The sequence below is a fragment of the Callithrix jacchus genome, chromosome 20 (genome assembly GCF_049354715.1).
Source record: "Callithrix jacchus isolate 240 chromosome 20, calJac240_pri, whole genome shotgun sequence".
In the NCBI taxonomy this organism is placed as follows: domain Eukaryota; kingdom Metazoa; phylum Chordata; class Mammalia; order Primates; family Cebidae; genus Callithrix; species Callithrix jacchus.
Genome location: NC_133521.1, coordinates 49,959,355 through 50,031,443, shown reverse-complemented (window position 1 = coordinate 50,031,443; position 72,089 = coordinate 49,959,355).

Genomic DNA, 72,089 nt, shown 5'->3' with positions numbered 1-72,089 from the left:
AAAAAAATCTAAACATTATCTTGGCACTCCAATGTTAAAAGCAGAATTGCTCTAAATATAATCTGTCAGAAAAAATACACAATGCCCTATTCTACTTTGTTTTGGGGTATATACACCAACTCAATATGCTCTCTCATGTAAAATACCGAAATTCTAATTTTACGCAAATCGAAAAAAATCTAAATACTATCTGGGCGTCTGAAAGTTAAAAGAAAATGGCTCTGAATATAGTCTGTTAGGAAAAATATCCAATGCCTGATTCTATTCTGTTTTGGAATATATACACCAACTAAGTATGCTCCTCAGGTAAAATATCAAAATTCAAATTTGTCGTGAATCGAAAATAATCCAAATATTATCTAGGCACCCAATGTTAAAAACAAAGTTGCTCTGAATATAATCTGTCCAAAAAAATATACAATGCCATTTTCTACTCTGTTTTGGAATATATACACCAACTCCATATGCTCTCTCATGTAAAATACAGAAATTCTATATTTAAACAAATCGAAAAAAATCTAAATATTATCTACGCACCCCAATGTTAAAAGCAAAATTGTTCTGAATATAATCTGTCATAGATAATATACAGTGCCCTATTGTACTCTGTTTTGGAGTATATACACCAACTGAGTATGCTCTCTCATGTAAAATACAAAATTTCAAATTTTACGTGAATCGAAAAAAATCTAAATATTATCTAGGCACCCCAATGTTAAAAACAACATTGCGCTGAATATAATCTGTCATAAAAAATATCCAATGTTCTATTCTACTCTGTTTTTGAGTATATACACCAACTCAATATGCTCTGTCATGTAAAATACCGAAATTCTAATTTTACGCAAATTGAAAACAATCAAAATAATATCTAGGTGCCACAAAGTTAAAAGAAAATCGCTCTGTATATAGTTTGTTAAAATAAATATACAATGCCTTATTCTACTCTGTTTTGGAGTATATACACCAACTCAGTATGCTTTCTCATTTAAAATACAGAAATTCTAATTTTACCCGAATCAAAAATCTAAATATTATCTCGGCACCCCAATGTTAAAAGCAAAATTGCTCTGAATGTAATCTGTCAGAAAAAATATACAATGCCCTTTTCTACTCTGTATTGGTGTATATATAGCAACTCAATATGCTCTCTCATGTAAAATACACAAATTCTAATTTTACGCGAATCGAAAAAAATCTAAATAATATCTAGACACTCCAAAGTTAAAAGAAAATGCCTCTAAATATAGTCTGTTAGAAAAAATATACAATGCCTTATTCCACTCTGTTTTGAAGTAAATACACCAACTCAGTATGCTCTCTCACGTAAAATAGAGAAATTCTAATTTTACCAGAATCGTAAAAATATAAATATTATCTAGGAACCCCAATTTTAAAAACAAAATTCCTCTGAATATAAACTGTGAGAAAAAATATACAATGCCCTATTCTACTCTTTTTTTGAGTATATACACCAAGTCTACGTGCTCCCTCATGAAAAATACAGAAATTCTATATTTCAGTGAATCAAAAAAAATCTAAATATTATCTAGGCACCCCAATGTTAATAGCAAAATTAATCTGAATACAATCTGTCAGAAAAAAAATACAACATCCTTTTCTACTCTGTTTTGGACTATATACACCAAATCAATATGCTCTCTCATGTAAAATACGGAAATTGTAATTTTACATGAATCGAAAAAAATCTAAATATTATCTAGGCACCCGAATGTAAAAAACAAAATTGCTCTGAATGTAGTCTGTCTGAAAAAATATACAATGCCCTATTGGACTCTGTTTTGGAGTATATACACCAACTCCATATGCTCTCTCATATAAAATACAGAAATTCTAATTTTACCCGAATCAAAAAGATCTAAATATTATCTAGGCACCCCAATGTTAAAAACAAAATTGCTCTGAATATAATCTGTAAGAAAAAATATACAATGCCTTATTCTACTCTGTTATGGAGTATATACACCAAGTCAGTATGCTCTCTCATGTAAAATACTAAAATTCTAATTTTACACGAATCGAAAAACATCTAAATATTAGCTAGGCACCCCAATTTTATAAACAAAATTGCTCTGAATATAATCTGTCAGAAAACATATGCAATGCCCTATTCTACTTTGTTTTGGAGTATATAAACCAACTCAGTATGCTCTCTCAGGTAAAATACAAAAATTCTAATTTTACGTGAATCCAAATAAATCTAAATATTATCTAGGAACCCGAATGATAAAAGGAAAATTGCTCGGAATACAATGTGTCAGAAAAAATATACATTGAATTTTCTACTCTGTTTTGGAGTATATACACCAACTCAATATGCTCTCCCATGTAAAATATCGAAATTCTAATTTTAAGCTAATTGAAAAAAACCTAAATCATATGTAGGTGCCACAAAGTTAAAAGAAAATGACTATAAATACATTCTCTTAGAAAATATATACAATGCCTTATTCTACTCTGTTTTGGAGTATATACACCAACTCACTATGCTCTCTCATGTAAAATACAAAAATTCTAATTTTACCCGATTCGAAAAAATTTAAATATTATCTAGGCACCCTAATGTTAAAAGCAAACTTGCTCTGAATATAATCTGTCAGAAAAAATATACAATGCCTTATTCTACTCTGTTTTGGAGTATATACACCAAGTCAGTATGCTCTCTCATGTAAAACACTGAAATTCTAATTTTATGCGAATCGAAAAATATCTTAATATTAGCTAGGCACCCCAGTGTTAAAAGCAAAATTGCTCTGAATATAATCTGTCAGAAAAAATATACAATGCCCTTTTCTTTTCTTTCTTGTAGTATATACACTACCTCAATATGCTATCTCATGTAAAATACCGAAATTCTAATTTTACGCGATTCGAAAAAATCCAAATAATATCTAGGCACCCGAAAGTTAAAAGAAAATGGCTATGAATATACTCAGTTAGAAAAAATATACAATGTCTTATTCTATTCTGTTTTCGGGTATATACACCAACTCAGTATGCTCTCTCCTATAGAATACCAAAATTCTAAATTTACGTGATTGGAAAAAAATCTAAATATTATCTAGGCAACCGAATGTTAACCAAAATCTATCTGAATATAATCTGTCAGAAAAAATATACAATGCCCTTTTCTACTCTGTTTTAGAGAATATACACCAACTCCATATGCTCTCTCAGGTAAAATACCGAAATTCTAATTTTACGCGAATCGAAAAAAGTCTAAATAAGATCTAGGTGCTCCAAATTTAAAAGAAAATGGCTCTGAATATAGTCTGTTAGAGAAAATATACAATGCCTTATTCTTCTCTGTTTTGGAGTATATACACCAACTCAGTATGCTCTCTCATGTAAAATACAGAAATTCTTATTTTACCCGAATCGAAAAAATGTAAATATTATCTAGGCACCCCAATGTTATAAACAAAATTGCTCTGAATATAATCTGTCAGAAAACATATACAATGCCCTTTTCTACTCTGTTTTGGGGTATATACACCAACTCCATATGCTCTCTCATTTAAAATACAAAAATTCTATATTTGACCGAATCGCCAAAATCTAAATAATATCTAGGCACCCCAGTGTTAAAAGCAAAATTGCTCTGAATATAATCTGTCAGAAAAAATATACAATGCCCTATTCTACTCTGTTTTGGAGTATATACAAAAACTCAATATGCTCTCTCATGTAAAATACCGAAATTCTAAATTTATGTGACTCGAAATAATCTAAATATTATCTCGGCACCCCAATGATAAAAACAAAATTGCTCTGAATATAATCTGTCAGAAAAATTATACGGTGACCTATTCTAATCTGTTTTGGAGTATATACACCAACTCCATATGCTCTCTCATGTAAAATACAGAAATTCTATATTTAAGCGAATCGAAAAAAATCTAAATATTATCTAGGCACCACAATGTTAAATGCAAAATTGCTTTGCATATAATCTGTCACAATAAATATACAATGCCCTTTTCTACTATATTTTGAAGTATGTACACCAACTCAATATGCTCTCTCAAGTAAAATACAGAAATTCTAATTTAACGAATCGAAATAAATGTAAATAATAACTATGCGCCCCAAAGTTAAAGGAAAATGGCTCTGAATAATGCCTGTTAAAAATAATATACAATGCCTTATTATACTCTGTTTTAGAGTATATACACCAACTCAGTATGCTCTCTCATGTAAAATACACAAATTCTAATTTCACCCGAATTGAAAATATCTAAATATTATCTAGGCACCGCAATGTTAAAAACAAAATTGCTCTGAATATCATCTGTCAGAAAAAAATATACAATTCACTATTCTACTTTGTATGGGAGTACATACACCAACTCCATATGCTCTCTCATGTAAAATAGAGAAATTCTATATTTAAGCGAATCGAAATAAATCTAAATATTATCTAGGCACCCCAAAGTTAAAATCAAAATTGCTCTGAATATAATCTGTCAGAAAAAATATACAATGCCCTTTTCTACTCTGTTTTGGAATATATACAGCAACTCAATATGCTCTCTCATGTAAAATACGGAAATTCTAATTATGCGCAAATCGAAAGAAATCTAAATAATATCTGGGGGCTTCAAAGTTAAAAGAAAATGGATCTTAATATAGACTGTTAAAAAAATATACAATGCCTTATTCTACTTTGTTATGGAGAATATACACAAACTCAGTATGTTCTTTCATGTAAAAAAGCGAAATTCTAATTTTACGTGAATCGAAAAAAATCTAAATAATATTTAGGCGCCACAAAGTTAAAAGAAAATGGCTCTGAATATAGTCTGTTAGAAAAAATATACAATGTTTTTTTCTACTCTGTTTTGGAGAATATACACCAACCTCGTTTACTCTCTCATGTAAAATACAGTAATTGTAATTTTACCAGAATACTTAAAATCTAACTATTACTTAGGCAAACCAATGTTTAAAGCAAAATTGCTCTGAATATAATCTGTCAGAAAAAAACATACAGTTCCCTATTCTACTCTGTTTTGAAGTATATACACCAACTCCATATGCTCTCTCAAGTAAAATACAGAAATTCTAATTTTACGCGAATTGAAAAAAATATAAATAATATCTAGGCACCTTAAAGTTAAAAGAAAATGGCTCTGAATATAGTCTGTTAGAAAAAATATGCAATGCCTTATTCTAATCTGTTTTGGAGTATATACACCGACTCAGTATGCTATCTCATGTAAAATATTGAAATTCTAATTTTACCCGAATCGAAAAAATCTAAATATTATCTAGGCACCCCAAGGTTAAATACAAAATTGCTCTGAATATAATCTGTCATAAAATATATACAATGCCCGATTCTACTATGCTTTGAAATATCTACACCAACTCCATATGCTCTCTAATGTAAATGGCAGAAATTCTATATTTAAGCGATTCAAAGAAAAAATAAGTATAATCTAGGCACCCCAATGTTAAAAACAAAAGTGCTCTGAATATAAACTGTCAGAAAAAATATACAATGCCCTATTCTACTCTGTATTGGAGTATATACACCAACTCAATATGCTCTCTCATGTAAAATACAGAATTTCTATATTTAAGTGAATCGAAAAAAATCTAAATATAAACTAGGCACCCCAATGTTAAAGGCAAAATTGCTCTGAATATAATCTGTCAGATAAAATATACAATGCCCTTTTCTACTCTTTTTTAAAGTATATACACAAACTCAATAATCTCATGAAAAATACCGAAATTCAAATTTTTCACGAATCGAAAAAATCTAAATCTTTTATAGGCAACCCAATGTTAAAAGCAATATTGCTCTGAATATAATCTGACTGAAAAAATATAAAATGCCCCTTTCTACTCTCTTTGGTAGTATACACACCACCTCAATATCTAGGCAACACAATGTTAAATGCAAAATTGCTCTGCATATATTCTGTCATAAAAAATATACAATGTCCTCTTCTACTCTGTTTTGGAGTATATACACCAACTCAATATGCTCTCTCAGGTAAAATACCGAAATTCTAAATTTACGCAAATTGAAAAAAGCCTAAATAATATCTAGGCACCCCAAAGTTAAAAGAAAATGACTCTGAATATAGTCTGTTAGAGAAAATATACAATGCCGTATTCTACTTTGTTTTGGAGTATATACACCAACTCAGTATGCTCTCTCATGTAAAATACAGAAATTCTAATTTTACCCGAATCAAAAAATTAAAATATTATCTAGGTACCCCAATGTTAAAAATAAAATTGCTCTGAAAATAATCTGTCAGAAAAAATATACAATGCCCTATTCTACTCTTTTTTGGAGTATATAAATCAACTCCATATGCTCTCTCATGTAAAATGCAGAAATTTTATATTTAAGTGAATCAAAAAAATCTAAATATTACCTAGGCACCCAAATGTTAAAAACAAAACTGCTCTGAATATAATCTGTCAGAAAAAATATACAATGCCCTATTCTACTCTTTTTTGGAGTATATACACCATCTCAATATGCTATCTAATAAAAAATACATAAATTCTATATTTAAGCGAATTGAAACAAATCTAAATATTATCTAGGCACCCCAATGTAAAAAGCAAAATTTCTCTGAATATAATCTGTCAGAGAAAATATATAATACCATTTTCCACTCGGTTTTGGAGTATATACACCAACTCAGTATGCTCTCTCATGTAAAATACCAATATTCTAATTTTACGTGAATCGAAAATAATCTAAATATTATCTAGGCACCCGAATGTTAAAAGCAATTTGTCTCTGAATATAGTCTTTCATAAAAAATATACAATTCCCTAATCTAGTCTGTTTTGGAGTATATACACCACCTCAATATGCTCTCTCACGTAAAATACAAAAATTTAAAATTTACGTGAATCAAAAAAAATCTAAATAATATCTATGCGCCCAAGAGTTAAAAGAAAATGGCTCTGAATATAGTCTGTTAGAAAAAATATAAAATGCATTATTCTACTATCTTTTGGAGTATATACACCAACTCAATATGCACTCTCATGTAAAATACAGAAAATGTGTATTTGAGAGAATCGACAGAAATCTGAATATTATCTAGGCAACCCAATGTTAAAAGCAAAATTGCTCTCAATATAATCTGTCAGAAAAAATATAGAATGCCTTTTTGTACTCTGTTTTGTAGTATATACACCAACTCAATATGCTCTATCATTTAAAATACTGAAATTCTAATTTTACACGAATCAAAAAAAATCTAAATAGCATCTAGGCGCCCCAAAGTTAAAAGAAAATGGCTCTGAATATAGTCTGTTAGAAAAAATATACAATGTTATTTTCTACTCTGTTTTGGAGAATATACACCAACCTCGTTTACTCTCTCATGTAAAATACAGTAATTCTAATTTTACCGGAATACTTAAAATCTAACTATTACTTAGGCACACCAATGTTTAAAACAAAATTGCTCTGAATATAATCTGTCAGAAAAAATATACAGTTCCCTATTCTACTCTGTTTTAAAGTATATACACCAACTCCATATGCTCTCTCAAGTAAAATACAGAAATTGTATTTTTAAGAGAATCGAAAAAAATATAAATATTATCTAGGCACCTTAATGTTAACAGCAAAATTGCTCTTAATATAATCTGTCAGAAAAAATATACAAAGTCTTATTGTACTCTGTTTTGGAGTATATACACCAACTCAGTATGCTCTCTCATGTAAAATACAGAAATTTTAATTTTACACGAATCAAGAAAATCTAAATATTATCTAGGCTCCCCAATGTTAAAAAAAAATTGGTCTGAATATAATTTGTCAGAGATAATATACAATGCCCTATTCTACTCTGTTTTGGACTATATACACCAACTCAATATGCTCTCCAACGTAAAATAAAGAAATTATAATATTACGTGAATCGAAGAAAATCTAAATAATATCTACGTGCCACAAAGGTAAAAGAAAATGGCACTGAATATAGTCTATTATAAAAAATATACAATTCCTTATTCTACTCTGTTTTGGAGTATATACACCAACTCAGTATGCTCTCTCATGTAAAATACCGAAATTCTAATTTTACCCGAAATGTAAAAATATAAATATTATCTAGGAACCCACATGCTTAAAACAAATTTGCTGTAAATATAATCTGTCAGAAAAAATATACAATGCCCTATTCTACACTGTTTTGGAATATATAAAGCAACTCAATATGCTCTCTCATGTAAAATAACGAAATTCAAATTTTATGCGAATCGAAAGAAATCTAAATACTATCTGGGCGTCCCAAAGTTAAAAGAAAATGGCTCTGAATATAGTCTGTTAGGAAAAATATTCAATGCCTAATTCTATTCTGTTTGGGAGTATATACACCAACTCAGTATGCTCTTCAGGTAAAATATCGAAATTCAAATTTTACGTGAATCGAAAATAATCTAAATATTATCTAGGCACCCAATGTTAAAAACAAAGTTGCTCTGAATATAATGTGTCCAAAAAAATATACAATGCCATTTTCTACTCTGTTTTAGAGTATATACATCAACTCCATATGCTCTCTCATGTAAAATACAAAAATTCTATATTTAAATGAATCGAAAAAAATCTAAATATTATCTACGCACCCCAATGTTAAAAGCAAAATTGCTCTGATTATAATCTATCAGAAAACATATACAATGCCCTTTTCTATTCTGTTTTTTAGTATATACACCAACTCAATATGCTCTCTCATGTAAAATACAAAAATTTTAATTTACCTGAATCAAAAAAATCTAAATATTATCTAGGCTCCCCAATGTAAAAAAAAAAATTGCTCTGAATATAATCTGTCAGAGATAATATACAATGCCGTATTCTACTCTGTTTTGGAGTATATACACCAACTCAGTATGCTCTCTCATGTAAAATACAGAAATTCAAATCCTACGTGAATCGAAAAAAATCTAAATATTATCTAGGCACCCCAATGTTAAAAGCAACATCGGGCTGAATATAATCTGTCAGAAAAAATATACAATGGCCTATTCTACTCTGTTTTGAAGTATATACACCAACTCAATATCCTCTGTTATGTAAAATACCGAAATTCTAATTTTACGCAAATTGAAAACAATCTAAATAATATCTAGGCACCACAAAGTGAAAAGAAAATGGTTCTGTATATAGTCTGTTAGAAAAAATACACAATGCCTTATTCTACTCTGTTTTGCAGTACATACACCAACTCAGTATGCTCTCTCATGTAAAATACAGAAATTTTAATTTTACCCGAATCGAAAAAATCTAAACATTATCTAGGCACCCCAATGTTAAAAGCAAAATCGCTCTGAATATAATCTGTCAGAAAAAATATACAATGCCCTTTTCTACTCTGTATTGGTGTATATATATACCAACTCAATATGCTCTCTCATGTAAAATACACTAATTCTAATTTTATGTGAATGGAATAAAATCTAAATAATATCTATACGCTCCAAAGTTAAAAGAAAATGCCTCTGAATATAGTCTGTTCGAATAAATATACAATGCCTTATTCTACTCTGTTTTGGAGTAAATACATCAACTCAGTATGCTCTCTCATGTAAAATACAGAAATTCTAATTTTGCCAGAATCGAGAAAATCTAAATATTATCTAGGAACCCCAATGTTAAAAACAAAATTGCTTTGAATATAAACTGTCAGAAAAAAATACAATACCCTATTCTACTCTTTTTTTGAGTATATACATCAACTCTACATGCTCTCTTATGTAAAATACAGAAATTCTATATTTCAGCTAATCAAAAAAAATCTAAATATTATCTAGGCACCCCAATAATAATAGCAAAATTACTCTCAATACAATCTGTCAGAAAAAATATAAAACATCCTTTTCTACTCTGTTTGGGACAATATAAACCAAATCAATATGCTCTCTCATGTAAAATACAGAAATTCTAATTTTACGTGAATCGAAAAAAAATCTAAATATTATCTAGGCGCTCCAAAGTAAAAAGAAAATGCCTCTGAATATAGTCTGTTAGAAAAAATATACAATGCCTTATTGTACTCTGTTTTGGAGTAAATAAACCAAGTCAGTATGCTCTCTCATGTAAAATACCGAAATTCGAATTTTACGTGAATCGAAAGAAATCTAAATATTATCTAGGCACCCCAATGTTAACAGCAAATTTTTTGTGAATATAATCTGTCAGAAAAAATATACAATGCTCTTTTCTACTCTGTTCTGTAGTATATACACCAACTCAATATGATCTCTCGTGTGAAATACAAAAATTCTAATTTTACCCATATCGAAAAAATCTAAATATTATCTAGGAACCCCAATGTTAATAGCAAAATTGGTCTGAATACAATCTGTCAGAAAAAATATACAAAACCCTTTTAAACTGTGTTTTGGAGTATATACACAAACTCAATATGCTCTCTCATGTAAAATACCGAAATTCAAATTTTATGCGAATCGAAAAACATCTAAATCATATCTAGGCACCTTAAAGTTAAAAGAAAATGGCTGTGAATATAGTGTCTTAAAAAAAAAAATACAGTGCCTTATTCTACCCTATTTTGGAGTATATACACCAACTCAGTATGCTCTCTCATGTAAAATACCGAAATTCAAATTTTACGTGAATCGAAAAAAATCTAAATATTATCTAGGTACCCCAATGTTAATAACAAAATTGCTCTGAATATAAACTCTCAGAAAAAATATACAATGCCCTATTCTACTCTTTTTTGGAGTATATACACTAACTCCATATGCTCTATCATGTAAAATACAGAAATTCTATATTTAAGCGAATCGAAAGAAATCTAAATATTATCTAGGCACCCAAATGTTAAAAGCAAAATTGCTCTGAATATAATCTGTCAGAAAAATATACAATGCCCTATTCTACTTTCTTTTGGAGTATATACACAAACTACATACGGTCTCTAATGTAAAATACAGAAATTCTAATTTGACCCGAATCGAAAAAATCTAAATATTATCTAGGCACCCCTATGTTAAAAATAAAATTTCTCTGAATATAATCTGTCAGAAAACATATGCAATGCCCTATTTTACTCTGTTTTGGAGTATATAAACCAACTCAGTATGCTCTCTCATGTAAAATACCGAAATTCTAATTTTACATGAATCGAAACAAATCTAAATATTATATAGGCAACCTAATGTTAAAAGCAAAATTGCTCTGAATACAATGTGTCAGAAAAAATATACAATGCACTTTTCTACTCTGTTTTGGATTATATACACCAACCCAATATGCTCTCTCATGTAAAATACCGAAATTCTAATTTTACGCTAATCGAGAAAAACCTAAATAATATCTAGGCGCCTGAAAGTTAAAAGATAATGACTCTGAATATAGTCTGTTAGGAAAAATATACAAAGCCTATTTCTACTCTGTTTTGGAGTATATACACCAACTCCATATGCTCTCTCATGTAAAATACAAAAATTCTATATTCAACCGAATCGAAAAAAATATAAATAATATCTACGCACCCCAGTGTTAAAAGAAAAATTTCTCTGAATATAATCTGTCAGAAAAAATATACAATGCCCTTTTCTACTCTGTTTTGGAGTATATACACCAACTCAATATGCTCTCCTATGTAAAATATCGAAATTCTAATTTTAAGCTAATCAAAAAAACCTAAATTATATCTAGGTGCCACAAAGTTAAAAGAAAATGGCTATGAATACATTCTCTTAGAAAATATATACAATGCCTTATTCTACTCTGTTTTGGAGTATATACACCAACTCACTATGCTCTCTCATGTAAAATACAAAAATTCTAATTTTATCCGATTCAAAAAAATTTAAATATTATCTAGGTACCCTAATGTTAAAACCAAACTTGCTCTGAATATAATCTGTCATAAAAAATATACAATGCCTTATTCTACTCTGTTATTGAGTGTATACACCAAGTCAGTATGCTCTCTCATGTAAAATACTGAAATTCTAATTTTACGCAAATCGAAAATTATCTTAATATTAGCTAGGCATCCCAATGTTATAAGCAAAATTGCTCTGAATATAATCTGTCAGAAAAAATATACAACGCCCTATTCTACTCTGTTTTAAAGTATGTACACCAACTCCATATGCTCTCTCATGTAAAATACCAAAATTCTATATTTAACCGAATCGAAAAAAATCTAAATAATATCTAGGCACCCCAAAGTTAAAAAAAAATGGCTCTGAATATAGTATGTTAGAAAAAATATACAATGCCTTATTCTACTATGTTTCGGAGTATATACACCAACACAGTGTGCTCTCTCGTATAAAATACAGAAATTTTAATTTTACCCGAATCGAAAAAATCTAAATATTATCAAGGCACCCCAATGGTAAAAACCAAATTGCTCTTAATATAAACTCTCATAAAAAATATACAATGCCCTATTCTACTCTGTTTTGGAGTATATAAACCACCTCAGTATACTCTCTCATGTAAAATGCCGAAATTCTAAATTTACGTGAATCGAAAAAAATGTAAATATTATCTAGGCACCCCAATGTTTAAAGTAAAATTGCTCTGAATATAATCTGTCTGAAAAAATGTACAATGTCCTTGTCTACTCTGTTTTGGAGTGTATAAACCAACTCAATATGCTCTCTGATGTAAACTACCGAAATTATTATTTTTTGCGAATCGAAAAAAATCTAAATAATATCTAGGCACCACAATGATAAAAACAAAATTGCTCTGAACATAATCTGTCAGAGAAAAATATACAATGCCCTATTCTACTTTGTTTTGGGGTATATAAAACAACTCCATATGCTCTCTCATATAAAATAAAGAAATTCTGTATTTAAGCGAATCGAAAATGTCTAAATATTATCTACGCACCCTAATGTTGTAAGCAAAATTGCTCTGAATATAATCTGTCAGAAAAAATATACAATGCCCTTTTCCACTTTGTTTTGCAGTAAATACACCAACTCAATATGCTCTGTCATGTAAAATACCGAAATTCTAATTTTATGTGAATCGAAAAAAATAGAAATAATATCTAGGAGCCCCAAACTTAAAAGAAAATGGCTCTGAATATGGTCTTTTAGAGAAAATATACAATGTTTTATTCTACTCTATTTTGGAGTATATACACCAACTCAGTTAGCTCCCTCATGTAAAATATTGAAATTCTAATTTTACGCGATTCAAAAATAACTCAGATAATATATAGGCGCCCAAAAGTTAAAAGAAAATGGCTATGAATATACTCTGTTAGAAAAAGTATACAATGCCTTATTCTACTCTGTTTTGGAGTATATACACCAACTCAGTATGCTCTCTTATATAGAATTCTCAAATTCTAAATTTACGTGATTAGAAAAAAATCTAAATATTATCTAGGCACCCGAATGTTAAAAGCAAAATTGCTCTGAATATAATCTGTCAGAAAAAATATGCAATGCCCTTTTCTACTCTGTTTTCGAGAATATACACCAACTCAATATGCTCTCTCAGGTAAAATACGGAAATTCTAATTTTACGCGAATCAAAAAATGTCTAAATAAGAACTAGGTGCTCCAAATTTAAAACAAAATGGCTCTGAATATAGTGTGTTAGAGAAAATATACAATGCCTTATTCTACTCTGTTTTGGAGTATATACACCAACTCAGTATGCTCTCTCATGTAAAATACAGAAATTCTAATTTGACCCGAATCGAAAAAATCTAAATATTATCTAGGCACCCCTATGTTAAAAATAAAATTTCTCTGAATATAATCTGTCAGAAAACATATGCAATGCCCTATTTTACTCTGTTTTGGAGTATATACACCAACTCAATATTCTCTCTCATGTAAAATACCGAAATTCTAATTTTACGAGAATCTAAAAATATCGAAATAATATCTATGTGCCGCAAAGTTCAAAAAAAATGTCTCTTAATATAGTCTGTTACAAAAAATACAGAATGCCTTATTCTACTCTGTTTTGGAGTATATATACAAACTCACTTTGCTCTCTCCTGTAAAATAGAGAAATTCTAATTTTACGTGAATCTGAAAAAATCTAAATATTATGTAGACACCCAAAAGTTAAAAGCAAAATTTCTCTGAATATAATCTATCAGAGAAAATATACAATGTCGTATTCTACTCTTTTTTGGAGTATATAGACCAACTCAATATTCTCTCTCATGTAAAATAGAGAAATTGTATATTGAAGCATCATGAAATAAATCTAAATATTACCTAGGCAACACAATTTTAAATGCAAAGTTGCTCTGCATGTAATCCGTCACAAAAAAAAACAATGCCCTTTTCTATTCTTTTTTGTAGTATATAAACCAACTAAATATGCTCTCTCTTGTAAAATACAGAAATTCTAATTTTACACGAATCGAAAAATATCTAAATAATATCTAGGCGCCCGAAAGTTAAAAAATACGGACTCTGAATACAGTCTGTTAGGAAAAATATACAATGCCTTTTTCTACTCTGTTTTGGAGTATATACACCAACTCAGTATGCTCTCTCATGTAAAATACCGAAATTGTAATTTTACGTGAATCGAAAATAATTGAAATATTATCTAGGCACCCGAATGTCAAAAACAAAATTGCTCTGAATGTAGTCTGTCAGAGAAAATATACAATACCCTATTCGACTCTGTTTTGGAGTATATACACCAACTCAATATACTATCTCATGTAAAATACCAAATTTCTAATTTTACGCGAATAGAAAAAAATCGAAATAATATCTAGGTGCCCGAAAGTTAAAAGATAATGACTCTGAATATTGTCTGTTAGGAGAAACATAGAGTGCCTATTTCTACTCTGTTTTGGAGTATATACACCAACTCCATATGCTCTCTCATGTAAAATACAAAAATTCTATATTTTTACCGAATCGAAGAAAATCTAAATAATATCTAGGCACCCCAGTGTTAAAAGAAACATTGCTCTGAATATAATCTGTCAGAAAAAATATACAATGCCCTTTTCTACTCTGTTTTGTAGTATATACACTACCTCAATATGCTATCTCATGTAAAATACCGTAATTCTAATTTTACGCAATTCGAAAATAATCCAAATAATATCTAGGTGCCCCAAAGTTAAAAGAAAATGCCTATGAATATACTCTGTTAGAAAAAATACAAAATGCCTTATTCTACTCTGTTTTGGAGTATATAAACCAACTCAGTATGCTCTCTCATGTAAAATACCGAAATTCTAATTTTACATGAATCGAAATAATTCTAAATATTATATAGGCAACCGAATGTTAAAAGCAAAATTGCTCTGAATACAATGTGTCAGAAAAAATATACAATGCCCTTTTCTACTTTGTTTTGGAGTATATACACCAACTCAATATGCTCTGTCATGTAAAATACCGAAATTCTAATTTTACGAGAATCGAAAAAACTATAAATAATATCTATGAGCCGCAAAGTTCAAAAAAATTTTCTCTTAATATAGTCTGTTACAAAAAATATAGAATGCCTTATTCTACTCTGTTTTGGACTATATATACAAACTCACTATGCTCTCTCCTATAAAATAGAGAAATTCTAATTTTACGTTAATCTGAAAATATCTAAATATTATCTAGACACCGAAAAGTTAAAAGCAAAATTTCTCTGAATATAATCTGTCAGAAAAAATATACAATGCCGTATTCTACTCTTTTTTGGGCTATATAGACCAACTCCATATGCTATCTCATGTAAAATACAGAAATTGTATATTTAAGCATATAGAAATAAATCTAAATATTACCTAGGCAACACAATTTTAAATGCAAAGTTGCTCTGCATATAATCTGTCACAAAAAATATACAATGCCCTTTTCTACTCTTTTATGTAGTATATACAACAACTCAATATGCTCTCTCTTGTAAAATACCGAAATTCTAATTTTACGCAAATCAAAATAATTCTAAATAATATCTAGGCACCCGAAAGTTAAAAAATAATGACTCTGAATACAGTCTGTTAGGAAAAATATACAATGCCTTTTTCTACTCTGTTTTGGAGTATATACACCAACTCAGTATGCTCTCTCATGTAAAATACCGAAATTGTAATTTTACGTGAATCGAAAAAAATCTAAATATTATCTAGGCACCAGAATGTTAAAAACAAAATTGCTCTGAATGTAGTCTGTCAGAGAAAATATACAATTCCCTATTCGACTCTGTTTTGGAGTATATACACCAACTCCATAGGCTCTCTCATGTAAAATACAAAAATTCTTATTTTACCGGAATCGAAAAAATCTAAATATTATCTAGGCACCCCAATGTTATAAACAAAATTGCTCTGAATATAATCTGTCAGACAACATATACAATGCCCTTTTCTACTCTGTTTTGGGGTATATACACCAACTCCATATGCTCTCTCATGTAAAATACAAAAATTCTATATTTGACCGAATCGCAAAAATCTAAATAATATCTAGGCACCCCAGTTTTAAAAGCAAAATTGCTCTGAATATAATCTGTCAGAAAAAATATACAATGCCCTTTTCTACTCAGTTTTGGAGTATATACACAAACTCAATATGCTCTCTCATGTAAAATACCGAAATTCTAAATTTACGTGACTCGAAAAAATCTAAATATTATCTCGGCACCCCAATGATAAAAAAAAAATTGCTCTGAATATAATCTGTCAGAAAAATTATACGGTGACCTATTCTAATCTGTTTTGGAGTATATACACCAACTCCATATGCTGTCTCATGTAAAATACAGAAATTCTATATTTAAGCGAATCGAAAAAAATCTAAATATTACCTAGGCACCACAATGTTAAATGCAAAATTGCTCTGCATATAATCTGTCACAATAAATATACAATGCCCTTTTCTACTCTATTTTGAAGTATGTACACCAACTCAATATGCTCTCTCATGTAAAATACAGAAATTCTAATTTAACGAATCGAAATAAATGTAAATAATATCTATGCGCCCCAAAGTTAAAGGAAAATGGCTCTGAATAGTGCCTGCTAAAAATAATATACAATGCCTTATTATACTCTGTTTTAGAGTATATTCACCAACTCAGTATGCTCTCTCATGTAAAATACACAAATTCTAATTTCACCCGAATTGAAAATATCTAAATATTATCTAGGCACCGCAATGTTAAAAACAAAATTGCTCTGAATATCATCTTTCAGAAAAAATATACAATGCCTTATTGTACTCTATTTCGGAGTATATACACCAACTCAATATGCTCTCTCGTGTAAAATAGAGAAATTCTATATTTAAGCGAATCGAAATAAATCTAAATATTATCTAGGCACCCCAAAGTTAAAAGCAAAATTGCTCTGAATATAATCTGACAAAAAAAATATACAATGCCCTTTTCTACTCTGTTTTGGAGTATATACACCGACTCAATATGCTCTCTCATGTAAAATACGGAAATTCTAATCATGCGCAAATCGAAAGAAATCTAAATAAAATCTGGGGGCCCCAAAGTTAAAAGAAAATGGATCTTAATATAGACTGTTAATAAAAATATACAATGCCTTATTCTACTTTGTTTTGGAGAATATACACAAACTCAGTATGCTCTTTCATGTAAAAAAGCGAAATTCTAAGTTTACGTGAATCGAAAAAAATCTAAATAATATCTAGGCGCCCCAAAGTTAAAGGAAAATGGCTCTGAATATAGTCTGTTATAAAAAATATACAATGTTTTTTTCTACAATGTTTTGGAGAATATACACCAACCTCGTTTACTCTCTCATGTAAAATACGGCAATTCTAATTTTACCGGAATACTTAAAATCTAACTATTACTTAGGCACACCAATGTTTAAAACAAACTTTCTCTGAATATAATCTGTCAGAAAAAATATACAGTTCCCTATTCTACTCTGTTTTGAAGTATATACACCAACTCCATATGCTCTCTCAAGTAAAATACAGAAATTCTATTTTTAAGCAAATCGAAAAAAATCTAAATATTAACTAGGCACCTTAATGTTAAAAGCAAAATTGCTCTTAATATAATCTGTCAGAAAAAATATACAAAGTCTTATTGTACTTTGTTTTGGAGTATATACACCAACTCACTATGCTCCCTCATGTAAAAGACAGAATTTTTAATTTTACACGAATCGAAAAAATCTAAATATTATCTAGGCTCCCCAAGGTTAAAAAAAAATTGGTCTGAATATAATTTGTCAGAGATAATATACAATGACCTATTCTACTCTGTTTTGGAGTATATACACCAACTCAGTATGCTCTCTCATGTAAAATACAGAAATTCAAATTCTACGTGAATCGAAAAAAATCTAAATATTATCTAGGCACACCAATGTTAAAAGCAACATTGCGCTGAATATAATCTGTCAGACAAAAATATAAAATGCTTTATTCTACTTTGTTTTGGAGTATATACACCAACTCAATATGCTCTGTCATGTAAAATACTGAAATTCAAATTTTACGCAAATTGAAAAAAATCTAAATAATATCTAGGCGCCACAAAGTGAAAAGAAAATGGCTCTGTATATAGTCTGTTACAAAAAATATACAATGCCTTATTCTACTCTGTTTTGAAGTATATACACCAACGCAACATACTCTCTCATGTAAAATACAGAAATTCTATATTTAAGTGAATCGAAAAAAATCTAAATATAATCTAGGCACCTTCATGTTAAAACAAAACTGCTCTGAATATAATCTGTCAGAAAAAATATACAATGCCCTTTTCTACTCTGTTTTGGAGTATATAAACCACCTCAGTATGCTCTCTCATGTAAAATACCGAAATTCTAAATTTACGTGAATCGAAAAAAATCTAAATATTATCAAGGCACCCCAATGTTTAAAGCAAAATTGCTCTGAATATAATCTGTCTGACAAAATGTACAATGTCCTTGTCTACTCTGTTTTGGAGTGTATAAACCAACTCAATATGCTCTCTGATGTAAAATACCGAAATTCTTATTTTATGCGAATCGAAAACAATCTAAATAATATCTAGGCGCCCCAAAGTTAAACGAAAATGGCTCTGAATATAATATGTTAGAAAAAATATACAATGCCTTATTCTACTCTGTTTTGGAGTATATACACCAACTCCGTATGCTCTCTCATGTAAAACACCGAAATTCTAACTTACCCGAATTGAAAAAATCTAAATATTATCTAGACACCCATATGTTAAAAGCAAAATTACTCTGAATATAATCTGTCAGAAAAATACACAATGCCATATTCTACTCTGTTTTGGAGTATATACACATACTTCATAAACTCTTTCATGTAAAATACAGAAATTGTATATTTAAGCGAATCGAAAAAAACCTAAATGTTATCTAGGCACCTTAATGTTAAAAGCAAAATTGCTCTGAATATAATCTGTCAGAAAAAATATACAATGCATTATTCTACTCGGTTTTGGAGGATATACAACAACTCCGTGTGCTCTCTTATGTATAATACCGAAATTCTAATTTTATGTGAATAAAAAAATATCTAAATATTATCTAGGCACCCGAATGTTAAAAGCAAAATTGCTCTGAATATAATCTCTCAGAAAGAATATACAATGCCATTTTAACTCTGTTTTGGAGTATATACACCAACTTAATATGCTCTCTCATGTAAAACACCGAATTTCTAATTTTATGTGAATCGAAAAAAATCTAAATATTATGTAGGCGCCCCAAAGTTAAAAGAAAATGGCTCTGAATATAGTCTGTTTGAAAAAATATACAATGCCTGATATTACTCTGTTTTGGAGTATATACACCAACTCAGTATGCTCTCTCATGTAAAATACAAAAATTCAAATTTTACCCGAATTGAAAAAATCTACATATGATCTCGGCACCCCAATGTTAAAAACAAAATTTTCCTGAATATAATTTGTCAGAAAAAATATACAATGCCCTATTCTACTCTGTTTTGGAGTATATACATCAACTCCGTATGCTCTGTCTTGTAAAATACCAAAATTCTAATTTTACGTGAATCGAAAGATATCTAAATATTATCTAGGAACCCCAATGTTAAAGGCAAAATTTCTCTGAATATAGTCTGTCAGAAAAGATATACAATGCCCTTTTCTACTCTGTTTTGGAGTATATAAACCAACTCCATATGCTCTCTCATGTGAAATACCAAAATTCTAATTTTACGGATATTGAAAAAAATCTAAATAATATCAAGGCACCCCAAAGTTAAAAGAAAATGGCTCTAAATATCGTCTGTTAGAGAAAATACACAATGCCTTATTCTACTCTGTTTTGGAGTATATACACCAACTCAGAATGCTCTCTCATGTAAAATACAGAAATTCTAATTTAACGTGAATCGAAAAAATCTAAATATTATCTAGGCACACCAAAGTTAAAAACAAAACTGCTCTGAATATAATCTGCCAGAAAAAATATACAACGCCCTATTCCACTCTGTTTTGGAGTATATACACCAAATCAGTATGCTCTCTAATGTAAAATACCGAAATTCTAACTTTACGTGAATCGAAAAAAATCTAAATATTATCTAGGCACCTTAATGTTAAAAAAAAAATTGCTCTGAATATAACCTGCCAGGAAAAATCTACAATGTTCCATTCTACTCTGTTTTGGAGTATATACACCAACTCAATATGCTCTCTCATGTGTAATACAGCAATTCTAATTTTACGTGAATGGAAAAAAATATAAATATTATCTAGGCACCCCAATGTTGAAAACAAAATTGCTCTGAGTATAGTTTGTCAGAATAAATATACAGTGCCCTATTCTACTCTGTTTTGGGATATATACACCAACACCATATGGTCTCTCATGTAAAATAGAGAAATTCTCTATTTAAGCGAATCAAAAAAATCTAGATATTATGTAGGCACACAAATTTAAAAACAAAATTTTTCTGAATACTATTTGTCAGAAAACATATACAGTACCCTATTCTACTCTTTTTTGGAGTATATACACCAACTAAATATGTTCTCTCATGTAAAATACCGAAATTCTAATTTTACGAGAATCGAAAAAAATCTAAATATTACCTAGGTGCCCCAAAATTAAAAGAAACTCCCTCTGAATATAGTCTCTTAGAAAATATATACAATGCCTTAATCTACTCTATTTTGGAGTATATACACCAACTCAGTATTCTCTCTGATGTAATATACAAAAATTTTAATTTTACCCGAATTAAAATATCTAAATATTATCTAGGCACCCCAATGTTAAAGCAAAATTGCTCTGAATATAATCTGTCCGAAAAAATATACAATGCCCTTTTCTACTCTATTTTGTAGTATATACACCACCTCAATATGCTCTCTCATGTAAAATACAGAAATTCTAATTTTACCCGGATTGAAAAAATCTAAAAATTTTCTAGGCACCCCAATGTTAAGAGCAAAATTCTCTGAATATAATCTGTTAGAAAAAATATACAATGCCCTATTCTATTCCTTTTTGTAGTATATACACCAACTCACTATGCTCTTTCATGTAAAATACCGAAATTCTGATTTTATGTGAATGGAAATAAATCTAAATATTATATAGGCAACCGAATGTTAAAAGCAAAATTGCTCTGAATAAAATGTGTCAGATAAAATATACAATGCTCTTTTCTACTCTGTTTTGGAGTATATAAACCAACTCAATATGCTCTCTCCTGTAAAATAGCGAAATTCTAATTATACGAGAATCGAAAAAAATCTAAATAATATCTATGTGCCCAAAAGTTCAAAGAAAATGTCTCTGAATATAGTCTGTTAGAAAAAATATAGAATACCTTATTCTACTCTGTTTTGGAGTATATATACAAACTCAGTTTGCTCTCTCCTCTAAAATAGAGAAATTCTAATTTTACGTGAATCTGAAAAAATCTAAATATTATCTAGACACCCCAAAGTTAAAAGCAATATTGCTCTGAATATTATCTGTCAGAAAAAATATACAATGCCCTATTCGACTCTGTTTTGGAGTATATACACCAACTCCATATGCTCTCTCATGTAAAATATAGAAATTCTAATTTTACCCGAATCGAAAAAATCTAAATATTATCTAGGCACCCCAACGTTAAAAAAAAATTGCTCTGAATATAATCTGTCATAAAAAGCATACAATGCCCTATTCTACTCTGATTTGGAGTATATACACCAACTCCATATGCTCTCTCATGTAAAAACCGAAATTCTAATTTTACGCGAATGGATGAAACCTAAATAATATCTAGGCGCCCCAAAGTTAAAAAAAATTGCTCTGAATATACTCTGTTAGAAAAAATATACAATGCCTTACTCTACTCTATTTGGAGTATATACAACCAACTCAGTATGCTCTTATGTAAAATACCAAAATTCTAATTTTACCAAAATCGAAAAAACCTAAATATTATCTAGGCACCTCAATGTTAAAAACAAAATTGCTCTGAATATAATCTGTAAGAAAAAATACACAATGCCTTATTCTACCCTGTTTTGGAGTATATACACCAATTCACTATGCTCTCTCATGTAAAATTACGAAATTCTAAATTTACGTGAATCGAAAAAAATCTAAATATTATCAAGGCACACGAAAGTTATAAGCAAAATTGCTCCTATAATAATGTGTACGAAAAAATATACAATGCCCTTTTCTATTCTGTTTTGGAGTATATACACCAACTCAATATGCTCTCTCATGTAAAATACAGAAATTTTATATTTAAGCGAATCGAAAAAAATCTAAATAGTATCTAGGCACCCCAAAGTTAAAAGAAAAATTGCTCTGAATATAATCTGACAGAAAACATATCCAATGCACTTTTCTACTCTGTTTTGTAGTGTATACACCAACTCAATATGCTCTCTAATGTTAAATACAGAAATTCCAATTTTACGCGAATCGAAAAAAATCTAAATAATACCTAGGCGCCCCAAAGTTAAAAGAAAATGGCTCTGAATATAGTCTGTTAGAAAAAATATACAATGCCTTATTCTATTCTGTTTTGGAGTATATACACCAAGTGAGTATGCGCTGTCATGTAAAATACAGAAATACTAATTTCACCCGAATCGAAAAAATCTAAATATTATCTAGGCACCCCAATGTGAAAAACAAAATTGCTCTGAATATGGTATGTCAGAGAAAATATACAATGCTCTATTCTACTCTGTTTTGGAGTATATACACCAACTCCATATACTCTCTCATGTAAAATAAAGAATTCTATATTTAAGCGAATTGAAAAAAATCTAAATATTATCTAGGCACCCCAATGTTAAAAGCAAAATTGCACTGAATTTAATCTGTTAGAAAGAATATACAATGATCTTTTCTACTCTTTTTGGTGTATATAAACCAACTCAATACGGTCTCTCATGTAACATACCGAAATTCTAATTTTACGCGAATCGAAAAAAATCTAAATAATATCTAGACGCCCCATAATTAAAATAAAATGCCTCTGAATATAGTCAGTTAGAAAAAATATACAATGCCTTATTCTACTCTGTTCTGGAGTATATACACCAACTCAGTATGCTCTCTCATGTAAAATATCGAAATTCTAATTTTACGTGAATCCAAAAAATTCTAAATATTATCTAAGCACCCGAAAGTTTAAAGCAAAATTGCTCTGAATATAATCTGTCAGAAGTAATATAAAATGCCCTATTCTATTCTGTTTTGGAGTATATACACCAACTCCATATGCTCTCTGATGTAAAATACCGAAATTATAATTTTACGTGAATTGAAAAAAACCTAAAGAATATATAGGCGCCCCAAAGTTAAAAGAAAATGGCTCTGAATAAAGTCTGTAAGAAAAAATATACAATCCCTTATTCTACTCTCTTTTGGAGTGTATACACCAACTCAGTATGCTCTCTCATATAAAATAACGAAATTCAAATTTTACCCGAATCCAAAAATTCTAAATAATATATAGGAGCCCCAAAGTTTAAAGAAAATGGCTCTGAATATAGTCTTTTAGAAAAAATATACAATGCCTTATTCTACTATATTTTGGAGTATATAAACCAACTCAATATGCTCTTTAATAGAAAATACATAAATTCTATATTTAAGCGAATCGAAAAAAATCTAAATACTATCTAGGCATCCCTATGTTAAAAGCAGAATTTCTCTGAATATAATGTGTCACAAAAAATATACAATGTTCTTTTCTACTCTGTTTTGGAGTATATACACCAACTCAATATGCTCTCTCACGTAAAATACCGAAATTCTAAATTTACGCGAATCGAAAGAAATGTAAATAACATCTAGGCGCCCCAAAGTTAAAAGAAAATGGCTCTGAATATAGTCTATGAGAAAAAATATACAATGCCTTATTCTACTCAGTTTTGGAGTATATACACCAACTCAGTATCCTCTCTCATGTAAAATACCGAAATTCTAATTTTACGTGAATCCAAAATAATCTAATATTATCTAGGCACCCGAATGTTAAAATCAAAATTTCTCTGAATATAATCTTTCAAAAAAATATACAATGCCATGATCTAGTCTATTTTGGAGTGTATACACCAACTCAATATGCTCTGTCATGTAAAATACCGAAATTCTAATTTTACACGAATCGAAAAGAATCTAAAGAATATCTAGGCGCCCCAAAGTTAAAAGAAAATGGCTCTGAATATAGTCTGTTAGAGAAAATATACAATGCCTTATTCTATTCTCTTTTGGAGTATATACACCAACTCAATATGCTCTCTCATGTAAAATACCGACATCCTAATTTTAAAAAAATCGAAAAAATCAAAATATAATCTAGGTACCCCAATGTTAAAAACAAAATTACTCTGAATATAATCTGTCAGAGAAAATATACAATGCCCTATTCTACTCTGTTTTGGAGTATATACACCAACTCCATATGCTCTCTCAATTAAAATACAGAAATTCTATATTTAGCGAATCGAAAGAAATCTAAATATAATCTAGGCACCCCAATGTTAAACACAAAATTACTCTGAATAGAATCTGTCATAAAAAATATACAATGCCTTATTCTAATCAATTTTTGCGTATATACACCAACTCCATATGCTCTCTTATGTAAAATACAGAAATTCTATATTTAAGCGAATCGAAAAAAATCTAAATATTATCTAGGCACCCCAATGTTGAAAACAATATTGTTTTGGGTATCATCCGTCAGAGAAAATATACAATGCCCTTTTCTACTCTGTTTTGGAGTATATACAACAACTCAGTAAGCTCTCTCAGGTAAAATAACGAAATTCAAATTTTACCCGAATCGAAAAACTCTAAGTAATATATAGGTGCCCCGACGTTTAAAGAAAATGGCTGTAAATATAGTCTGTTAGAGAAAATATACAATGCCCTATTCTGCTCTGTTTTAGAGTATATACAACAACTCCATATGCTCTCTAATAGAAAATACATAAATTCTATATTTAAGCGAATTGAAAAAAATCTAAATAGTATCTCGGCATCTCTATGTTAAAAGCAAAATTTCTCTGAATATAGTATGTCAGAATAAATATACGATGACCTTTTCTACTCTGTTTTGGAGTATATACACCAACTCAATATGCTCTCTCCTGTACAATACCGAAATTAAAATTTTACGCGAATCGAAAAAAATCTAAATATCTACGTGCCCCAAAGTTAAAAGAAAATGGCTCTGAATATAGTTTGTAAGAAAAAATATACAATACCTTATTCTACCCTGTTTTACAGTATATACACCAACTCAGTATGATCCCTCATGTAAAATGCCGAAATTCTAAATTTACGTGAATCGAAAAAAATGTAAATAATATCTAGGCGCCCCAGAGATAAAAGAAAATTGCCCTAAAAATAGACTGTTAGAAAAAATATACAATGCCTTATTCTACTCTGTTTTGGAGTATATACACCAACTCAATATGCTCTCTCATGTAAAATACAGCCATTCTAATTTTAACAGAATCTAAAAAATCTAAAAATTATCTAGGCAGCCCGATGATAAAACAGAAATTGCAATGAAAATAATCTGTCAGAAAAAATACACAATTCCTTATTCTACTCTGTTTTACAGTATATACACCAACTCAGTATGCTCTCTCATGTAAAATACAGAAATTCTAATTTCACACGAATCGAAAAAATCTAAATATTATTTAGGCACCCCAATGTTAAAAAAAATTGCTCTGAATATAATCTGTCAGAAAACATATGCAATGCCCTCTTTTACTCTGTTTTGGAGTATATAAACCAACTCAGTATGCTCTCTCATGTGAAATACCAAAATTCTAATTTTACGTGAATCGAAATAAATCTAAATATTATATAGGCAACCGAATGTTAAAAGCAAAATTGCTCTGAATACAATGTGTCAGAAAAAATATACAATGCCCTTCTCTACTCTTTTTTGTAGTATATACACCAACTCACTATGCTCTCTCATATAAAATACAGAAATTCTAATTTAACCCGTATCAAAAAAAAATAGATATTATCAAGGTACCCCAATGTCAAAAACAAAATTTCTCTGAATATAATCTGTCAGAAAAAATATACAATGCCCTATTCTACTCTTTTTTGGAGTATATACACCAACTCCATATGCTCTCTCATGTAAAATACAGGGATTCTATATTTAGGAGAATCGAAAACAATCTAAATAATATCTAGGTGCCCCAAAGTTAAAAGAAAATGGATCTGAATATAGTATGTTAGAAAAAATATACAATGCCTTATTCTACTTTGTTTTGGAGTATATACACCAACTCCTTATGCTCTCTCATGTAAAATACCGATATTCTAATTTTACTTGAATCGAAATATATCTAAATATTATCTAGGCACCCCAATGTTAAAAACAAAATTGCGCTGAATATTATCTGTCAGAGAAATGATACAATGTCCTATTCTACTCTGTTTTGGAGTATATACAACAACTCGGTATGCTCTCTAATGTAAAATACAAAAATTCTATATTTAAGCGAATCGAAAAAAATTTAAATATTATCTAGGCACCCGAATGTTAAAAGCAAAATTGCTCTGAATATAATCTGTCAGAAAAAATATACAATGCCCTTTACTACCCTGTTTTTAGTGTATACACTAGTTCAATATGCTCTCTCATGTAAAATACAGAAATTCTAATTTTACCCGAATTGAAAAAATGAAAATATTATGTAGGTACCCGATGTTTAAAACATAATTGCTCTGAATATAATCTGTCAGAAAAAATATAAAATGCCCTATTCTACTCTGTTTTGGAGAATATACACCAACTCCATATGCTCTCACATGTAAAATACAGAAATTCCACATGTAATAGAATCGAAAAAAATCTAAATATTATCTAGGCACCACAAGGTTAAAAGAAAAATTGCTCTGAATATATTCTGTCAGAAAAAATATATAATGCCCTTTTCTACTATGATTTGTAATATATACACCAAATCAATATGCTCTTATGTAAATTAAAGAAATTCTAATTCTACCTGTATCGGAAATATCTAAATATTGCCTAGGCACCACAATGTTAAAAACAAAATTGCTCTGAATATAACTTCTCAGAAAAAAATATACAATGCCCGATTCTACACTGTTTTGGAGTATATACACCAACTCCATATGCTCTCTCATGTAAAATACTGAAATTCTAATTTTATGCGAATTGAAATAAATCTAAATAATATCTAGGCGCCTCAAAGTTCAAAGAAAATGGCTCTGAATATAGTCTGTTAAAAAAATATACAATGCCTTATTCTAATCTGTTTTGGAGTATATACACCAACTCAGGATGCTCTCTCATGTAAAATATAAAAATTCTAAATTTACCCGTTTTGAAAAAAACTAAATATTATCTAGGTAACACAATGTTAAAAACAAAATTGCTCAGAATATAATTTGTCAGAAAAAATATACAATGCCCCATTCTAATCTGTTTTGCAGTATATACACCAACTCAGTATGCTCTCTAATGTAAAATACCGAAATTCTAATTTTACGTGAATCGAAAAAAATCTAAATATTATCTAGGCACCCCAAAGTTAAAAACAAAATTGTTCTGAATATAATCCGTCAGAGAATCAATACAATGCCCTATTCTACTCTGTTTTTGAGTATGTACACCAACTCCATATGCTCTCTCATGTAAAATACAGAAATTCTACATTTAAGCGAATCAAAAAAAATCTAAATATTATCTATGCACCTCAATGTTAAAAGCAATATTTCTCTGAATATAATCTGTCAGAAAAAATACACAATGCCTTATTCTACTCTGTTTTGGAGTATATACACCAACTCCATATGCTCTCTCATGTAAAATACAGAAATTCAATATTTAAGCGAATCGAAAAAAATTAAATATTATCTAGGCACCCGAAGGTTATAAGCAAAATTACTCTGAATATAATGTGCAAGAAAAATATACAATGTTTTTTTGTAATTTGTTTTGGAGTATATACACCAACTCAATATGCTCTCTCTTGTAAAACACAGAAATTCTAATTTTACCTGAATCGATAATTTCTAAATATTATCTAGGAAACCAAATGTTAAAAACAAAGTTGCTCTAAATATTATCTGTCAGAAAAAATATACAATGCCGTATTCTACTCTGTTTTGGTGTATATACACCAACTCAGTATGCTCACTCATGTAAAATAAAGAAATTCTAATTTTACATGTATTTAAAAAAATAGAAATATTATCTATGCACCCCAAAGTTAAAAGAAAATGGCTGTAAATAAAGTCTGTTAGAATAAATATACAATGCCTTATTCTACTCTGTTTTGGAGCATATACACCAACTCAGTATGATCTCTCATGTAAAATACAGAAATTCTAATTTTACCTGAATCAAAAAAATCTAAATATTATTTAGTCAACCCAATGATATTAACAAAATTGCTCTTAATATAATCTATCAGAAAATATACAATGCCCTATTCTATTCTGTTTTGGAGTATATACACCGACTCCATATGCTCTCTCATCTAAAATACAGAAATTCTATATATAAGCGGATCCAAAAATATCAAAATATTATCCAGGCACCCCAATGTTTAAAGCAAAATTGCTCCGAATATAATCTGTCAATAAAAATACACAATGCCATTTTCTATTCTGTTTCGTTGTATATACACCAACTGAGTATGCTCTCTAATGTAAAATACCGCAATTCTAATTTAACGTGAACCAATAAAAATCTATATATTATCTAGGCACCCCAATGTTAAACGCAAAATTGCTCTGAATATAATCTGTCAGAGAAAATACACAATGCCATTCTCTACTCTGTTTTGTATTATATACACAAACCCAATATGCTCTTTCATGTAAAATACAGAAATTGGAATTTTACCCGAATCGAAAAAATATAAATATGATGAAGGCACGCCAATGATAAAAACAATATTGCTCTAAATATACTTTGTCAGAAAATATATACAATGCCCTATTCTACTTTGTTTTGGAGTATATACACCAACTCAGTATGCTCTCTCATGTAAAATACCGAAAATCTAATTTTACGTGAATCGAAAAATATCTAAATATTATCTAGGCACCCCAATGTTAAAAACAAAATTTCTCTGAATATTGTCTGTCAAAAAAATTATACAATGCCCTATTCCACTCTGTTTTGGAGTATATACAACAACTCGGTATGCTCTCTCATGTAAAATACAAAAATTCTATATTTAAGCGAATCAAAAAAAATCTAAATATTATCTAGGCACCTCAATGTTAAAAGCAAAATTTCTCTGAATATAATCTGTCAGAAAAAATATACAATGCCTTATTCTACTATTTTTTGGAGTATATACACAAACTCAATATGATCTCTCATGTAAAATACAGAAATTCTATATTTAAGGAAAACAAAATATATCTAAATATTATCAAGGAACCCCAATGTAAATAGCAAAATTTCTCTGAATATAATCTGTCAGAAAACATACACAATGCCATTTTCTACTCTGTTTTGTAGTATATACTCCAAATCAGTATGCTGTCTCATGTAAAATTCCGAAATTATAAGTTTACGTGAATTGAAAAAAATCTAAATAATACCTAGGCGTCCCAAAGTTTGAAGAAAATGGCTCTTATTATAGTGTGTAAGAAAAAATATACAATGACTTATTCTACTCTGTTTTGGAGTATATACACCAACTCAGTATGCTCTCTAAGGATAAATACAGAAATTGTATATTTAAGTGAATGGAAACAAATCTAAATATTATCTAGGCACCCGAATGTTAAAAGCAAAACTCCTCTGAATAAAATCTGTCAGAAAAAATATACAATGCCTTTTTCTACTTTCTTTTTAGTATATACGCCAACTCAATATTCTCTCTCTTGTAAAATATAGAAATTCTAATTTTACCCGAATCGAAAATATCCAAATATTATGTAGGCACCCCAATATTAAAAAAAAATTCTGAATATAATCTGTCAGAAAAAATATACAATGCTTTATTCTACTCTTTTTAGGAGTATATACAGAAACTCCATATGCTCTCTCATGTAAAATACCGAAATTCTAATTTTACGCGAATCGAAAAAAATCTAAATTATATCTAAGCGCCCCAACTTTCCAAAAAAATAACTCTGAATATACTCTGTTAGAAAAAATATACAATGCCTTATTCTACTTTGTTTTGGAATATATACACCAACTCCATATGATCTCTCGTGTAAAATACAAAAATTCTAATTCTACTTGAATCGAAAAAATATAAATATTGTCTAGACACCCCAATGTTAAAAACAAAATTGCTCTGAATATAATCTGTCAGAAAAAATATACAATGCCCTATTCTACTCTGTTTTAAAGTATATACACCAACTCCATATGCTCTCTCTTGTAAAATACAGAAATTCTATATTTAAGAGAATTGAAAAAAATCTAAATATTATTCTTGCACCCCAATGTGAAAAGCAAAATTGCTCTGAATATAATCTGTCAGTAAAAATATACAATTCCCTTTTATACTCTGTTTTGTTGTATATACACCAACTCAGTATGCCCTGTCATGTATAATACAAAAATTCTAATTTTACCCGAATTGAAAAAATCTAAATATTATTAAGGCAACCCAATGTTAAAAACAAAATTTCTCTAAATATAATCTGTCAGAAAAAAATATACAATGCACTATTTTACTTTGTTTTGGAGTATATACACCAACTCCATATGCTCTCTCATGTAAAATACAGAAATTCTATATTTCAGCGAATCGAAATAAATCTAAATATTATCTAGGGACCCCAAAGTTAAAAGCAAACTTGCTCTGAATATAATCTATCAGAAAAAATATACAATGCCCTTTTCTACTGTTTTGGAGTATATACACCAACTCAATATGCTCTCTCATGTAAAATACGGAAATGATGATTATACGCGAATCAAAAGAAATCTAAATAATATCTGGGGGCCCCAAAGTTAAAAGAAAATGGTTCTTAATATAGACTGTTAGAAAAAATATACAATGTTTTATTGTACTTTGTTTTGGAGAATATACACCAACTCAGTATGCTCTTTCATGTAAAAAAGCGAAATTCTAATTTTACGTGAATCGAAAAAATTCTAAATATTATCTAGGCACCTTAATGTTAAAAGCAAAATTTCTCTTAATATAATCTGTCAGAATAAATATACAATGTCTTATTCTACATTGTTTTGGAGTATATACACCAACTCAGTATGCTCTCTCATGTAAAATACCAAAATTCTAATTTTACGTGAATCGAAAAAAATCTAAATATTATCTAGGCCACCCAAATGTTAAAAGCAAAATTGCTCTGAATATAACCTTTCAAAAAAATATACAATGCCCTTTTCTATTCAGTTTTAAAATATATACAACAACTTAATATGCTCTCTCATGTAAAATACTAAAATTCTAATTTTAAGGGAATCGAAAAAAATGTAAATATCTAGGTGCCCCAAATTTAAAACTAAATGGCTCTGAATATACTCTTATAGAAAAAATATACCATGCCGTATTCTAGTTTGTTTTGGAGTATATACACTAACTCAGTGTCCTCTCTCATGTAAAATACAGAAATTGTAATTTTACCCAAATCGATAAAATCTAAATATTATCTAGTCACCCAATGTTAAAAACAAAATTGCTCTGAGTATAATTTGTCATAAAAAATATACAATGCCCTATTCTACTTTATTTTGGAGTATAAACACCAACTCCACATGCCCTCTCATGTAAAATACAGAAATTCTATATTTAAGTGAATCGAAAAATATCTAAATATTATCTAGGCACCCCAATGTTAAAATCAAAATTGCTCTGAATATTATCTGTCAGAAAAATTATACAATGCCCTATTCTACTCTGTTTTGGAGTATATACAGCAACTCGGTATGCTCTCTCATGTAAAATACAAAAATTCTATATTTAAGCGAATCAAAAAAAATCTAAATATTATCTAGGCGCCCCAAAGTTAAAAGAAAATGGCTCTGAATATAGTCTGTTAGAAAAAATATACAATGTTTTTTTCTACTCTGTTTTGGAGTATATACACCAACTTCGTTTACTCTCTCATGTAAAATACAGTAATTCTAATTTTACCTGAATACTTAAAATCTAACTATTACTTAGGCACACCAATGTTTAAAACAAAATTGCTCTGAATATAATCTGTCAGAAAAAATATACAGTTCCCTATTCTACTCTGTTTTGAAGTATATACACCAACTCCATATGCTCTCTCAATTAAAATACAGAAATTCTATATTTAAGCGAATCGAAAAAATCTAAATATTATCTAGGCACCTTAATGTTAAAAGCAAAATTGCTCTTAACATAATCTGTCAGAAAAAATATACAATCTCTTATTCTACTCTGTTTTGGAGTATATACACCAACTCAGTATGCTCTATCATGTAAAATACCGAAATTCTAATATTAGGTGAATCGAAAAAAATCTAAATATTATCTAGGCCACCCGAATGTTAAAAGCAAAATTGCTCTGAATATAATCTGTCAAAAAAATATACAATGCCCTTTTCTACTTTGTTTTAAAGTATATACACCAACTTAATATTCTCTCTCATGTAAAATACTGAAATTCTAATTTTAAGGGAATGGAAAAAATCTAAATATTATCTAGGCACCCCAAAATTAAAAGAAAATGGTTCTGAATATAATCTGTTAGAGAAAATATAAAATGCCCTATTCTACTCTCTTTTGGAGTATATACACCAACCCAGTATGCTCTCTCATGTAAAATACAAAAATTCTGATTTTACCTGAATCGAAAAAATCAAAATAATATCTAGGCGCACGAAAGTTAAAAGAAAATGGGTCTGAATATAGTCTGTTAGAAAAAACATACAATACCTTGTTCTACTCTGTTTTGGAGTATATACACCAACTCAGTATGCTCTCTAATGTAAAATACAGAAATTCTTATTTTACCGGAATCGAAGAAATCTCAATATTATCTTATAACATCAACGATAAAAACAAAATTGGTCTGAATATAATCTGTCAGAAAAAATATACAATGCCTTATTCTACTCTATTTTGGTGTATATAGACAAACTCGGTATGCTCTCTGATATAAAATAGAGAAATTCTAATTTTACGTGAATCTAAAAAAATCTAAATATTATCTAGGCACCCCAGGTTAAAAGCAAAATTGCTCTGAATTTAATCTGTCAGAAAGAATATACAATGCTCTTTTCGACTCTTTTTGGAGTCTATAAACCAACTCAATACGGTCTCTCATATAACATACCGAAATTCTAATTTTACGCGAATCGAAAAAAATCTAAATAATATCTAGGCGCCCCATAATTAAAATAAAATGGCTCTGAATATAGTCAGTTAGACAAAATATACAATGCCTTATTCTACTCTGTTCTGGAGTATATACACCAACTCAGTATGCTCTCTCATGTAAAATATCGAAATTCTAAATTTACGTGAATCCAAAAAATTCTAAATATTATCTAGGCACCCGAAAGTTAAAAGCAAAATTGCTCTGAATATAATCTGTCAGAAAAATATACAATGCCCATTTCTACTCTGTTTTGGAGTATATACACCAACTCAGTATCCTCTCTCATGTAAAATACAGAAATTCTAATTTTAACCAAATCGAAATAATATAAATATTATCTACGCACCCCAATGTTAAAAACGAAATTGCTCTGAATATAATCTGTCAGAGAAAATATACAATGCCTTATTTTAGTCTATTTTGAAGTATATACACCAACTCGGTATGCTCTCTCATGTAAAATTCCGAAATTCTAATTTTACGTGAATCAAGAAAAATGTAAATATTGTCGAGGCACCCCAAAGTTAAAAGGAAAATTTCTCTGAATATAATCTTTCAGAAAAAACCTACAATGCCCAATTTTACTCTTTTTTGGTGTATATACACCAACTCAATATGCTCTGTCATGTAAAAGAGCAAAATTCTAATTTGACATGGATCAAAAAAAATCTAAATAATATCTAGGCGCTCAAAAGTTAAAAGAAAATGTCTCTGAATATAATTTGTCAGAGAGAATATAGAATGCCCTATTCTACTCTGTTTGGAATATATACACCAAGTCAGTATGCTCTCTCATGTAAAATACGGAAATTCTAATTTTAGGTGCATTGAAAAAAATCTAAATATTATCTAGGCACCCCAAGGTTAAAAACAAAATTGCTCTTAATATACTCTGTCAGAAATACTATACAATGCCCTATTCTACTCTGTTTTGGAATATATACACCAACTCAGTATGCTCTCTCATGTAAAATACAGAAATTCTAAATTTACATAAAGCGAAAAAAATCTAAATATTCTGTAGGCACCCCAATGTTAGAAGCAAAATTGCTGTGAATATAATCTGTCAGAAAAAATATACAATGCCCATTTCTACTCTGTTTTGGAGTATATTAACCAACTCAATATGCTCTCTCATGTAAAATTCCGAAATTCTAATTTTATGCAAATCGAAAGAAATCTAAATATCTAGGCGCCCAAAAGGTAAAAGAAAATGGCTCTGAATATAATCTGTCAGAAAAAATATACAATGCCCTTTTCTACTCTTTTTTGTAGTATATAAACCAACTCAATTTGCTCTCTCATATAAAATAAAGAAATTCTAATTTTACCCAAATCAAAAATATCTAAATATTATCTAGGCATCCCAATGTTAAAAACAAAATTTCTCTGAATATAATCTGTCAGTTAAAATATACAATGCACTATTCTACCCTGTTTTGGAGTATATACACCAACTCAGTGTGCTCTCTCATTGAAAATATCAAAATTCTAATTTTAACCCAATCGAAAAATATAAATATTACCTAGGCACCCCAATGTTAAAAACAAAATTGTTCTGAATATAATCTGTCAGTAAATATACAATGCTTTATTCTACTCTTTTTTTGTAGTATATACACCAACTGCATATGCTCTCTCATGTAAAATACAAAAATTCCATATTAAAGCGAATCGTAAAAAATATAAATATTATCTAGGCACCCCAATGTTAAAAAAAAATTGCACTGAATATAATCTTTCAGAGAAAATATACAATGTTCTCTTCTACTCTGTTTTGTAGTATATACAACAACTCAATATGCTCTCTCATGTAAAACACCAAAACTCTAAATTTACGTGAATTGAAAAAAATCCAAATATCATCTAGGCACCCGAATGATAAAAGCAAAATTGCTCTGAATATAATCTGTCAGTAAAAAATATACAATGCTTTTTTCTAGTCTGTTTTGGAGTATATACACCAACTCCATATGCTCTCTCATGTAAAATCTAGAAATTCTATATTTAAGCGAATAGAAAAAAATCTAAATATTATCTAGGTACCCCAATGTTAAAATCAAAATTGCTCTAAATATAATCTGTCAGAAAAAATATACAATGCACTTTTCTACTTTGTTTTGTAGTATATACACCAACTCAGTATGCTCTCTCATGTAAAATACAGAAATTCCAATTCTACCCGAAACCAAAAAATCTAAATATTATCTAGGCACCCCAATGTTAAAAAAAAACTGCTCTGAATATAATCTGTCAGAAAAATATACAATGCCCTATTCTACTCTGTTTTGAAGTATATACATCAACTCAGTATGCTCTCTCATGTAAAATACTGAAATTCTAAATTTACGTGAATCGAAAAAAATCTAAATATTATCTAGGCACCCCAATGATAAAATCAAAATTACTCTGAATATAATCTTTCATAAAAAATATACAATGCCCCTTTTTACTCCCTTTTGGACTATATACACCAACTCAATATGCTCTCTCATGTAAAATACCAAAATACTAATTTTATGTGATTCGAATAAAATCTAAATAATATCTACGCACCCCAAAGTTACAAGAAAATATCTCTGAATATAGTCTGTTAGAAAAAATTTACAATGCCTTATTCTCCTCGGTTTTGAAGTATATAGACCAAAACAATATGCTCTCTCATGTAAAATACAGAAATTCTAATTTTACGTGAATCGAAAAAAATCTAAATATTATCTAGGCACCCCAATGTAAAAAGCAAAATTTCTCGGAACAATATCTGTCAGAGAAAATATACAGTGCTTTTTTCTACTTTGTTTTGGAGTATATACACCAAATCCATATGCTCTCTCATGTAAAATACCGAAATTCAAATTTTACGTGAATCTAATATAATCTAAATATTATCTAGGCACACCAATGATAAAAGCAAAATAGCTCTTAATATAATCTGTCAGAAAAAATATACAATGCCCCTCTTTACTCTTTTTTGGAGTATATACACCAACTCAATATGCTCTCTTATGTAAAATACCGACATCCTAAATTTAAGCGAAGCGAAACAAATCTAAATAATATCTAGGCGCCGCACAGTTAAAAGCAAATGGCTCTGATTATAGTCTGTTCGAAAAAATATACAATGCTTTATCTACTTTGTTTTGGAGTATATACACTAACTCAGTATGCTCTCTCATGTAAAATACCGAAATTCTAATTTTACCCGAATCAAAAGAATCTAAATATTATGTAGGCACCCCAATGTTAAAAACAAAATTGCTCTGAATATAATCTTTCAGAGGAAATATACAATATTCTCTTCTACTCTGTTTTGTAGTATATACACCAACTCAATATGCTCTCTCATGTAAAATACCGAAACTCTAAATTTACGTGAATCGAAAAATTCAAAATATTATCTATGGACCCCATTGTAAAAAGCAAAATTTCTCGGAACAATATCTGTCAGAGAAAATATACAGTGCCGTTTTCTACTTTGTTTTGGAGTATATACACCAACTCAATATGCTCTCTCATGTAAAATACAGAAATCCTAATTTTACACGAACGGAAATAAATCAAAATATTATCTAGGTACCCCAATGCTAAAAGCAAAATTGCTCTGAATATAATCTGTCAGAAAAAATACACAATGCCCTTTCCTACTGTGTTTTTCAGTATATACACAATTTCAATATGCTCTCTCATGTAAAATACCGAAATTCTAATTTTACGCGAATGGAAAAAAAACTAAATAATATCTAACTGCCACAAAGTTAAAAGAAAATGGCTCTAAATATTGACTGTTAGAAAAAATATACAATGCCCTATTCTACTCTGTTTTGGTTTATATACACCAACTCAGTATGCTCTCTCATATAAAATAGAGAAATTCTAATTTTACGTGAATCTAAAAAAAACTAAATATTATCTAGGCACCCCAAAGTTAAAAGCAAAATTGCTCTGAATATAATCTGTCAGAAAAGATATATAATGCCCTATTCTACTCTGTTTTAAAGTATATACACCAACTCCATATGCTCTCTCATGTAAAATACAGAAACTCTATATTTTATCGAATAGAGAAAACTCTAAATATTATCTAGGCACCCGAATGTTACAAGCAAAATTGCTCTGAATATAATCTGTCAGAAAAAATATACAATGCCCTTTTCTACTCTGTTTTCGAGTATATACACCAACTAATATGCTCTCTCATGTAAAATACCGAAATTCTAATTTTACGAGGATCGAAAAAAATCTAAATAATATCTAAGCGTTCCAAAGTTCAAAGAAAATATCTCTGAATATAGTCTGTTAGAAAAAATATAGAATGCATTATTCTACTCTGTTTTCGAGTATATACACCAACTCAATATGCTCTTTAATGTAAAATACAAAAATTCTATATTTAAGCGAGGAGAGAAAAATCTAAATATTATCTAGGCACTCCAATTTTAAAAGCAAAATTGCTCTGAATATAATCTGTCAGAAAAAATATACAATGCCCTATTCTACTCTTTTTTGTAGTATATACACCAACTCAATATGCTCTCTCTTGTAAAATACCGAAATTCTATTTTTACGCGAACCGAAAAAAATCTAAATAATATCTAGGCGCCCAAAAGTTAAAAGATATTGACTCTGAATATAGTCTGTTAGGAAAAATATGCAATGCCTATTTCTACTCTGTTTTGGAGTATATACACCAACTCCATATGCTTTCTCATGAAAAATACAGAAATTCTAATTTCTCTCAAATCGAAAATATCTAAGTATTATCTAGGCAATTCAATGTTAAAAACAAAATTGCTCTGAATATAATCTGACAGAAAAAATATACAATGCCCTATTCTACTTTTTTTTGGAATATATACACCAATTCAGTTTGCTCTCTCATGTAAAATACCAAAATTCTCATTTTATATGTATCGAAAAAATTCTAAATATTATTTAGGCACCCCAATATTAAAAACTATATTGCTCTGAATATAATTTGTCAGAAAAAATATACAATGCCCTATTATACTCTGTTTTGGAGTATATAAACAAACTCAGTATGCTGTCTTGTGTAAAATAACAAAATTCTAATTTTACGTGACTCGAAAAAAAATCTAAATATTATCTAGGCACCCCAATGTTAAAAGAAAAATTTCCCTGAATATAACCTGTTAGAACAAATATACAATGCCTTTTTCTACTCTGTTTTGGAGTATGTACACCAACTCAATATGATCTCTCAAGTAAAATACCAAAATTCTAATTTTACGTGAATTGAATAAAATATAAATAATATCTAGGAGCCCCAAAGTTAAAAGAAAATGGCTCGGAATATAGTCTGTTAGCAAAAATATACAATGCCTTATTCTACTCTGTTTTGGAGTATATACACCAACTCAGTATGCTCTCTCATGTAAAATACCAAAATTCTAATTTTACGTGAATCGAAAAAAATCTAAACATTATCTAGGCACCTGAATGTTAAAAAAAAAATTGCTCTGAATGCAGTCTGTCAGAAAAAATATACAATGCCCTATTCTACTCGGTTTTGGAGTATATACACCAACTCAGTATGCTCTCTCATGTAAAATACCGAAATTCTAATTTTACCCGAATCGAAAAAATCTATATATTATCTAGGCATCCCTATGTTAAAAGCAAAATGGCTCTGAATATAATCTGTCAGACAAAATATACAACGCCCTTTTCTACTCTGTTTTGTGGTATATACAACAAAACAATATACTCTCTCATGTAAAATACTAAAATTTTAGTTTTACACGAATCGATAACCATCTAAATAATATCTATGCGCCCAGACATTAAAAGAAAATGGCTCTAAATATAGTCTGTTAGACAAAATATACAATGCCATATTCTACTCTGTTTTACAGTATATACACCAACTCAGTATGCTCTCTCATGTAAAATACCAAAATTCTAATTGTACCTGAATCGAATAAAATATAAATAATATCTAGGCACCCCAAAGTTAAAAGAAAATGGCTCTGAATATAGTCTGTTAGAAAAGATATACAATAGCTTATTCTACTCTTTTGTGGAGTATATACACCAACTCAGTATGCTCTCTCATGTAAAATACCAAAATTCTAATTTAACCCGAATCGAAATACATCTAAATATTATCTAGGCACCCCAATGTTAAAAACTAAATTGCTCGGAATATAATCGGTCAGAAAAAATATACAATGCCCTATTCTACTCTGTTTTGGAGTATATACACCAACTTCATATGCTCTCTAATGTAAAATACAAAAATTCAATATTTAAGCGAATCGAAAGAAATCTAAATATTATCTAGGCACCCCAGTGTTAAAATCAAAATTGCTCTGAATATAAACTGTCAGAGAAAATATATAATGCCGTATTCTACTCTATTTTGGAGTATATACACCAACTCCATATGCTCTCTTAAGTAAAGTACAAAAATACTTGATTTAAGCGAATCAAAAAAAATCTAAATATTATCTAGGCACCCCAATGTGAAAATCAAAATTGCTCTGAATATACTCTGTCAGAAAAAATGTACAATGCACTATTCGACTCTGTTTTGGAGTATATACACCAACTCAATATGCTCTCTCATGTAAAATACAAAAATTCTATATTTAAAAGAATCGACAAAAATCTAAATAATATCTAGGCACCCCAAAGTTAAAAGAAAATTAATCTGAATATAGTCTGTTAGACAAAATATACAATGCCTTATTCTACTCTGTTTTGGTGTATATACACCATCTCAGTATCCTCTCCCATGTAAAATACCGCAATTCTAATTTTACGTGAATCGAAAAAAACCTAAATATTATCTAGGCACCTGAATGTTAAAAGCAAAATTGCTCTGAATATAATATGTCAGATAAAATATACAATGCACTTTTCTACTCTGTTTTGGAGTATATACACAAACTCAATATGCTCTCTCCTGTAAAATACCGAAAGTCGAATTTTACACGAATCGAAAAAATTTACATATCTATGCACCCCAAAGTTAAAAGAAAATGACTCTAAATATAGTCTGTTAGAAAAAATATACAATGCCTTATTCTACTGTGTTTTCGAGTATATACAGCAATTCATTATGCTCTTTCCTGTAAAATAGAGAAATTCTAATTTTACACGAATCGAAAAAATCTAAATATTATCTAGGCATCCCAATGTTAAAAACGAAATTGCTCTGAAAATATCCTGTCAGAAAAAATACACAAAGCCTTATTCTACTCTGTTTTGGTGAATATACATTAACTCCATATGCTCTCTCATGTAAAATACAGAAATTCTATATTTAAGCGAATCGAAAAAAAATCTAAATATTATCTAAGAACCCCAGTGTTTAAAATAAAATTGCTCCGAATATAATCTGTCAGAAAAAATATACAATGCCCTATTCTACTCTGTTTTGGAGAATATACACCAACTCAATATGCTCTCTCATGTAAAATACATGAATTCTATATTTAAGTGAATTCAATAAAATCTAAATTTTATCTAGGCACCCCAATATTAAAAGCAAAATTGCTTAGAATATACTCTGTCAAAAAAAATACAATGCCTTTTTCTATTTTTTTTGAAATATATATACCAACTCATTATGCTCTCTCATGTAAAATACCGAAATTCTAATTTTACGCGTATCGACAAAAATCTAAATAATATCTAGGCGCCCCAAGTTAAAAAAAAATGGCTCTGAATATAGTCTGTTAGAAAAAATATACAATGCCTTATTCTACTCTGTTTTGGAGTATATACACCAACTCAGTATGCTCCCTCAAGTTAAATACCGCAATTCTAAATTTACGTGAATGGAAAATAATCTAAATATTATATAGGCACCTGAATGTTAAAAGAAAAATCGCTCTGAATATAATATGTCAGAAGAAATATACAATGCCCTTTTCTACTCTGTTTTGGAGTATATAATTCAACTAAATGTGCTCTCTCATATTAAATACCGAAATTCTAATTTTACGCAAATCGAAAAGAATCTAAAAAATATCTAAGCGCCCCAAAGCTAAAACAAAATGTCTCTGAATATAGTCTGTTAGAAAAAATATACAATGTTTTATTCTATTGTGTTTTTGAGTATGTACACCAACTCAGTATGCTCTCTCCTATAAAATGCAAAAATTCTAATTTTACGTGAATTGAATAAAATTTACATATTATCCAAGCACCCCAATGTTAAAAACAAAATTGCTCTGAAAATAATCTTTCAGAAAAAATATACAATGCCCTATTCTACTTCGTTTTGGACTATATACACCAACTCCATATGCTGTCTCATGTAAAATACAGAAATTCTATATGTAAGCAAATCGAAAAAAATCTAAATATTATCTAGGCACCCCAATGTTAAAAGCAGAATTGCTCTGAATATAATCTGTCAAAAAAAATATACAATGCCCTTTTCTACTCTGTTTTGTAGTATATACACCAACTCAATATGCTCTCTCATGTAAAATACCAAAATACTAATTTTACCGGAATTGAAGAAATCTAAATATTATCTAGGCACACCAATGTTAAAAACAAAATTGCTCTTAATATAATCTGTCAGAAGAAATATACAATGCCCTATTCTACTCTGTTTTAACGTATATACACCAAATCAATAGGCTATCTCCTGTAAATTATCGAGTCTAATTTTACGCGAATCGAAAAAACTTTACACAATATCTAAGCGCCCCAAAGTTAAAAGAAAATGGCTTTGAATATAGTCTCTTAGAAAAAATATACAAAGCCATATTCTACTCTTTTTCGGAGTATATACACCAACTCAGTATGCTCTTTCATGTAAAATAAAGAAATTCTAATTTTATCCGAATAAAAAAAATCTAAATATTATCTAGGAATCCTGATGTTAAAAACAAAATTGCTCTGAATATATCCTGTCAGAGAAAATATACACTGCCCTATTCTACTCTATTTTGGAGAATATACACCAACTCCATATGCTGTCTCATGTAAAATACAGAAATTCTATATTTAAGCAAATCGAAAAAAATCTAAATATTATCTAGGCAGCCCAATGTTAAGAGCAAAATTGCTCTGAATATAATCTGTCAGAGAAAATATACAATGCCCTTTTCTATTCTGTTTTGCAGTATATACACCAACTCAATATGCTCTCTCATGTAAAATACAGTAATTCTATATTTAAGCGAATTGAAAAGAATCTAAATATTATGTAGGCACCCCAATGTTAAAAGAAAAATTGCTCTGAATATAATCTCTCAAATAAAAATAAAATGCCCTTTTCTATTCTGTTTTGAAGTATTTACACCAACTCAGTATGCTCTCTTATGTAAAATACCAAAATTCTAATTTTACGTGAATCGACAAAAATCTGAATAATATCTAGGCGCCCCAAAGTTAAAAAAAAATGGCTCTGTATATAGTCTGATAGAAAAAATACACAATGCATTATTCTACTCTGTTTTGGAGTATATACACCAACTCAGTATGCTCTCCCATATAAAATACCGAAATTCTAATTTTACGTGAATCGAAAAATATCTAAATATTATCTAGGCACCCGAATGTTAAAAGAAAAATTACTCTGAATATAATCTGTCAGAAAAAATATACAATGCTCTTTTCTACTCTGTTTTGGAGTATATACACCAACTCAATACGCTCTCTCATGTAAAATACCGAAATTTTAATTTTACGCGAATCGAAAAAAATCTAAATAAATTCGACGCGCCCCAAAGTTAAAAGAAAATGGCTCTGAAAATAGTCTGTTAGAAAAAATATACAATGCCTTATTCTACTGTGTTTTGGAGTATATACACCAACTCACTATGCTCTCTCATGTAAAATACAGAAATTTTAATTTTACCCGAATTGAAAGAAATCTATTATCTATGGACCCCAATGTTAAAAACAAAATTACTCTGAATATAATCTGCAGAAAAAATATTCAATGCCTTCTTCTACTCTGTTTTGAAGTATATACACCAACTTTATATTCTCTCTCATGTAAAATACCAAGATTCTAATTTTACGTGAATCGAAAAAAATCTAAATATTATCTAGATACCCCAATATTAAAAGCAAAATTTCTCTGAATATAATCTGTCAGAAAAAATATACAATGCCTTTTTCTACTCTGTTTTGGAATATATACACCAACTCCATATGCTCTATTATGTAAAATACCGAAATTCTAATTTTATGAGAATCGAAAAATATCTAAGTAATATTTAGGCGCCCCAAAGTTAAAAGAAAATGGGTCTGAATATAAAGTGTTAGAAAAAATATACAATGCCTTATTCTACTCTGTTTTAAATTATATACACCAACTCAGTATGCTCTCTCATGTAAAATATAGGAATTCTAATTTTACGTGAATCAAAAATAATCTAAATATTATTTAGGCACCCCAGTGTTAAAAGCAAAATTTCTCTGATTATAATCTCTCAGAAAAAATATACAATGCTTTATTCTACTCTGTTATGGAGTATATACACCAACTCAGTATGCTCTCTCATGTAAAATACCGAAATTCTAATTTTACTGGAATCGAAAAAATCTAAATATTATCTAGGCACCCCAATGTTCAAAGCAAAATTGCTCTGAATATAATCTGTCCGAAAAAATATAAAATGCCTTTTTCTACTTTGTTTTGGAGTATAAACACCAACTCCATATGCTTTCTCATGTATAATACCAAAATTCTAATTGTACGTGAATCGAAAAAAATCTAAATAATATTTAGGCTCCTCAAAGTTAAAAGAAATTGGCTCTGAATATATTCTGTTAGAAAAAATACACAAAGCCTTATTCTACTTCGTTTTGCAGTATATACACCAACTCATTATGCTCTCTCATGTAAAATAACGACATTCTAATTTTCCGTCAATCGAAAAAAATCTAAATATTATCTAGGCACCCCAATGTTAAAAACAAAATTGTTCTGAATATAATCGGTTAGAAAAAAGATACAATGCCCTATTCTACTCTGTTTTGGAGTATATACACCAACTGTGTATGCTCTCTCATGTAAAATACCGAAATTCTAATTTAAGTGAATCGAAAAAAATCTAAATATTATCTATGCACCCCAATGGTAAAAGCAAAATTGCTCTGAATATATTCTGTCAGAAATAATATAAAATGCTTTTTTCTTCTCTGTTTTGGAGTATATACACCAACTCAATATGCTCTCTCATGTAAAATACCGAAATTCCAATTTTACGCGAATCGAAGAAAATCTAAATAATATCTAGGCGCCCCGAAGCTATAAGAAAATGGCTCTGAATGTAGTCTGTTAGAAAAAATATACCATGTCTTATTCTGCTTTGTTTTGTAGTATATACACCAACTCAGTATGCTCTCTCATGAAAAATATAGAAATTCTAATTTTACGAGAATCGAAAAAAATCTGAATATTATCTAGGCACCCCAATGTTTCAAACAAAATTGCACTGAATATAATCTGTCAGAAAAAATATACAATGCCCTGTTCTACTCTTTTTTGGAGTATATACACCAACTCCATATGCTCTCTCATGTAAAATACAGAAATTCTATATTTAAGCGAATTGAAAAAAATCTATATTTTATCTAGGCACCAAAATGTTAAAAGCAAAATTGCTCTGAATATAATGCGTCAGAAAAAATATACAAAGCTTTTTTCTACTCTGTTTTGTTTTATATACACCAACTCAATATGCTCTCTCATGTAAAATAAAGAAATCCTAGTTTTTCCCGAATCAAAAAAATCTAAATATAATCTAGAAACCCCAATGTTAAAAACAAAATTTCTCTGAACATATTATTTTAGAAAAAATATACAATGCCCTATTCTTCTCTGTTTTGGAGTATATACACCAACTCAGTATGCTCTCTCATTAAAAATATGCAAATTTTAATTTTACGTGAATCGAAATAATCTAAATATTATTTAGGCACCCCAATGTTTCAAACAAAATTGCTCTGAATCTAATCTGTCAGAAAAAATATAAAATGCCCTATTCTACTCTGTTTTGGAGACTATACACCAACTCAGTATGCTCTCTCATGTAAAATACAGACATTCTATATTTAAGCGAATCGAAAAAAATCTAAATAATATCTAGGCGCCCCAAAGTTAAAAGAAAATTGCTCTGAATATAATCTGTCAGAAGAAAGATACAATGCCCTTTTCGACTCTGTTTTGTAGTATATACACCAACTCAATATGCTCTCTCATTTAACATATCGAAATTTGAATTTTACATGAATCGAAAAAAATCTATATAATATGTAGGTGCCCCAAAGTTAAAAGAAAATGGCGCTGAATATAGTCTGTTAGAAAAAATATACAATGCCTTATTCTACTCTGTTTTGGAGTATATACACGAACTCAGTATGCTCTCTCATGTAAAATACCGAAATTCTCAGTCTCTGTGAATCGAAAAAAATCTAAATATTATCTAGGCACCCCAAAGTTAAAAACAATATTTCTCTGAATATAATCTGTCAGAAAAAATATACAATTCTCTATTCTACTCTGTTTTGGAGTATATACACCAACTCCATATGCTCTCATGTAAAATACAGCAATTTTATATTTATGAGAATCGAAATGAATCTAAATATTATCTAGGCACCCTAATGTTAAAAGGAAACTTGCTCTGAATATAGTCTGTCAGAAAAGATATACAATACCCTTTTTTACTCTGTTTTGTAGTATATACACCTACTCAATATCCTCTCTCATGTAAAACACAGAAATTCTAATTTTACCCGAATCGAAAAATTCTAAATATTATCTAGGCACCTTAATGTTAATAGCGAAATTGCTCTGAATATAACGTGTCAGAAAAAATATACAGTGGCCTTGTCTACTCTGTTTTGTAGTATATACACCAACTCAATATTTTCTCTTATGTAAAATACTTAAATTCTAAATTTACACGAATCGAAAAAAATCTAAATATTATCTAGGCAACCCAATGCTAAAAGACTATGTCTCTAATTATAATCTATTAGAAAAAATATACAATGCTTTTTTCTACTTTGTTTTCGTGTATATATACCAACTCAAAATGCTCTCTCATGTAAAATACAGAAATTCTAAATTTACACGAATCGAAAAAATCTAAATATTATCTACGCACTCCAGTGTTAAAAGGAAAATTGCTCTGAATATAGTCTGTCAGAAAAAATATACAATGCCCTTTTCTACTCTGTTTTGGAGTATATGCACCAACGCAATATGCTCTCTCATGAAAAATTTAGAAATTCAAATTTTACGTGAATAGAAAAAAATCTCAACATAATCTATGTACTCCAATGTTAAAAGCAAAATTGCTCCGAATATCAACTGTCAGTAAAAATATACGATGCCCTTTTCTACTCTGTTTTAATGTATATACACAAAATCAATATGCTCTCTCATGTAAAATACCAAAATTTTAATATTTCACGAATAGAAAAGAATTTAAATATTATCTAGGAACCCCAACGGTAAAAGCAAACTTTCTCTGAATATAGTCTCTCAGAAAATGTATACAATACTCTCTTCTAATCTGTTTTGGAGTATATAAACCAACTCAATATGCTCTCTCACGTAAAATACCGAAATTATAAATTAACATGAACCGATAAAAATCTAAATATAATCCAGGTACCCCAATGTTAAAAGCAAAATTACTCTGAATATAACATTTCAGAAAAAATATACAATGCTTTCTTCTAATCTGTTTTGGAGTATATAAAACAACTCAATATGCTCTCTCATGTAAAATACCAAAATTTTAAATTAATCCGAATCCAAAAAAATCTAAATATTACCTAGGAACACCAATGTTAAAAGAAAAATTGTTCTGAATATAATCTGTCAGAAAAAATATACAATGCCCTTTTCTACTCTGTTTTGGTGTATATACACAAACTCAATATGCTGTCTCAGGTAAAATACTTAAATTCTAATTCTACACGAATCAAAAAGAAATCTCAATATTATCGACTCACCCCAATGTTAAAAGCAAAATTGCTCTGAATACAATCTGTCAAAAAAAATATACAATGCCCATTTCTACTCTATTTTGGAGTATATACCCCAACTGAGTATGCTCTCTCATGTAAAATATAGAAATTCTAATTTTACGTGAATCGAAATAAATCTAAATAATATCTAGGCACCCCAGAGTTAAAAGAAAATGGCTCTGAATATAGTCTGTTACAAAAAATATACAATGCTTAATTCTACTCTGTTTTGGAGGATATACACCAACTCAATATGCTCTCTCATGTAAAATACTGAAATTCTAATTTTACTTGAATCGATAAAAATCTAAATATTATCTAGGAACCCAAATGCTAAAAGTAAAATTTCTCTGAATATAATTTGTCAGAAAAAAAATACAATGCCCTTTTCTACTCTGGGTTGGAGTATATACACCAACTCAATATGCTCTCTCATGTAAAATTACGAAATTCTAATTTTAGGCGGATTGAAAAAAATTTAAATAATATCTAGGCGCCTCAAAGTTAAAAGAAATTGGCTCTGAATATAGTCTGTTAGAAAAAATATACAATGCCTTATTCTACTCTGTTTTGGAGTATATACACCAAATCAGTATGCTCTCTCATGTAAAATACAGAAATTCTAATTTTACCCGAATCGAAAAAATCCAAGTATTACCTAGGCACCCCAATGTTAAAAACAAAATTGCTCTTAATATAATCAGTCAGAAATATATACCATGCCCTATTCTACTCTGTTTTGGAGTATATACACCAACTCCATATGTTCTCTCATGAAAAATACAAAAATTCTATATTTAAGCAAATCGAAACAAATCTAAATATTATCTAGGCACCCAAATGTTAAAAACAATATTGATCTGAATATAATCTGTCAGAAAAAATATAAAATGCCTTATTCTACTCTATTTTAAAGTATATACAAAAACTCAGTATGCTCTCTCAGGTTAAATACCGAAATTCTAATATTACGTGAATCAAAAAAAAATCTAAATATATTTTAGGCACCCCAATGTTAAAACTAAAATTGCTCTGAATATAATCTGTCAGATAAAATATACAATGCCGTATTCTACGCTTTTTTAAAGTATATACACCAACTCTGTATGCTCTCTCATTTAAAATACCGAAATTCTGAGTCTAAGCGAATCAAAAAAAAATCTAAATAATATCTAGGCGCTTAAAAGTTTGAAGAAAATCGCTGTGAATACAGTCTGTTAGAAAAAATATAGAATGTCTAATTCTACTCTGTTTTGGAGTATATACACCAACTCCATATGCTCTCTCAAGTAAAATACAGAAATTCTATATTTAAGCGAATCGAAAATAATCTAAATATTATCTAGGCACCCCAATGTTATAAGTAAAATTGCTCTCAATATAATCTGTCAGAAAAATTATACAATGCCCTTTTTTACTCTGTTTTCGAGTATGTACACCAACTCAATATACTCTCTCATGTAAAATAACAAAATTCTAATTTTACGCGAATCGAAAAGAATCTAAATAATATCTAGGCGCTTAAAAGTTACAAAAAATGGCTCTGAAAATAGTCTGTTAGAAGAAATATACAATGCCTTATTCTACTCGGCTTTGGAACATATACACCAACCCAGAATGCTCTCTCATGTAAAATACCGAAATTCTAATTTTACGCAAATCGAAAGAAATCTAAATAATATCTAGGTGCCCCAAAGTTAAAAGAAAATGTCTCTGAATATACTATGTTAGAAAAAATATACAATGTCTTATTGTACTCTTTTGTGGAGTATATACACCAACTCCATATGCTCTCTCATGTAAAATACAGAAATTTTATATTTAAGCGAATCGAAAAAAATCTAAATATTACCTAGGCAGCCCAATGTTAAAAGCAAAATTACTCTGAATATAATCTGTCAGAAAAAAATGCAATGCCCTATTCTTTATATTGGAGTATATACACCAAATCAGTATTCTCTATCATGTAAAATACCGAAATTGTAATTTTACGTGAATTGAAAAAAATCTAAATAATATCTAGGTGCCCCACACTTAAAAGAAAATGGCTCTAAATATAGTATGTTAGAGAAAATATACAATGCCCTATTCTACTCTGTTTTGGAGTATATACAGCAACTCAGTGTGCTCTCTCATATAAAATACTGAAATTCTAATTTCACGTGAATCGAAAAAATCTAAATATTCCTAGGCACCCGAATGTTAAAAGAAAATTGCTCTGCATATAATGTGTGAGAAAAAATATACAATGCCCTTTTCTACTCTGTTTTGTAGTATATACACCAACTTAATATGCTCTCCCATGTAAAATACAGAGATTCTCTATTTAAGTGAATCGAAAAAAAATCTAAATATTATCTAGGCACCGCAATGTTAAGAAAAAAATTGCTCCGAATATAGTCTGTCAGAAAAAATATACAATGCCCTATTCTACTCTGTTTTGGAGTATATACACCAACTCCATATGCTCTCTCATGTAAAATACAGAAACTCCATATTTAAGGGAATTGAAAAAAATCTAAATATTATCTAGAAACCACAATGTTAAAAGCAACATTGCTCTGAATATAATCTGTCAGAAAAAATATACAATGCCCTTTTCTACTATGTCTTGTACTATATACACCAACTCAGTATGCTCTCTCATGTAAAATACAAAAATTCTATATTTAAGCGATTCTTAAAAAATCCAAATATAATCTAGGAACCCCAATGTTAAAAACAACATTGCTCTGAATATAATTTGTCAGAAAAAATATATAATGACCTTTTCTACTTTGTTTCGGAGTATATACACCAACTCAATATGCTCTCTCATGTAAAATACAGAACTTCTATATTTAAGAGTATTGAAAAAAATCTAAATATTATCTAGGCACCCCTTGATAAAAACAAAATTGCTCTGAATATAATCTGTCAGAAAAAATATACAATACAATATTCTACTCTGTTTTGGAGTATATACAGAAACTCCATATGCTCTCTCATGTAATATACAGAAATTCTAAATTTAAGCGAATCGAAAAAAATCTCAATATTATCTAGGCACCTCAATGTTAAAAGGAAAATTGCTCTGAATATAATCTGTCAGAGAAAATACAAAATGCCATTTTCTACTCTGTGTTGGACTAAATACACCAACTCCATATGCTCTCTCATGTAAAATACAGAAATTCTATATTTAAGCGAATTCAATAAAATCTAAATATTATCTAGCTACCCCAATGTTAAAAGCAAATTTTCTCTGAATAGAGTCTGTCAGAAAAAATATAAGATGCCCTAGTCTACTCTGTTTTGTAGTACATACACCAACTCAATATGCTCTCTCATGTAAAATACCAAATTATAATTTTATGCGAATTGAAATAAAATCTAAATAATATCGAGGTGCCCCAAAGTTATAAAATGGCTCTGAATATAGTCTGTTTTTAAAAATATACAATGCCTTATTCTACTGTGTTTTGGAGTATATACACCAACTCAGTGTGCTGTCTCATGTAAAATAAAAAAATTCTAATTTTAAACGAATCTAAAAAATCTAAATATTATATAGGCAACCCAATGTTAAAAACAAAATTGCCCTGAATATCATCTGTCAGAAAAAATATACAATGCCATATTCTACTCTATTTTGGAGTATATACACCAACTCCATATGCTGTCATGTAAAATACAGAAATTCTATATTTATGCGAATAGAAATAAATCTAAATATTATGTAGGCACTCCAATGTTAAAAATAAAATTGCTCTGAATATAATCTGTCAGAAAAAATATGCAATGCCGTATTCTACTCTGTTTTGGTGTATATACACCAACTCCATATGCTCTCTCATGTAAAATACCGAAATTCTAATTTTACGTGATTTGAAAATAATCTAAACATTATCTAGGCACGTGAATGTTAAAAGCAAAATTGCTCTGAATATAATCTGTCAGAATAAATATACAATGCCCTTTTCTACTCTTTTTTGTAGTATATACACCAACTCAATATGCTCTCTCATGTACAATACAGTAATTCTAATTTTACCAAAATCGAAAAAATCTAAATATTATCGAGGCACACCAATGTTAAAAACAAAATTGCTCTGAATATAATCTGTCAAAAAAATATATAATGACGTATTGTACTCGGTTTTGGAGTATATACACCAAATCAGTATGCTCTCTCATGTAAACCGAAATTCTAAATTTACTTGAATAGAAGAAAATCTAAATATTATCTAGGTACCCCAATGTTGAAAGCATAATTGCTCTGAATATAATCTGCCAGAAAAGACATAGAATGCCCTTTTCTACTCTGTTTTGTAGTATATACACCAACTCAATATGCTCTCTCATGTAAAATTACGAAATTCTAATTTTAGGCGGATTGAAAGAAATCTAAATAATATATAGGCGCCTCAAAGTTAAAAGAAATTGGCTCTGAATATAGTCTGTTAGAAAAAATATACAATGCCTTATTCTAATCTGTTTTGGAGAATATACACCAAATCAGTATACTCTCTCAGGTAAAATAGAGAAATTCTAATTTTACCCGAATCGAAAAAATCCAAGAATTACCTAGGCACCCCAATATTAAAAACAAAATTGCTCTTAATATAATCAGTCAGAAAAAATATACCATGCCCTATTCTACTCTGTTTTGGAGTATATACACCAACTCCATATGTTCTCTCATGAAAAATACATAAATTCTATATTTAAGCGAATCGAAATAAATCTAAATATTATCTAGGCACCCAAATGTTAAAACAATATTTATCTGAATACAATCTGTCAGAAGAAATGTAAAATGCCTTATTCTACTCTGTGTTGGAGTATATACACCAACTCCATATGCTCTCTCATGTAAAATACAGAAATTCTATATTTAAGCGAATCAAAAAATATCGAAATATTATCTAGGCACCCCAATGTAAAAAGCAAAATTGCCCTGAAAATAATCTGTCAGAAAAAATATACAATGCCCTTTTCTACTCTGTTTTGTAGTATATACACCAATTCATTATGCTCTCTCATGTAAAATACAGAAATTCTAATTTTACCCGAATAGAAGAAAATCTAAATGTTATCTAGGCACCACAATGTTAACAACAAAATTCCTCTGAATATAATCTGTCAGAAAAAATATACAGTGCCCTTTTATACTCTATTTTGTAGTATATAAAGCAAGTCCATATGCTTTCTCATGTAAAATACAGAAATTTTAATTTTACCCGAATCGAAAAAATCTAAATATTATGTAGGCACCCCAATGTTAAAACCAAAATTGCTTTGAGTATAATCTCTCAGAAAAAATATACAATGCCCTATTCTAATCTGTTTTGGAATATATACACAGAGTCCATACACTCTCTCATGTAAAATACAGAAATTCTATATTTAAGCGAATAGAAAAAAAATGTAAATATTATCTAGGCACCCCAATGTTAAAAGAGAAATTGCTCTGAATATAATCTGTCAGAAAAAATATACAATTTTTTATTCTACTCTGTTTTGGAGTATATACACCAACTCAGTATGCTCTCTCATGTAAAATACAGAAATTCTAATTTTACTTCGAATAGAAAAAAATCTAAATATCATCTAGGCACCCCAATGTTAAAAGAAAAATTGGTCTGAATATAATCTGTCAGAAATAATATACAATGCCCTTTTCTACTCTGTTTTGGAATATATAAACTAACTCAATATGCTATATCATGTAAAATACGGAAATTCTAATTTGACGCGAATCGAAAAAAATCTAAATAATATCTAGGCGCTCCAAAGTTAAAAGAAAATGGTTCTCAATATAGTCTGTTAGAAAAAATATAGAATACCTTATTGTACTCTGTTTTGTAGTATATACACCAACTCCATATTCTGTGTCATGTAAAATACAGAAGTTCTAATTTTACCCACACCGAAATAATCTAAATATTATCTAGGCACCCCAATGTTAAAAACAAAATTGCACTGAATTTAATCTGTCAGAAAAAATATACAATGCCGTATTCTATGCTGTTTTGGAGTATATACACCACGTCCATAAGCTTTCTCATGTAAAATACAGAAATTCTATATTTAAGCGAATCAAAAAAAATCAAAATATTATCTACGCATCCAAATGTTGAAAGCAAAATTGTACTGAATATAATCTGTCAAAAAAAATAAACAATGCCCTTTTCTACTCTGTTATGTAGTATATAACCAACTCAATATGATCTCTCATGTAAAATACCGAAATTCTAATTTTTCTCGAATCGAAAAAAATCTAAATAATATCTAGGCGCCCAAAAGTTAAAAGAAAATGGCTCTGAATATAGTCTATTAGAAAAATATACAATGCCTTATTCTACTCTGTTTTGGAGTATATACACCAACTCAGTATGCTCTTTCATGTAAAATACAGAAATTGTAAGTTAACCAGAATCAAAAAAATCTAAATATTATCTAGGCATCCCAATGTTAAAAACGAAATTCCTCTGAATACAATCTGTCAGAAAAAATACACAATGCCCTATTCTACTCTGTTTTGGAGTATATAAACCAACTCCATATGCTCTCTTATCAAATACAGAAATACTATATTTAAGCGAATCAAAAAAGATCTAAATATTATCTAGACACCCCAATGTTAAAAGCAAAATTGCTCTGAATATAATCTGTCAGAAAAAATGTACAATGCCCATTTCTACTCTGTTTTAGAGTACATACAGCAACTCAATATGCTCTATAATGTAAAATACTGAAATTCTAATTTTACGTGAATCGAAAAAAATTTAACTAATATCTAGGCATCCCAAAGTCAAAAGAAAATGGCTGTGAATATAGTCTGTTAGAAAAAATATAAAATGCCTTATTCTACTATGTTTTGAAGTATATACACCAACTCAGGCTGCTCTCTCATGTAAAATACAGTAATTCTAATTTTGCCCAAATCGAAAAAATCTAAATATTATCTAGGCACCCCAGTGTTACAATAAAAATTGGTCTGAATATAATCTGTCATACAAAATATACAATGCCCTATTCTACTCTTTTGTGAAGTATATACAACAACTCCATATGCTCTCTCATGTAAAATACAGAAATTCTATATTTAAGCAAATCGAAAAAAATCTAAATATTATCTAGGCACCCCAATGCTAAAAGCAAAATTGCTCTGAATATAATCTGTCAGAAAAAATATACAGTGCCCTTTTCTACTCTGTTTTGTAGTATATACACCAACTCAATATGCTCTCTCATGTAAAATACTGAAATTCTAATTTTACACGAATCGAAAAAAGCTTAATTAATATTTAGGCGCCCCAAAGTTAAAATAAAATGGCTCTGAATATACTCTGTTAGAAAAAATATAAAATCCCTTATTCTACTCTGTTTTGGAGAATATACACCAACTCAGTATTCTCTCTCATGTAAAATACAGAAATTCTAATTTTACGTGTATCGAAAAAAAGTAAATATTATCTAGGCACCCCAATGTTAAAAACAAAATTGCTCTGAATATAATCAGTCAGAAAAATTATACAATGCCCTATTCTACTCTGCTTGGAGTATATACAACAACTCAGTTTGCTCTCTCATGTAAAATACAGAAATTCTATATGTAAGCGAATCGAAAAACATCTAAATATTATCTAGGCACCCCAATGTTAAAAGCAAAATTGCTCTGAATATAATCTGTCAGAAGAAATATACAATGCACTTTTCTACTCTGTATTGTAGTATATAAACCAACTCAATATGCTCTCTCTTGTAAAATACAGAAATTCTAATTTCACCCGAATCGAAAAAATCTAAATATTATCTATGCACCCCAATGTTAAACGCAAAATTGCTCTGAATATAATCTGTCAGAAAAAATATACAAGGATTTTTTCTACTATGTTTTGTAGTATAAACACCAACTAAATATGCTATGTCATGTAAAATACAGAAATTCGAATTCCACCGGAATCAAAAACCTAAATATTATATAGGCACCCCAATGTTAAATAAAAAATTGCTCTGAACATAATCTGTCAGAAAAAATATACAATGCCTTATTCTACTCTGTTTTGGAGTATATACACCAACTCCATATGCTCTCTCATGGAAAATACCGAAATTCTAATTTTACACGAATTGAAAAAAATCTAAATAATATTTAGGCTTGCTAAAGTTAAAAGAAAATGGCTCTGAATATACTCTGTTAGACAAAGTATACAATGCTTTATTCTACTCTATTTTGGAGTATATACACAAACACAGTTTGCTCTCTCATTTAAAATAAATTCTATATTTGAGGAAATCGAAAAGTATCTCAATATTATCTAGGCACCCCAATGTTAAAAGCATAATTGCTCTGAATATAATCTCTCAGAAAAAATATAGAATGTTTTTTTCTACTCTGTTTTGTAATAGATACACCAACAAAATATGCTCTCTCATGTAAAATACAGAAATTCTAATTTTACCAGAATCGAAAAAGCAAAATTTATCTAGGCACCCCAATGTTGAAAACAAAATTGCTCTGAATCTAATCTGTCAGAAAAAATATACAGCCCTATTCTACTCGGTCTTGGAGTATATACACCAACTCAGTATTCTCTCTCATGTAAAATACCGAAATTCTCATTTTACATGAATCGAAATAATTCTAAAAATTATCTAGGCAACCCAATGTTAAAAAAAAAATTTCTCTGAATATAATCTGTCAGAATAAATATACAATGCCCTATTCTATTCTGTTTTGGAGTATATACACCAACTCAACATGGTCTCTCATGTGAAATACTGAAATTCTAATTTTACGTGAATCATAAAAAATATAAATAATATCTAGGCGCCCCAAAGTTAAAATAAAATGGCCCTGAATATAGTCTGTAAGAAAAAATATACAATGCCTTATTATACTCTGGTTTGGAGTGTATACAACAACTCAGTATGCTCTCTCATGTAAAATACCGAAATTCTAATTTTATGTGAATCGATAAATATCTAAATATTATCTAGGCACCCGAATGTTAAAAGAAAAATTGCTCTGAATATAATCTGTCAGAAAAAATATACAGTGCCCTTTTCTACTCTGTTTTGGACTATATACACCAACTCAATATGCTCTCTAATATAAAATACCAAAATTCTAATTTTACGGGAATCGAAAAAAATCTAAATAATATCTAGGTACCACAATCTTAAAAGAAAATGGCTCTAAATATAGTCTGTCAGAGAAAATATACAATGACTTATTTTACTCTGTTTTAGAGTATATACACCAACTCAGTATGCTCTCTCATGTAAAATATAGAAATTCTAATTTTACACGAATCGAAAAAATCTAAAAATTATCTAGGCACCCCAAAGTTAAAAACAAAATTTCTCTGACTGTAATCTGTCAGAAAAAATATACAATGCCCTATTCTACTCTTTTATAGAGTATATACACCAACTCCATATGCTCTCTCATGTAAAATACAGAAATTCTATATTTGAGCGAATCGAAAAAAATCTCAATATTATCTAGGCACCCCAATGTTAAAAGCAAAATTGCTCTGAATATAATCTGTCAGAGACAATATACAATGCCCTTTTCTACTCTGTTTTGGTGTATATACACCAACTCAATATGTTCTCTCATGTAAAATACCGAAATTCTAATTTTACGTGAACAGAAAAAAATCTAAATATTATCTAGGCAACCCAATGTTAAAAACAAAATTGCTCTGAATATAATCTGTCAGAAAAAATATACAATGTCCTATTCGACCGTCTTTTGGAGTATATACACCAACTCAATATGCTCTCTCATGTAAAATACGGAAATTCTAATTATATGCGAATCGAAAATAATCTACATAATATCTAGGCGCCCCAAAGTTAAAAGAAAATGGCTCTTAATATAGACTGGTAGAAAAAATATACAATGCCTTATTCTACTGTGTCTTGGAATATATACACCAACTCAGTATGCTCTCTCATGTAAAATATAGAAATTCTAATTTTAAACGAATCGAAAAAATCTAAAAATTATCTAGGCACCCCAAAGTTAAAAACAAAATTGCTCTGAATGTAATCTGTCAGAAAAAATATTCAATGCCCTATTCTACTCTGTTTTGGAGTATATACACCAACTCCATATGCTCTCTCATGTAAAATAGAGAAATTCTATATTTGAGCAAATCGAACAATATCTCAATATTATCTAGGCACCCCAATGTTAAAAGCATAATTGCTCTGAATATAATCTGTCAGAGACAATATACAATGCCCTTTTCTACTTTGATTTGGAGTATATACACCAACTCAATATGCTGTCTCATGTAAACTACGGAAATTCTAATTATATGTGAATCGAAAATAATCTATATAATATCTAGGCGCCCCAAAGTTAAAAGAAAATGGCTCTTAATATAGACTGGTAGAAAAATACACAATGCCTTATTGTACTGTGTTTTGGAGTATATACACCAACTCAGTATGCTCTCTCATGTAAAATAAAAAATTCTAATTTTACGTGAATCGAAAAAAATCTAAAAAATATCTAGGGGCCCCAAAGTTAAAAGGAAATGCCTCTGAATATAGTCTGTTAGAAAAAATATACAATGTTTTATTCTACTCTGTTTATGAGTATATACACCAACTTCGTGTACTCTCTCATGTAAAATACAGAAATTCTAATTTTACCGAAATAGTTAAAATCTAAATATTACCTAGGCACCCCAATGTTTAAAACCAAATTGCTCTGTATATAATCTGTCAGAAAAAATATACAATGCCCTATTCTACTCTGTTTTCGAGTATATACACCAACTCAATATGCTCTCTCATGTAAAATATAGAAATCCTAATTTTACCTGAATCAAAAAAATATAAATATAATCTAGGCACCCCAATGTTAAAAACAATATTGCTCTGAATATAATCTGTCAAAAAAATATACAATGCCCTATTCTACTCTGTATTGCAATATATACACCAACTCAGTACACTCTCTCATGTAAAATACCGAAATTCTAATTTTACGTGAATCGAAAAAAATCTAAATATTATCTAGGCACCCCAATATTAAAAGCAAAATTGATCTGAATATAATCTGTCATAAAAATTATGCAGTGCCCTTTTTTACTCTGTACTGGAGTATATACACCAACTCAATATGCTCTCTCATGTAAAATACCCACATTCAAATTTTACGTGAATCAAAAAAAATCTAAAAAAATCTAGGCTCCCCAAAGTTAAAAGAAAATAGCTCTGAATATAGTCTGTTAGAACAAAAATGCAATGCCTTATTCTACTATGTTTTGGAGTATATACAGGAACTCACTATGCTCTCTCTTGTAAAATAAAGATATTCAAATTTTACCCGAATCAAAAATATCTAAATATTATCTAGGCACCCCAATGTTAAAAACAAAATTGCTCTGAATATAATCTGTCAGAAAAAATATACAATGCCCTATTATACTCTGTTTTTGAGTATATACACCAACTCTACCTGCTCTCACATGTAAAATACAGAAATTCTATATTTAAGCGAATCGGAAGAAATCTAAATAATATCTAGGCGCCCAAAGATAAAGAAAATGGCTCTAAATATAGTCTGTTAGAGAAAATATACAATGTCTTATTCTACTTTGTTTTGGAATATATACACCAACTCCACATGCTGTCTCGTGTAAAATACATAAATTGTATATTTAAGCGAATCGAAGAAAATCTAAATATTATCTAGGCACCCCAATGTTAAAAGCAAAATTTCTCTGAATATAGTCTGTCTGAGAAAATATACAATGCCCTTTTCTACTCTATTTTGTAGTATATACAACAACTTAATATGCTATCTCATGTAAAATACGGAAATTCTAATTATACGCGAATCGAGAAATATCTAAATAATTACTAGGCGCCCCAAAGTTAAAAGAAAATGTCTCTGAATATAGTCTGTTAAAGAAATATAAAATGTTTTATTATACACTGTTTTGGAGTATATACACCAAATCAATATGCTCTCTTATTTAAATATTTTTTCTTATAGACTATATTTAGAACCATTTTCTTTTAACTTTGGGGCGCCTAGATATTATTTAGATTTTTTTCGATTTGCTAAAATATAGAATTTCTGTATTTTACATGAGAGAGCATATGGAGTTGGTGTATATACTACAAAACATTACAGAATTTCTAATTCTACCCTAATCGAAAATATCTAAATATTGCCTAGGCACCCCAATGTTAAAAACAAAATTGCTCTGAATATAATTTGTCAGAAAAAATAAACAATGCCCTATTTTACTCTGTTCTGGAGTATATACACCAACTCAGTATGCTCTGTAATGTAAAATACGGAAATTCTAATTTTATGTGAATCGAATAAAATCTAAATATTATCTATGCACCCTAATGTTAAAAGTAAAATTGCTCTGATAGTAATCTCTCAGAAAATATATACAATACCCTATTCTACTCTGTTTTAGAGTATATACACCAACTCCATATGCTCTCTCATGTAAAATACAGACATTCTTTATTTATGCGAATCAAAAAAAATCTAAATATTATCTAGGCACCTCAGTGTGAAAAAAAATTGCTCTGAATATAATCTCTCAGAGAAAATATACAATGCCCTATTCTACTCTGTTTTGGAGTATATACACCAACTCCACATTCTCTCTCATGTAAAATACAGAAATTCTATATTTAAGTGAATCGAAAGAAATCGAAATATTTTCTAGGCAACCCAATGTTAAAAGAAAAATTGCTCTGATAGTAATCTCTCAGAAAATATATACAATGCCCTATTCTACTCTGTTTTAACGTATATACAACAACTCCATATGGTCTCTCATGTAAAATAGAGAAATTCTATATTTAAGTGAATCGAAAAAAATCTAAATATTATCTAGGTACCACAGTGTTAAAAGCAAAATTGCTCTGAACGTGGTCTGTCAGAAAAAATATACAATGCCCTTTTCTACTCTGTTTTGTAGTATATACACAAACTCAGTATGCTCTCTAATTTAAAATACAGAAATTCTAATTTTACCCAAATCGAAAAAATCTAAATATTATCTAGGCACCAAAATGTTAAAAAAAAATTGCTCTGAATATAATCTGTCAGAAAGAATATACAATGTCCTCTTCTCCTTTGCTTCGGAGTATATACACCAACTCCATATGCTCTCTAATGTAAAATACAGAAATTCTATATTTAAGCGAATCGAAAAAAATCTAAATATTATCTAGGCACCCCAATGTTAAAAGCAAATTTGCTCTGAATATAATCTGTCAGAGAAAATATACAATGCCATATTCTAATCTGTTTCGGAGTATATACACCAACTCAGTGTGCTCTCTCATGTAAAATACCGAAATTCTAATCTTACGTGAATCGAAAAGAATCTAAATAATATCTAGGTGCCCCAAAGTTAAAAGAAAATGGCTCTGAATATAGTCTGTTAGAAAAAATAGGCAATGCCTTATTCTACTCTGTTTTGGAGTATATACACCAACTCAGTATGCTCTCTGATGTAAAATACATAAATCCTAATTTCACCCGAGTTAAAAAATCTAAATATTATCTAGGCACTTCAGTGTTAAAAGCAAAATTGCTCTAAATATAATCTATCAGAAAAAGTATAAGATGCCCTATTCTACTCTGTTATGGGGTATATACACCAACTCCATATGCTCTCTCATGTAAAACACAGAAATTCTATATTTAAGCGAATCGAAAAAAATCTAAATATTTTCTAGGCACACCAGTGTTAAAAACAAAATAGCTCTGAATATAATCTGTCAGACAAAAATATATAATGCCCTTTTCTACTCTGTTTTGTAGTATATACACCAACTCAATATGCTATGTAATGTAAAATACAAAAATTCTATTTCTACAGGAATAGAAAAAATCTAAATATTATCTATGCACCCCAATGTTAAAAGCAAAATTGCCCTTAATAAAATCTGTCAGAGAAAATACACAATGCCCTTTTCTACTCTGTTTTGTAGTATGTACACCAACTCAATATGCTCTCTCATATAAAATACCGAAATTCTAATTTTACGTGAATCAAAAAGAATCTAAATAATATCTAGGCGCCTCAATGTGAAAAGAAAATGGCTCTGGATATATTCTGTTAGAAAAACTATACAATGCCTTATTCTACTCTGTTCTGGAGTATATACACTAACTCAGGATGCTCTGTCATATAAAATACAGAAATTCTAATTTTACCCGAATCGAAAAAATCTAAATATTATCTAGGCACCTCAATGTTAAAAACAAAATTGCTCTGAATATAATCTGTCATAAAAAATATACAATGCCAGATTCTACTCTGTTTTGGAGTATATACACCAACTTCATATGCTCTCTCATGTTAAATTCAGAAATTCTATATTTAAGCGAATTGAAAAAAATCTAAATATTATCTAGGCAACCCAATGTTGGAAACAAAATTGCTCTGAATATATTCTGTCAGAAAAAATATAATCTAATCTGTTTTAACGTATATACACCAACTCCATATGCTCTCCCATGTAAAATACAGAAATTCTATATTTCAGCAAATCGAGAAATTCTAAATATTATCTAGGCACAACTATGTTAAAAGCAAAGTTGCTCTGAATATAATCTGTCAGAAAAAATATACAATGCCCTTTTATACTCTGTTTTGTAGTATATACACCAACTCAATATGCTCTGTCATGTAAAATACAGAAATTCTAATTCTACTCGAATCGAAAAAACTAAATATTATCTAGGCCCCCCAATGTTAAAAGCAAAATTGCTCTGAATATAATGTGTAAGAGAAAATATACAATGCCCTTTTCTACTATGTTTTGGAGTATATACACCAACTCAATATGCTCTCTCATGTAAAATACCAAAATTCTAATTTTAGGCGAATCAAAAAAAATCAAAATAATATCTAGGCGCCCGAAGGTAAAATAAAATAGCTCTGAATATAGTCTGTTAGAAAAAATATACAATGCCTTATTCTACTCTGTTTTGGAGGATATACACCAACTCAGGATGCTCTCGCATGTACAATACAGAAATTCTATATTTATGCGAATCGAAAAAAATCTAAATATTATCTAGGCATCCCAATGTTAAAAGCAAACTTGCTCTGAACATAATCGGTCAGAATAAATATACAATGCCCTTTTCTACTCTGTTTTGGAGTATATACACCAACTCCATATGCTCTCTCATTTAAAATACAGAAATTCAAATTGTACGCGAATCGAAAAATATATAAATAATATGTAGGCGCCCCAAAGTTAAAAGAAATTGGCTCTGAATATAGTCTGTTAGAGAAAATATACAATGCCTTATTCTACTCTGTTTCGAAGTACATACACCATCTCATGGTGCACTCTCCTATAAAATACAGAAATTATAATTTTACTGGTATCGAAAATATCTAAATATTATCTAGGCACCTCAGTGTTAAAAAAAATTGCTCTGAATATAATCTGTCAGAAAAAATATACAATGCCCTATTCTACTCTGTTTTGGAGTATATACACCAACTCCACATGCTCTCTCATGTAAAATACGGAAATTCTATATTTAAACGAATCAAAAATAATCTAAATATTATATAGTCATTCCAAAGTAAAAAGCGAAATCGCTCTGAATATAATCGGTCAGAAAAAATATACACTGCCCTATTGTACTCTGTTTTGGAATATATACACGAAATCCATATTCTCTCTCATGTAAAATACAGAAATTCTATATTTAAGCGAATCGAAGAAAATCTGTATATATAAAGACGCCCCAAAGTTAAAAGAAATAACTCTGAATATAGTCTGTTATATAAAATTTAAAATGCCTTATTCTAATCTTTTTTGGAGTATATACACCAACTCAGTATGCTCTCTCATGTAAAATACAGAAATTCTAATTCTACCCAAATCGAAAAAATCTAAATATTATCTAGGAACTTCAATGTTAAAAACAAAATTGCTCTTAATATAATGTGTCAGAAAAAATATACAATGCCCTATCTACTCTGTTTTGGAGTATATTCACCAACTCCATATGGTCTCTCATGTAGAATACCGAAATTCTAATTTTACATGAATCCAAAAATATATAAATAATAGCTAGGCGCCCCAATGTTAAAACAAAATGGCTCTGAAGATAGTCTGTAATAAAAAATATACAATGCCTTATTCTACTCTGTTTTGGAGTATATACACCAACTCAGGATGCTCTCTAATGTAAAATACCGAAATGCTAATTTTCCCCGAATCGAAAATAATCTAAATATTATCTAGGCACCCCGGTGTTAAAAAAAATTGTTCTGAATATAATTTGTCAGAAAAAATATACAATGCCCTATTCTACTCTGTTTTGGAGTATATACACCAACTCCATATGCTCTCTCATGTAAAATACAGAAATTCTATATTTAAGCAAATCGAAAAAAATCTAAATATTATCTAGGCACCCCAATGTTAAAAGCAAAATTGCTCTGAATATAATCTGTCAGAAAAAATATACAATGACCTTTTCTACTCTGTTTTGTAGTATATACACCAACTCAATATTCTCTCTCTTATAAAACACCGAAATTCTAATTTTACGCGAATAGAAATAATTATAAATAATATCTAGGCGCCCCAAAGTTAAAAGAAAATGGTTCTAAATATAATCTGTAAGAACAAATATAGAATGCCTTATTCTTCTCTGTTTTGGGGTATATACACCAACAGAGTATGCTCTCTCATGTAAAATACTGAAATTCTAATTTTACGTGAATCAAAAAAAATCTAAATATTATCTAGGCACCCCAATGTTAAAAACAAAATTGCTCTGAATGAAATCTGTCAAAAAAATATACAATGCATTATTCTACTCTGTTTTAAAGTATGTACTCCAACTCCATATGCTCTCTCATGTAAAATATAGAAATTCTAATCCTACCCGAATCGCAAAAATCTTAATATTATCTAAATATATAAATAATATCTAGGCACCTCAGTGTTAAAAAAAAATTGCTCTGAATATAATCTGTCAGAAAAAAGATACAATGCCCTATTCTACTCTGTTTTGGAGTTTATACACCAACTCCACATGCTCTCTCATGTAAAATACAGAAATTCTATATTTAAACGAATCGAAAAAAATCTAAATATTATATAGTCACCCCAAAGTAAAAAGCAAAATCGCTCTGAATATAATCGGTCAGAAAAAATATACAATGCCCTATTGTACTCTGTTTTGGAGTATATACACGAAATCAACATTCTCTCTCATGTAAAATACAGAAATTCTATATTTATGTGAGTCGAAAAAAATCTAAATATTATCGAGGCACCCCAAAGTTAAAAACAAAATCGCTGTGAATATAATCTGTCAGAAAAAATATAGAATGCCTTATTCTACTCTGTTTTGGAGTATATACACCAACTCAATATGCTCTCTCATGTAAAATACATAAATTCTATATTTACGCAAATCGGAAAAAATCTAAATATTATCTAGGCACCCCAATGTTAAAAGAAAAATTGCTCTGAATATAATCTGTCATAAAAAATATATAATGCCCTTTTCTACTTTGTTTTGGAGTATATACATTAACTCAATATTCTCTCTCATGTAAAATACCGAAATTCTAATTTTAGGTGAATCAAAAATAATCTAAATAATATCTAGGCACCGAGAAGTTAAAAGAAAATGGCTCTGAATATAGTGTGTTAGAAAAAATATACAATGCCTTATTCTACTCTGTTTTGAAGTATATACACCAACTCAGTATGCTCTCACATGTAAAATACAGAAATTCTAATTTTACGTGAATCAAACAAATCTAAATAATCTGTAGACACCTCAGTGTTAAAAAAAATTTCTCTGAATATAATATGTCAGAAACAATATACAATGCCCTCTTCTACTCTGCTTTGGAGTATATACACCAACTCCACATTCTCTCTCATGTAAAATACAGAAATTCTATATTTATGCGAGTTGAAAAAAATCTAAATATTATCTAGGCACCCCAAAGTTAAAAAAAAAATCGCTCTGAATATAATCTGTCAGAAAAAATATAGAATGCCTTATTCTACTTTGTTTTGGAGTATATACACCAACTCCATATGCTCTCTCATGTATAATACATAAATTCTATATTTAAGCAAATCAGAAAAAATCTAAATATTATCTAGGCACCCCAATGTTAAAAGAAAAATTGCTCTAAATATAATCTGTCAGAAGAAATATGCAATGCCCTTTTCTACTTTGTTTTGGAGTATATATATTAACTCAATATGCTCTCTCATGTAAAATACCGAAATTCTAATTTTAGGTGGATCAAAAATAATCTAAATAATATCTAGGCACCCCAAAGTTAAAAGAAAATGGCTCTGAATATAGTGTGTTAGAAAAAATATACAATGCCTTATTCTACTCTGTTTTGGAGTATATACACCAACTCAGTATGCTCTCTCATGTAAAATACAGAAATTCTAATTTTACGTGAATTGAAAAAAATCTAAATATTATCTCGGCACCCCAATGTTAAAAGCAAAATTGCTGAGAATATTATCTGTCAGAAAAAATATACAGTGCCCTTTTCTACTTTGTTTCGTAGTATATACACCAACTCAATATGCTCTCTCATGTAAAATACAGAAATTCTAAATTTACCCGAACCGAACAAATCCAAACATTATCTAGGCACTGCAATGTTAAAAGCAAAATTGCTCTGAATATAATCTGTCAGAAAAAATATACAATGCCCTCTTCTATTCTGTTTTGTAGTATAACCACCAATTCAATATGCTCTGTAATGTAAAATACAGAAATTCTAATTTTCCGTGAATCGAAGAAAATCTAAATATTATTTAGGCACCCCAATGTTAAAAACAAAATTGCTCTGAATAAAATCTGTCATAAAAAATATACAATGCCCTTTTCTACTCTGTTTTGTAGTATATACACGAACTCAATATGCTCACTCAACGTAAAATACAGAAATTCAAATGTACACGAATCAAAAAAAATCTAAACAAATTCTAGACGCCCCAAAGATAAAAGAAAATGGCTCTGAATATAGTCTGTTAGAAAAAAAATACATCGCCTTATTCTACTCTTTTTTGAAGTACATATACCAACTCAGTGTGCTCTCTCATGTAAAATACAGAAATTCTAATTTTACGTGAATCAAAAATAATCTAAATATTATCTAGGCACCCCAATGTTAAAAACAAAATTGCTCTGAATGTAATCTGTCAGATAAAATATACAATGCCCTATTCTACTCTGTTTTAAAGTATATACACCAACTTCATATGCACTCTCACGTAAAATACAGAAATTCGATATTTAAGCGAATCGAAAAAAATCTAAATATTCTCTAGGCACACGAATGTTAAAGCAAAATTGCTCTTAATATATTCTGTCAGAAAAAATATACAATGCCCATATTTACTGTGTTTTGGAGTATATACACCAACTCAATATGCTGTCTCATGTAAAATACCGAAAGTCTAATTTTAGGCGAATCAAAAAAGATCCAAATAATATCTAGGCGTCCCAAAGTTAAAAGAAAATGGCTCTGAATATAGTCTGTTAGAAAAAATATACAATGCCTTATTCTACTCTGTTTTGGAGTATATACTGCAACTCAGGATGTTCTCTCATGTAAAATATAAAATTCTAATTTTACCCGAATAGAAATAATCTAAATATTATCTAGGCAACCCAATGTTAACAACAAAATTGCTCTGAATATAATCTGTCACAATAATTATAAAATGCCCTTTTCTACTTTGTTTTGTAGTATATACACCAACTCCATATGCTCTCTCATGTAAAATATAGAAATTCTAATTTTGCGCGAATCGAGAAAAATCTAAATATTATCTAGGCACCACAATGTTAAAAGAAAAATTGCTCTGAATATAATATGTCAGAAAAAATATACAATGCCCCTTTCTACTCTGTTTTGTAGTATATACACCAACACAATATGCTCTGTCATGTAAAATACAGAAATACCAATTTTACCCGAATCGAAAAAATCTAAATATTATGAAGGCACGCCAATGTTAAAAACAAAATTGCTCTGAATATATTCTGTCAGAAAGAATATAAAATGCCCTATTCTACTCTGTTTTGGAGTATATACACCAACTCATTATGCTCTCTCATGTGAAATACCGAAATTCTAATTGTATGTGAATCGAAAATAATCTAAATAATATCTAGGCACTCTAATGTTAAAACAAAAATTGCTCTGAATATAATCTGTCAGAAAAATTATATAAAGCCCTATTCTACTCTGTTTTCGAGTATATACACCAACTCCATATGCTCTCTCATGTAAAATACAGAAATTCTATATTTAAGCGAATCGAAAATAATCTAAATATTATCTAGACACCTCAATTTTAAAAGCAAAATTTCTCTGAATATAATCTGTCAGAAAAAATATACAATGCCCTATTCTACTCTGTTTTGGAGTATATAACGCAACTCAGTATGCTCTCTCATGTAAAATACAGAAATTCAATATTTAAGCGAATCGAAAAAAATTGAAATATTATCTAGGCACCCGAATGTTAAAAGCAAAATTGCTCTGAATATAATCTGTCAGAAAAAATATACAATGCCCTTTTCTACACTGTTTTTAGTATATACACCAATTCAATATGCTCTCTCATGTAAAATACAGATATTCTAATTTTACCCAAATTGAAAAAATCAAAATATTATGTAGGCACCCCAATGCTTAAAACAAAATTGCTCTGAATATAATCTGTCAGAAAAAAACATAAAATGCCCTATTCTACTCTGTTTTGGAGAATATACATCAACTCCATATGCTCTTTCATGTAAAACACAGAAATTCTATATTTAAGAGAATTGAAAAAAATCTAAATATTATCTAGGCACCCCATGTTTAAAAGAAAATTTCTCTGAATATTATCTGTCAGAGAAAATACACAATGCCATTTTCTACTCTTTTTTGTATTATATAAACCAACTCAATATGCTCTTTAATGTAAAATACAGAAACTCTAATTTTACCCGAATTTAAAAAATCTAAATATTTTCTAGGCACCCCAGTGTTAAAAAAAAATTGCTCGAAATATAATCCGTCAGAGAAAATATACAATGCCCTATTCTACTCTGTTTTTGAATAAATACACCCACTCCATATGCTCTCTCATGTAAAATACTGAAATTCTATATTTATGTGAATCGAAAAAAATCTAAATATTATCTAAGCACCCCAATGTTAAAAGCAAACTTGCTCTGAACATAATCGGTCAGAAAAAATATACAATGCCGTTTTCTACTTTGTTTTGGAGTATATACACCAACTCCATATGCTCTCTCATTTAAAATACAGAAATTCAAATTGTACGCGAATCGAAAAATATATAAATAATATCTAGGCGCCCCATGGTTAAAAGAAATTGGCTCTGAATATAGTTTGTTACAAAAAATATACAATGCCTTATTCTACTCTGTTTCGGAGTACATACACTATCTCAAGGTGCACCCTCCTATAAAATACAGAAATTCTAATTTTACTGGAATTGAAAAAAATCTAAATATTATCTAGGCACCTCACTGCTAAAAAAAAATTGCTCTGAATATATTCTGTCAGAAAAAATATACAATGCCCTATTCTACTCTGTTTTGGAGTATATACACCAACTCCACCTGCTCTCTCATGTAAAATAGAGAAATTCTATATTTAAGAGAATCAAAAAAAATCTAAATATTATCTAGTCACCCCAAAGTAAAAAGCAAAATTTCCCTGAATATAATGTGTCAGAAAAAATATACAATGCCCTATTCTACTCTGTTTTGGAGTATATACACCAACTTTATATGCTCTCTCATGTAAAATACCGAAATTCTAATTTTACAGGAATAGAAAAAAATCTAAATAATATCTAGGCTCCCCAAAGTTAAAAGAAAATGGCTCTGAATATAGTCTGTAAGAAAAAATATACAATGCCTTATTCTACTCTGTTTTGGGGTATATACACCAACTCAAAGTGCTCTCTAATGTAAAATACCGAAATTCTAATTTTCCCAGAATCGAAAATAATCTAAATATTATCTAGGCACCCCAGTGTTAAAAAAAAATTTCTCTGAATATAATTTGTCAGAAAAAATATACAATGCCCTATTATACTCTGTTTTGAGGTATATACACCAATTCCATATGCTCCCTCATGTAAAATACAAAAATTCTATATTTAAGCGAATCGAAAAAAATCTAAATATTATCTAGGCACCCCAATGTTATAAACAAAATTGCTCTGAATATAATCTGTCATAAAAAATATACAATGCCCTATTGTACTCTGTTTTGGAGTATATAAACCAACTCCATATGCTCTCTCATGTAAAATACAGAAATTGTAAATTAACCGGAATCAAAAAAATCTAAATATTATCTAGGCACCCCAATGTTAAAAACAAAATTGCTCTGACTATAATCTGTCAGAAAAAATATACAATGCCGTATTCTATTCTGTTTTGGAGTATATACACCAATTCAATATGCTCTCTCATGCAAAATACCGAAATTCTAATTTAGGAGAATCAAAAAAAATCTGAACAATATCTAGGCGCCGCAAAGGTAAAAGAAAATGGCTCTGAATATAGAGTGTAATAAAAAATATACAGTGCCTTATTCTACTGTATTTTGGAGTATATACACCAACTCAGAATGCTCCCTCATGTAAAACACAGAAATACTAATTTCACCCGAATCGAAAAGTTCTAAATATCCTCTAGGTACCCCAATGTTAAAAACATAATTGCTCTGAATATAATCTGTCAGAAAAATTATACAATGCCCTATTCTACTCTGTTTTGGAGTATATACACCAACTCAGTATGCTCTCTCATGTAAAATACAGAAATTCTATATTTAACTGAATCAAAAAAAAATCTAAATATTATCTAGGCACCCCAATGTTAAAAGCAAAATTGCTCTGAATATAATCTGTCAGAAGTAATTTACAATGCACTTTTCTACTCTGTACTGTAGTATATACACCAATTCAATATGCTCTCTTATGTAAAATACAGAAATTCTAATTTTACCCGAATCGAAATAATTTAAATATTATCTAGGCACCCCAATGTTAAAAGCAAAATCGCTCTGAATATAATCTGTCAGAAAAAATATACAATGCCTTATTCTACTCTGTTTTAAAGTATATACACCAACTCCAAATGCTCTCTCATATAAAATAGAGAAATTCTAATTCTACCTGAAACGAAATAATCTAAATATTATCTAGGCACCCCAATGTTAAAAAAAAATCGCTCTGAATATATTCTGTCAGAAAAAATTTACAATGCTCTATTCTACTCTGTTTTGGAGTATATACATTACCTCAGTATGCTGTCTCATGTAAAATACTGAAATTCTAATTTTACATCAATCGAAGAAAATCTATATATTATGTATGCACCCCAGTGGTAAAAGCAAAATTGCTCTCAATATATTCTGTCAGAAAAAATATGCAATGCCCTATTGTACTCGGTATTGGAGTATACACCAACTCAATATGCTCTCTCATGTAAAATACCGAATTTCTAATTTTACACAAATCGAAAAAAAATCTAAATAATATCTAGGCACCCCAAAGTTAATAGAAAATGTCTATGAATATAGTCTGTTGGAAAAAATATACAATGCCCTATTCTACTCTGTTTTTGAGTATATACACCAACTATACCTTCTATCTCATGTAAAATAAAGTAATTCTATATTTAATCGAATCGAAAATAATTTAAATATTATCTAGACACCCCAACGTTAAAAGCAAAACTGCTCTGAACATAATTTGTAAGAAAAAATATACAATGCTCTTTTCTACTCTTTTTTGTAGTATATACACCAACTCAATTTGCTCTCTCATGTACAATACAGTAATTCTAATTTTACCAAAATTGAAAAAATGTAAATATTATCGAGGCACCCCAATGTTAAAAACAAAATTGCTCTGAATATAATCTGCCGAAAAAATATATAATGACCTATTCTACTCGGTTTTGGAGTATATACACCAACTCAGTATGCTCTCTCATGTAAACCGAAATTCTAATTTTACTTGAATCGAAAAAAATCTAAATATTATCTATGCACACTAATGTTAAAAACAAAGTTGCGCTTAATATAATCTTTCAGAGAAAATATACAATGCCCTATTCGAATCTGTTTTAAAGTATATACAACATCTCAATATGCTCTTTTATTTGAAATACAGAAATTCTATATTTAAGCGAATCTAATAAAATCTAAATATTATCTAGGCACCCCAATGTTAAAAGCAAAATGG